Source organism: Silurus aristotelis (genome assembly GCF_946808225.1).
Source record: "Silurus aristotelis genome assembly, chromosome: 22".
In the NCBI taxonomy this organism is placed as follows: Eukaryota; Metazoa; Chordata; class Actinopteri; order Siluriformes; family Siluridae; genus Silurus; species Silurus aristotelis.
This window is the reverse complement of record NC_139595.1, coordinates 7791770-7863858: the sequence shown is the minus strand read 5'-3', so window position 1 is coordinate 7863858 and position 72089 is coordinate 7791770. Positions and strand designations below refer to the sequence as shown.

The window sequence follows — 72089 nt, the reverse complement described above, 5'->3', positions numbered from 1 at the left end:
GGCTCCATACCAGTCAATTCCTGATAAAAGAGATCTGCCCTATATGCCTCTGGTCGCAGTAATTCTGCACTCTGTGAGTAACACATAGACCTGTCTCGAAGTAGTTCTGAGCTATAACAAAGTGATCTGTCCCTTAAAAGGTCAGCACTGTGAGAGTGGCTTAAAAAGCGGTCTCTTAACAGGTCTGCACTTTGTGAATGACTAACAAATCTTAGCGGTTCGGCACTTTGGGAATGGCTCACCATTCGATCTCTCAGTGGCTCCGCGCTCTGAGAAAAGCACAAGGACCGATCCCGTAATGGCTCTGCACTCTGAGAATAGCATCCAGACCTGTCTCTTAATGGTTCAAAACTCTGAGAATAGCAAATTGACCGGTCTCTGGGTTTGGACACTGGTTCAGAAGAAAGTGTTTCCCAACTCCCCCTATTCTGCTGGTGAGTCTCGTAAGATGGGGGCTTAATGGGACGACTAAAACGGGGCTTTGGCACAAGTGCAGTGGGACCTTGACTCTGACCACTCCACCGTTCTCCTAATGGCCATTCATTATGATAACGACTGTATGGCACAGAGCTGTTTCTTTGTGTAGGAGCCTGACTTGAGGCCCCCGCTGGAGGATGTTCTCCATACTGTGGATCTTCAGGAGAAAGAACTCGGGGCAGTGACTGGGACTTCATCCTAACTGTGGCAGGCACACTGCCCTCTGTGGGCCGCAAACGGTGCTGCTGTTCCTGAGACCAGCGCTCAGCTTCTCCATCCGATAACTGCCGACCCAGACCTACTGCAGGACGCCACTCCTCTGTGCCCAGGCTTTGACACTTCCTTTCTCCAGTCACTCGTAGTGTCTCTGGGCCTGAGTCTATGGGCTCTCGCATCCACTGCACTTCCTCCCATCTCGCTAATGGCCTTTCTGTCCTTAGCTCCTCAGGAGCCAACACTGGGCCTCTCCAAGGCCCACCAGACACACGCAACTCCCTAGGGTCAGCAAAGTCTAAAAGGGCACTGAAGTCTTGCCCTCTTCTTCTCCAGTAGGCAATATCTCGCTCATCTGGGTGCTCAGAGAATGTCAAGCTTGGGGCATCATAAAACCTGAGAACAAAAATAATGCAAATCATGGTACAACATATGTACAGACAATAACCTGCCATTTTAAATAGTTACTGTATGCACATGTAATATCATAAAAATTCTCAAATATGCAGAATCATTTCCATTGTAAGTCTGACCCCAGTCAACCACTAAACACAAAATTGCAAATATGATAAAACATTTTCTTTTTCGGAAATTGTTCCTGATGCATGGATCCATGATTCATTGGAATTTGTACCACCTATTCGACATTGAACATATCATATATAACACTATTACTATATATGGCCAACTCACCCACTGTCAGTAGCGAGTGAGTCTCCTAAAGGCTGCAGATCACCAAGGAAGCCAACAGGAACTTCCAGCCTTCTCTGGATCCGTTCAGGTCCCTCACTGATATTGTTGTTGTTTTCGGGATATGTTTTTACAGGCTGTGATGGTCTGTAGGCCCCTGTCCCTGTTTCAGTCCGAATGTCTCCTCCACCTTCTGCTGTCCCAAACCCGTTCAAGGCCCCGCCACTACCAGCCGGACGATTTTCCACATTGTCACGACGGCAGTCGGTGTTTCGATTCTCATAAGGTGCTGAGGCTGAGGCAGGGCCACTCCTGGGCAGTTTGTATCCATGAGAGATCAGCAAGTCTTCCACACTGTACATGATGTCTTCTTGTGTCTGATAATATGGAAGTGAACCCGATACAGGTAAGTGACTGTATGTTTAATTGTGTATATAAGTATGTGTGTTTGTGTGAGTGTGTTTGTGTGTCTATGTGGCCTAGGAGCAGTGCTGTTGAAAGAAGGAACACAGCTGCTCAGCAGAGGCCATTACTAAAGAGAGAAAGAGAGAGGGGGGGGGCAGAGAGAGAGAAAGAACCATTTTACACTTTAATATTCATGCTTTGGTGAATAAAATACACAGAGTATGCTGTGAATACTAGAACAGTAAAAAATTCCTTTCCTACACAACAAAAAAATATAAGTACAATGAAATTTATTTTCATATAGGTAAAACGGTTTCAGTTACTGTTCATGTTAAACATCAGAATGGAGAAAAATGTGATCTCAGTGACAGTGGCATAATTGCTGGTGCCAGACTGGCTGGCATGAATATTTCAAAAACTGCTGATTTTCACACACAACAGTCTGTAGAATTTACACAGAATGGTGTGGAAAAACTAAAACCATCCTGTTTGCATCAGGTCCTGTGGGAACAAATGCCTTTTTGAGAAAAGCTGAGAAAAAAGGGCAGGGCTTTACATATAAGTCTTCCAGCTCACAAGCGCTTGACCGGCAAGATATTATTCATCTGCCACAAAAATGGCTGATTGGATAATTGCATGAAGGAAGTGTACAGAAGTTCAAATAAAAGTAAAAATCTAGATAGATGACTAAAAAGAAATGACTGACTTCAAGCTTTTTTTTTTTTATTGCTGTAACTAATGCAACACAAACTACATGATAGGAAACCGTGTATATGTTGGTAAAAGCAAATGTCCATTAAAGTAAAATCCTTATAAATTCTAGATGAAGGGTAGCCTAGATATAAACCATATTTTAATGTTTTCACAAGGAACCTTTACCTTCCTTTGCAGCAGACATGCAATTGTGAGTCTTTTTGCTTGCTTCACTGACACTGCACCCTGGATACCACCATGAAACAAAACAATCTTTTGAAGACAAAGCTTCTTGCCATCCTATGTAGTCCTGCAATTCATCACAACATCACCTTCCAGATTGCCTACTCATCAATATCATTTGCAAGGTCTGCTAGGAACCTTGGTTTATTGACTCAGAACAAGCTGGCTTTCACAGACCACAATGCTGCAATCTCCCTGTCATGTGCACTCAGTAAAGTAAATTCAAGCTTTATCTGTCAAAGTATGCGGTTCCTCACCTAATCCAATATGGTGTTGTATTTGTGAGACAAGTACAAAATTTAAAAATGTGTCTCACACACGTTTATTTTTGCTTGTCTTATGGACATTTTGCTAAACACTTACGCTTATTTTTATTTTTTTTCTAACCTCACACCCACACTAGCACACAACAAATCGATAAGCACTCTAACAATATGACATTTAACAGCAATTTCAAAGACAGTGGGAAGTGGCATTTTAATTTAAATTTTATACGTAATTTTACGTATAACCGCTTCACGACAACTTCAAATAACTCCGGTCCAGTCCAACGGTCCATGTAGTTAAGCATTACACAATTCAATCTAAAATATTAGTTAAGTTACCCGTTACTATTTCATGCACAGAAATATATCTTATCCTGTTATATAGGATCTTTAATCTAATATTTATTTTAAAGGTTGACCATTTTTAGTTGATCAGCATCGACCGATTGTGCTGCATGCGTGGGAGAACATACCACTCTCATACCAGCAGGTGGCAGTAGTCTGTATTCGACATTTAAACAGGGAAACTGGAGGAGCTACAGTAGAACTGTAAATATCTAAAGCAAGCAGTGTTTCCACCGTACTAACTGGATCTGTGTAGCTTTTTTTCATCATGGCTGCTAAACTACAAATACAAGCAAGAATGACAACTATGTTTGTGTGTTTTCATGTGTTCATTCGTTAAGCTAATCAGCCAATAGGATTTTCTTTCTTGCCAACAAGCTCCGCCGCTGATTCGACATACAGAATCAGCCGAGAAACAGCTGACGCGGTCTGACCAGAGCCAACGGTCGAGAAAAAAACTAAGGCTGACGGACACTCGAGTCGCCTCGAGTATAACATTGGAGAGAGAATGAGAATAACATTTGGTGAAAGAATGAGAATAATATTTAGAACTGTTCAGTCAACCCCCGATAAATTGCGGTTCGGAACTCGCAGCTCGGAAAATTCGCGGGTTATCATTAGGAACCGAACTAACAGCAAGTTTTAGCGTATTAACCTAAAATTGTATTATAAAGAATCCGCAGCGGGACCGAATGTTCAGGAACATTAGGAATAAAAAATTTTTTAATGTATTTGGTCAAATACTGTACACTATTACATTTATAAAGTGACATAATGTCTAGATTAGTTAGGTATTTTACTAAGGTACCATAGGGGCTGCGTCCAAATTTGCTAATTTTTATTGTTAGTGAACCTTTAACCAGCTGTAGTTTATGACACAGGTAGACTAGGGTACAAAAAACCTGGTAACCAGTGCACTGATTGAAAAAGCTTGAGTTGTTTAATAAATGTATAATTTAAGCATTGTTCTGTATCATGTCTTATTAATTAAACATTTTATTTTATTACATAATCGGCCAAACACATCAGCCAAATAAATCTGTATCATTATATATCGGCCATCGGCTCCCCTGATTTGTAAATATCGGCATCAGCCAGAGGAAAACCTATATAAGTCGACCTCTAGTTCATAGTGACATTATGAATAAAAAGCAAGATTAAGGGGGGAAGATGGTGAAGGATTTGCTAATCTGCTTAAATGCACAGGCTGTCATGTAACAAAAAAAAACTTCTTATAAACTTATAAATCTTAACTTCTAATAAAAAGCTTTTATTAGTGCATTATTTACACCTGTTTAAATATGTACATTTATTAATTAGTTACTATTCTGGTTACAATAGTTTATTATCCTTTTTATATGCTGGAGAACCAGTACCAAACTGGTTGCACTAAGCGTTCGGCTTCTCCCGTTAGGGGTCGCCACAGCGGATCCGCCGCATGTTTGATTTGGCACGTTTTTATGCTGGATGCCCTTCCTAACGCAACCCTCCCCATTTATCCGGGCTTGGGACCAGCACTAAGAGTGGCTGGGGTTGGTTGCCTGACCGGGGATCGAACCAGGGCCGCAGCGGTGAGAGCGCCGCATCCTAACCACTAGACCACCAGGGAACCACCAGTAACGGTTGCACTACATGACAAAAAACCTACAACATGCAACCTGTATACATGTATATAGTGATTTAATGCATATCTATAAATATATTTATACATATTTATATAAAGCTTTTACTTAAATTAAGCTTCCTCAAACACCTAACTTTCATTTATAACTTTTAGAAATGGTCATTTTCCTTATATTTCAGATTTTTCCAATTGAATAACTTTATGTATGTGTAAAGATGCTTCTGGATGTCACATAATTAGGTGTATAGACTCAATGTCTGTTGATAAACTGCACTAAAGCGATAAGTCGTCTGGTTCTTAGCCATCATCGCTCAACCAACCTTAGTATTGCACACAGCATCTAAGAATCGCCTTAACGGTTTAAGTGGCAGTGGCAGATATTTCTGCCCCGCACTGGAATTGTTGCTACCCAGCTACCTGTGCATTTACAATACATAGGTTCTGCACAAGTTTTACCAGGTAATGTGTTATATTTAAGTGCTGCCCTATTTATGGATGTATAAAATGTTAGTTTGTCTTGTACAGGCCATGATATAATGAGTATCTTAATCAAGTCCATTGTGCTAAAATCTAATGATGTCAATACATCCTGCATATATTAATCATTTGAATATCAAACTGATTCCTTAGTCAGCTTGTAACTTTTGAAACAATTAATAAAATTAATTATTTAAAAAAATCCAGTAATTTAGTTTTTGCATCCAAGCTGTCATGATTATATATTTGGATTATAAATTGTATCTAATTATAACAGTAAAGAATTGTTATAGGGTCTTATACAATTTGCCTTCTGTAGATTAACCTAAACCAAAATCGGAACAAGTCTCAGTTTCTTTTTCTAATGATACCAAACTTTGTGCAGTTAAAAAATTTGCATTTTAAAATGCAAGGTGCATTTGACCAAGCTTGTCCTAGAAGTGATTGAAAAGCATTGAACTTAAATAAAATTGTGCACTGTTGTTTGTATATGCCAGTACAAAGATGATACAGCTGAAAAAAAGATCGATGTATTGGAAATAGTGCCAATGCGGCCAACAAAATGACATACTCAGCAGAAAACAATTAAACACAAACAAAACAAGACAGTTTTTTCTATCTGATTCCACAGTTTCTGTGATTAACCGAACCCCGCCCAAACTTATGCTTTTCCAGGTCTTAACCTTTGACCCCGATAATGACCTTAGCATGACCTTGAGGACGGCGTTAATTAACCTTGTTTCACACCATACAGGTCCTCAACCTGTATATGACTGTTTATAAGTGTCTATTTTGAACTACATATTGCCTTCTTTTTCTGAGCTATTCTCCTGAACGATTTGATGACTGGTGTGCGGCGAGGCTGAAATTGCAGTGTAGAGTGTAATACTGGAAGCTATGCTGGAAGCTTCAGCTAGGACTTGCATTAACTGAGCAGAATCCAGCATAACATCTTGCACATTGCAGTCTTTAAGCACACACCAAAGCCTACACATATGACCTCTGTACGACCTTTGCACATTCTTGTGTCGGTTTGTGTAACGCGTAACATAAATGTTTGGGAAAGATTGTTCGAAAATCGATCTTGCTGCAAGTTTCTATGAAAAGCACAACTACTAACAGTTCATCTAGTAGTGAAACTCAGCTAAAACTAAAGCCATAACTGATACACAAACATACATTGTCTAAAAAAAGTTTCACAAACACTCAGGATTTGTTTTCAGTCACAAATGCTGGACCAGAATAATATCCATAGAGTAAAATGTGGTCATATGATCTTGTGAACAAACCAGCATGAAGCTTTGAAAACAAAAATATATGCATGTGTCAATGCACTGTAAAGTATATGCCCTGCTTTCCTGCACATTAAAAGATCATCAGGATGCGTAGGAAAGGTATAATTTCCACCGTATATATTTAAGATCAGACAATTAAACATCTAAACTGCCCCAACACTGACCAGATACAGTTGCTGACACCTTGTACAGCGATGCTTGAACATTTCCACTGAGCACTAGATGAGGTGCTACAGCATGCAGCTGGACCCCCAACCTTTCTGTGTCATTACCTTTTTAATGCTAACTGTCAGAGGGAAGAGACAGCTATAGTCAAAGTGTGATATGACCATGACAGCTGTTATCACATTGGTGTTGCTAGGTAGAAAAAAAAGGGGTGCTGCTGCCTCATTTTGATGGAGTATGAAAGTGCAACAGCATCGGCTCTGAAATAAAAATGCTGCGATTTCTCCTGAGTGAATGCAGCCCAAGGGTGCTCCTGAAGAACTACTTCTCTGAATGACTTGGTTGCACAAGCTGTCAAATGCATATTATCACAGTATTATATAACCATCCAGTCAGGAACATTCAGTACATATTCATATTCTTTTCTTTCTTACTGTGAAAAACTTTTAATCCACGCTGTTATTTAATTAACAGTCCATGATGGGAATTTAAAGGTGTGGCAGTGGGGTGAAAATGTCATATGATTATGTAAAACTTGCATGCAAAATCATACTGCAAGAATCACCTTTGGCAGTTGGACAGACTAAGCAGGTTTAGTATGCAAAATTGTATAGCCTGTGCCCACTTGGCAACATGGCAACAGCTGCCCAGGCAGTCATTTTGAAACACGCAGACATGCACACACACACACATGCATATGCACGCCGGCCGAATACACAACCTCCTGTCAGCAGCATTGGACAGGTAGCTTGGGGGAAAAAACTCGTGCAGGTGAGACAACGGCGGCACAGAGGACCGACGGACATCCGCGCGCGCGCAAAAAAAAAAAAAAAAAAAACCCGGGCTGCCTCGTGTCGCCATGGCAGCATCAGCGAGCAACTTTGCGGCGCGAGAAACACCCAAACCGGATTCGCCGAGTGTGGAGCTCTGTTATTAAGGTGCATGAAGCACATGCTCCGCTATTTTTTGCCTCCCAACCGGTCTCGCTTGAAAATCCGCACAATCACACCTCCCGCTTCTTTCCTTGCCCGAATCCGCAGCGCCACGAAAACACGCGGCGCCCCTTTTTTTTTCTCCCCGGCAATAGCGCGCTGCAAAGGTGCGCATGTGACCTACAGTAGCACGAAGGAGCGCGCCGAGCTGCCAGGCGGTACCGCAGTGTGCTGTGGTGTACATAAAATAGGCCGCTCCTGACGAGCTGTAGAGGATGGAGAAGAAAAAAATAAAATAAAAAAAAGTCGCACATACCATAATAGCGCCATACACCGCGCTGCAGGTGCAAGCAAATCCGCATGCTCGCGCGAAATCCGGCAGAACGCACGCACGCACGCACGCTCGAGCTCTCCGCCGGCCAGTCCCGATTTCCCGCTGCATACGCGCATGCTGCCCCTTTTTCCAGGAGGACATAAACACGCGCTCGGCCTAAGCGCGCGTCTAGGACGCACGGCGCACATGCACAGCACCGAGCAGAAGCTCTGGAGCTTTTTTTCCGTCTTTTTCCCTCACCGGTGGGCGCGAGTTAAAGGCGCCGATCTTGACAAATAGGAATTTTTTTTTTTTTTTTTTTTTTTTTTGCAGATGCGCCTCTCACTGCTGCCGGAGATACGTGTGCGTGGCGTGCGTGCTCGTGCGTGTGTGCGTGCGTGTTTATCGAAAAGAGCTGAAAATGCACTACCGCTCCCTAAAAAAAAAAAAAAAAATACAGCAGAGAGGCACGCACAGCGGCAGGCCGGGTGCGAAATCGGTGTACTTCGTTTCAGCTTTTTGCAAGAGCGGCCTGGTAGCGATATGTGATCATTTTTTTTTATGTATTAACTCAGAAAAAAATGCCTACCTGGTACGGTTGTTCCGTCGCCCATCTTCCAAGGCGGATTTGAGTCCGCATTTCTTACAAACCGGCCGGGGAGCGGCGCGCCCGACGAGCGCGTCTCTCCTTACTGCGCTCCTCACAGCAGAAAACACACACACACACATGCACACGCATACGCACGCACACACAGATATAGAGAAATTACAAAATGGTCTCTTCCGAAGTGCATGAAAAACAAAGTTGATGTCCTCACTTTAACATCGGCGATCACTCAGGGTTTTCTCTCTCTCACCTTCATGTCATGCATGCGCGTTAAAGCCAAGTCAAAAGTTTGTCCTTTCGAGATAATTAGTGCAGTTGAAGTAAGCATGGCTAGCATGGGACTGGGCTAATCAGAATCGCTGACACCACTGAATCTACTGTGGGGTGATTGTCTGCTAATGATTCCTGCTAGGGTGTAACTGGAAAAAAAAGAAGAAAAAAAAGAAACAGTGAGGAAAGTCAGAGCACTATGTTACATAATTTATACTATATAGGTGTTGCCTCCGCATCTAAAAATCCCTGCACACAGCATCTCAATGTACATGCATTTTGAATTTATAGGGCAATGTAGACTTTAGGATAAGACTACTCAATAGTGCATGTGTAGAAAAGGATACCCTACAAAAGCTATACCACATTCTTTTCTTTTAAGAATCCACAATAATAAAAAAAGACATATTGAATGTATTCTGTTAAGTTGCATCTGCAGAATCTCTGCTTCTTGCTAGTAAATGAAAAGGCCATGTGGCATGCATGGCCAATATACCCAGTAGCTCCTAACAAAATGAACAGGATTAGTCAAAGGAACCACAAAAGAGAGAGAGAGAGAGAGAGAGAGAGAGAGAGAGAGAGAGAGAGAGAGAGAGAGAGAGAGAGAGAGAATTAATGTGTTTACCTGAAAAATACATTCGGAAATACTAATCAGTTCAATATTGCAATGCGTGGATGCATGCACTTGACTTGCTCACTCATACTCAGCAAACATAGAAAGGACTTGGGAATGAAGGGAACCCCCCCAAAACAACTAAAAGACCACTATGCACCATTATGTCTCTTTATTATTTTTTTGTTGTGCATCCTTCTTTCTACTCGGTGCCTTTTTTCTGTAAATTTTACTAGGATTTGCTGAAATGTATGAGATCTTGTTCCTTTAAGTTGAGAGATACTCTGCTGATGAGTGGACCTGCAGAGCCCTATGACCTGTATCTGTTACTAGGTAAAACAGGCAAGCTGTGACTAAGCCTGAGACACTGTCCTCTAGTGGCTTGCTGCAGTATTACTATATTAGTGCTGTATCAGTGAAAATATAGCATTCAACGAGCCATAGCATTTATTCTTCTTGCACACACAGTAACAAAAAGAGGTCATCTATCTCAGCACTTTAAAAACGTTCATCTGGATGTCATAAAAAAAAATCTACATTACATTTGAGATATAAAACAGAAGGTTACATATTGGATTATTTTTACAGTATAATGTATACACCATAACTGTTTTCTGTCATACATTTCATTTAATACTGAATTTGGTGCTCTATTCTTTAGGGTGTAACATTTAGTAAAAAGCCAGAAACTAGAATGCGGTAATGGGTCAAAAAAGAGAATGAAAGAGCGAAATGGAGCAGAAATGGATAAAAAGGAGTATAAAGGAGTGAAATGGAGCAGGAAAAAAGCAGTTAGCAATACTAACATATATCAGTTATTGTATAATACATAATTTATAATCAAATATTGCACATTGTCTACAACTACTCACACTAGCCGTAAACCTGTACCTCTGACGATAAGCTGAGCGCATTGCTGACTTACCTTGAAGCTCACCCTTATGTAAGAATTAAACCACAACAGGAAGTGCTGTTATAGCACAATAATCAATAATGGAGGGAATACAAAATAGAGAAATATAAAGAATTAATTTACTGATATACATCACAGAACTATATGTTTTCTTCATATAATTCAGCTTGTTATAAAATTGTCAGCACTGACAAGGTAGCCCTGGAGCAGAGAGGGTTATGGGTCTTGCTCAACAGCCAAACAGTCTTAATTTGACCTTCTGTAACATCAGTAACAAAGGGCCTTAACCATTAAGCAGCCACTACCCAATATTCCCTATATTACCAAAAGTTTGTACACACCTGGTCATAAGTATGGTATGTGCTTTTTAAGCATCGTGTTCCACATTTAGTCCCAATTTGCTCTGGCAAGATGTTCCACTAGTTTTTGGGTTGTGCTTGTGGAGATTTGTGTTCATTCAGACACAATGTAGTTAGTAAAGGCAGGTACTACTTTAGGTGAGGTGAAGAGGCCTGGGGTGCAGTCAGCATTCCAAATCATCCCAAAGGTGTTCAATAGGGTTGAGGTCAAAACTCTGTAGCCGGAGATCTTCCTCTCCAACCCATGCAAAGCATATCTTCATGGAGTTTTCTTTGTGCACAGGGAGCTTGTCATGTTGGAACAGGTTTGGGTCTCATAGTTTAAGTAAAGGGAAAATTTGTACGCTACTACATCCAAACACACCCAATACAATTGTGTGCCTTCAGCTTTGCGATAACAGGGTTTTTTTTGGCAGGGGGAAAAAAGCGCATATGGCTTGGAAAGTCAGGTGTCCCAATATATTTGACTATATAATGTAGCAGTTTTTTTTTTACAGTTCATAAAACCAAATACAGCACTAAGGACTATGCACATGTGTTCGCACTTAGGAACAATTTAGATAAGGCAATCCACCAAACAAATTTTTGGGAGGTGGTTCCTGTGAAAAGAGCCAGATATTTGTCAAATGATCAGAATAAAGCAGTTAATAAATACCTGCTTTACCCATTTCATTGAAATATGACACCTAGAACCTTGAAAATGATGATCCTATTTAGTTAGAATAAGTAAGAGCCTTTACATGTCACATGTACATTATAGCACACTGCAATTCTTTCTTTGCACATTCTAGTTTGCTAGAAAATCTGGGGTCAGAGCACAGGGTCAGACACAATACAAACCACCTGCAGCAGAGAAGGGTTAAGGGCCTTCCTCAAAGGCCTAAAAATGGCAGTGCTGGGACAGGAGTTTGAACCTCAGCCTTCAGATCAGTAACCCAGAGCCTTAACCACTAAGCTATCACCTCTCTTATAAAGGGAAAATCCTCACAAATAATAAGACAAGCAAGGGACTGAACATAAAGGGATCATTTTGTAAAGGCAGATCACTGAATTGCTGGAGCTTAATACAAAGGAAATGAACTGACACACAAAAAAAGAACAAATTCATTAACGGTTTGTATAAAACAGCTGTTTTGCTTAAATTGCTGCTTAAACAATTCAGTGTTACATGCACAGAGTTTCAGAGAGGGGAAAAGTACACACATCCTTTACTCAAGCAGAAGTACAGATAGCCATGTTTTAAAAGACTTTAAAGTTAAAGTACTGACTACACTTTTCACTCAAGATAATGTAAAGAAGTTTGGGCTGTGGCATGTACTTAAGTAAAAAGAAGCCATCACTACTACCTGTTTTTGTCACGCCTGTAACTGGACCTCACATCATATTAATATATTGATATAATTGAATTTTAAGTTTTGTTATCTATGGAATGTATCCCGCTGATAACGGCACGCAATAAAGAGAAAAAATATTACCTCACCAAATAGATTAAAATTGAAGTAACGTGTCTGGTTTGAAAATGTAAGAAGTAGAAAGTAAAGATATTTGTGTAAAAAAATTTAATGAGTGAAAGTAAAAAGTTGTCAGAAAAATATGGCAATAAATATAAAAAAAAATTGATAGTAAAGTACTAATACAAAAAACATCTGCTTAAGAACAGTAATAACATATTTGTACTTCATTACTTTCAATCTCTGCAGTCTTAATTATTATATATGGACTTTTGCACTAAAACAAATCTTCTATATTAGTCGGTGCTGCAATGTCACTGTGTCTACTGCCTCGCTATCTTATGTGTTTCTTTGCACTAAATGTCGCATACGTGCTCTTTATGTCGTGCCCCAGTTAGATTTTTGTAGTGTTACCTTGTGTTATTTTGTCTTATGTAGCACTTTGGTTTTGGGGGAACATTGTTACTTTTTACTGTATATGGTTAGAATGATAACAAAAGGCTTCTTGACTTGAATTGGATAATGGCTTTGTTGACGCATATGAAAAGGCAGGTTTTCTGTCCCAAACACCATCACTGTAGCTTGGTAAAAAAAAAAAAAACACTTCCACTTACCACCCCCTCTAAACATCTACCCCCCTCTAAACCCAGCACTGAAATTACGATACGTTTCCAAAGAGTTAGACATTCCTATGTGCGTTCCACTTATGCAGATTTTTGCATGCAATTGGAAAATTTGTTCATTATGTTAAAATACAGGCCATCATAAACAATGTTGTTTTTGCAGAATCAGCGAGTAGCATCTCGTTCTCGGTCTACCCTAAACGATGTATTTCAAAGGTTATCAATTAGATTTGGCATGAGGCCAAATTCTCTGAGGGAAAAATTACTGTATGGGTCTGATGTCATCTTTCAACTCCCCTTAAACCCCCAGAAATGGAAAACTTTGCACATTTGAACACATAAACCTCTCATATATACCCCTAAACCTTAATCATCAGCTCCTACAAATGGAGTACTTTAACATTAAGGGAGAAATGATATTACATTGCATTTGTCATTTTGCATTTGACTTGATTCAAGAAGACTCTATATCACAAAACGTTGTTATATATTGCACTACGTATAGAGCACACAATTTCATATTTATTCACAGCAATGGATAGGATGCAGTAAATGATCCTCTGTTCGCTAGTGTTGCTAGAAAAATAGAGAATATATTACTGCTGATATTATAGTTATATCATGCAATGTATTCCCTTAATGTACGCAAACAGCTATATTTCAAACCATAGCTGTACAGGAGCATTGTGCACAATGTTTTAACAGTTTTAACTGTGAGGAGAAGAGTGGATAAAAGCACTCTGCCATTCATGAATGAAAATCACTTCTTAACGGTCACTTCTGGTAGAAAATGAGTTTAACAGCTCTCATCTTCTTCAATCTTTTTCAATCTAGAGCAGCAGCCATACTGGACATGAAAAAAAAAAAGATCCACCAGGCAAAAAACCACTTCACTTGAATGTAACAATACATAGTATGCAATAAAAGGGATTTGCTTATGGTAGCAGTTCATTTTGCATCCACCCCCCCAGTTTAAGTTAAGATTCATTTTAATCCCATGAATCCACCAACGTTCTGCAAGTGTGGGCAAATCAGAAACCAGCACGAAGCTGGGGGTCACATCGTTATGAATATCTAAATATGGAGACAATACAAAATTATATCTCATTATGCTCACATACTACTTTACTACTTTAACCACCCTACATCCGATAACATCACACCAGGGTTTTTTGATGATCATCAGATAATTTCCATAAATTATTTACAAGGAAAAATAGGTTTTGGTTTTGGTCCTGCAATCTAAAGAAATTGCTGCAGATTATTAGAGGTGAATGTGAACTAAGCTGCTACTAGACGAAATCACACACGCACATACTGCGTTCTCTTCCATACATGTAAACCGGGTTTTTTCACCATGCTTATCTGTGTTTTCTGGCTGCTTACATATCAATGGTTTTTTTGTCTCACACACACACACATACACACACACACACACACACTGCAGTATATATGGTATATATGTGTATATTTAGTATATATGCAGTATATCACTTTATGATAGGACAGTATTTGCTCCTTTTTTTTTTTTTTTTTTTTAGATCATGCATAATTTTAATGTGATTGTACAGAAGTGTGTTGGAGGATGGGTTGTGACTGGAGATCTCTCTCTCTTTTTCTCTCTCTCTCTCTTTCTCTCTCCCCTTCAGTTTGGCAGGGTGCCATTTGATGATCCCAGATATATAGTATGCAGTACCCTTGTCTCTGCATGGGGTTTTGGTGAACCGATTGCCACTACAAAGTGCAATGATCTAGTCAAAACTTTTGAAAAGCATGGATCATCTGCAAACTCCACACAATATGATGGCCCTTCTGTGAGATATGGACTTGGTGCTGAGCAACAGAAGATGCTGAACAAAAAGTTCTCACATAGGAATGCTTTCCTGCTGACCGCTAAGGCCAGAGTAGTCAGTGCATTCCCGTTTACACACAGTGTTTAATCCCTTGGAACTTTTTAGGCAGGTTTAAAATGAACAACCTCAACAAACATTCAACCCAAGACTATTTAAGTAAGATGGTCTTAATCTTTAATCTAAAAGAAACTGAAGCAAAAACTGCAGGAAGCATTTTTAGTCCATGTCAAAAACAAAACCGAAACTATAAGTATTATTTGTATATTTGGACCAAATTATAGAGAAAAAAATTCGAAAACTGTGCATTTTCTAACCATCATCAGATTGAACTGTTTCACTGTTTTGTTTTGCATATTTAAATTTTTGGTATTTGGCAGACGCTTTTATCCAGAGCGACTTACAGCTATTTCAGCTGTACAGCTGGTTAACTAAGGGTTAAGGGCCTTGTTTAGGGACCCAGAAGTGGCCGCTTTAGGGTGCTGAGATTTAAACCCATGAACTTCCGATCAGAAATCAAACATCGTATCCATTGAACTACCACATTTGAGATTATGCGGTCTGTGTTGATTTCTCATCAACAATATAGTGTCTTCTTGAGCTGTTCCTGTCGTCGGTAGAGAACAATACAGCAATTTGGAATGATTTTATCCTCAATGAAAAACATAGCCTTCAGCTATTCTTATATTTGATAGAGGACAAACCCCAATGTTTCTAATCCTTAGTACAGAGCAGAATCAGCACTTGAGTAATTCCCATTTTTTTGTAGGGAGCAGCATCACCAATTTGAGCAGTTACTATCCTCAGGAAAGAATGGTATCAGCACTATTTATGTGTGTCACTTACTTCTGCCTAGAGGATGAGCTCTCAGGATGTATAACAAGACATTGTCATGACTTTGCACCAACCATCTGCTAACTAATTTGCACTGCCTTAAAGTCTATTAAACTAATTCATTTGCATCCTCCAAAGTAAGCAGGATGGTTTCATTGATGTTAGAAGTATGCTGAAATAGTGTGAAATGAGTAAACGCCTCTATTGAAACAGAGGAAGAGGTCTTTGAGGGGATTGGGGGGGGGGGGGTTTTTGACAGGGTAGTTGGAAGGTCACTGAGCAGTCAATACTTTAACATTTACCCATAATCCCCTTACAGGATTAGAGCAGGACACACTGGTGCATATGAAGTATTCAAGACTCCCGTGGATTTGACACAGGCTGCAATGTTGAATATGAATTTACACACACACACACACACACACACACACACACACACACACACACACACACACACACACACACACACACACACACACACACACAGACAAACACACACATGTGAGCTTTCTTTTTTGTACATACAAAGCATTTTGTTGAATATAGATTTTATTATTTTTTTGTCATTTCTAATACAGGTAATTATACATATTATAAACATAGATTTAAAAAAGGTCTGGTGCAGCAAAAGCAAGAAGGGGAAAAAGTTCCAAGAACACAGAGGTTTGTGCTTTTTAGACTTTGTGTGCTACCGACTGCTTACAAGACATTACACAGCAAGATTGGTGAGAGAGTAAGAAAGAGAAAAAAATTATTACAGGCTTTTCTTATTTTAATACACGGAGTCTCTCTATAGCAGTTGGCAAAATCTCCTAATTCCAATTGGCTCATGACACAAAAAGCCATATAGAAAGACTGTATTAAAAAAGGCCTGTATTGCAGCTTCTACAGTTCATCGAACATAAAAATCTCAAGAGATTTTAAACATGTTCCCCAAAATGTTGCTTTTAGACAACCAAACATTTCTCACTGAGTGAAGAGAATTTTCTAAAATGTAAAAATACCACAGGCTTTCTGATATAACGTTCATTTATTATTTAGTTACAAAGTGAACCTTTAGCCACTCAGACTTAATTTGTCATGAAAGGGATCAAATATTATCTAAGGGGCTCAATATAACTGTTTAATTGGTTCTGTTTTAATAAATTGAGCACTGTTTTACAGAGCTGATTATCAGTCTACACTATCAATCTCTAGCCAACCTTTCATACTTCGAGGTTACGTTTAACCATATATAACATTTAGTTCCAGTCCACTAATCTGATTGGTTGAGAGGGGTTCAATTGGTGCTTACATTTAATAGAACCTCGCCGGGGTGCTTGTCTGTGTTTGCCACCCTAAAATCCCACTTCCTATTTTGAAATTGTAGAGTTGTGACATTATCAGACATTATCATTTAAGGAATATAACAATAACGTTAGTTAGATGAACTCTATTTTCACCAGAAGCACCTTTAACGGGAATGTACAAATCAATCTGACCTAGCTAGCCAGCTAGCCAACATGCTATTAAATGAGTGTGGCTTCGTCAAGATCTATATTTGCTAGCGGAGCAAACATAAACAATATTTGGAATATCATGTCTAAAAATGTCAGTTACTCATTATTAATTTCTTGCTCATAGAAAAAAAGCAATATAACACTTTGCTGATGTGATACTGAATAAATGAAACACTGCCACAGACTGCCGAGGTGGCAAAAGTACACACAGCCTTCACTTAAGTAGAAGTACAGATACTCATGTTTTAAAGACTCTTGTAAAAGTTGAAGTACGGACTATACTTTTTTTATTTAAGTTAAAGTAAATAAGTTTGGGCTCTGACTTGTAGGCATTACTACTACCTGTTTTAGTGTCACGTTGGTAACTCGACCTCACATCATATTAATATTAGGGCTGTCAATAGATAAACAAATTTAATCGTGATTAATCGCATGATTGTCATTAGTTAACAATTTTATCTGTTCTAAATGTACCTGAAATTAATACTTTTCACTTTTTTAATACTATAATCAACATGGGCATAGACAAATATGAATGCTTTATGCAAGTGTATGTTTTTTGTCAGTAAAACCAAACTCAACATAGAGCATGAAAACAAATTATTCTTAAGTTATTATGGTGTTTTTAAAGTACATAAATCATTAAGCTGATATGTAAATTAAGACACCAAACGGAACCTTTGGTAGGTTTCCACACGGACGGGTAATGAGGTGATACCAAAGAAACTGTACCTCTTCTAACTGTCTTACAGATTAAACCACATTTTGAGCTTTCTACTCATATTTATTATGTCTGTGAGGCAAGTATTCACTGAGATTCAGTTTGTTTTATTTAGGATTTATGTGTCTGTGAAGAGAGATGACAGAGACAAAGAGGGCAGAGAGCGCCCTCTGTCTGTTTTCCTTAATTTTTTTAAGCAAAGAATTTTATATATATATATATATATATATATATATATATATATATATATATATATATATATATATATATATATATATATATATATATATATATATATATATTAATTATTAATATAATTTTTTTTTTTTTTTTTTCCCCAAAACAGGTTGTTACCTCATAGTGGTCACCTGTTCTGTAACTCTTTGACTCATTTGTCTATGTATTGTAGCCTGCTGTGTCTTTGTAGGACTGTAAAATTTTATCGTGCATTAATGCATCTGTGACTTCTGAGCTGTGTTTCATTCGACTTTCTGGTCCTCCGCTGTTCTGAAAATAGATTATCCTCATAATGCTGCATGTTTGCCAAACATACATACACTGGAGAAGTGTCATGGAGAAAAGATTTTCTATTTCAATTGCTTTGTAGACAATAACAAACTAATTAACAAACAGTGCTTTTTAAAAGAACAATCAAGAATTACCAAAGTATTGTCAAGAACATCTCGTACCAAAGAAAACGTACAAAGCAGCTTATTAATCTTTCGTTAGAAGAATGAATCCGCTAGGTTTCAAATGCTCCTACTCTACTTATTCAACTTACTCTAAATCACTCTTTTTCAGAGCACCTAAAACCCAAATAAATTAGCTCAAAAACACCTAGCGTTTCCATGCTCCAAGTCTGCTCTTTTCAGTTTTTAATTAACTTAAATCAGTGCATTGAAGCAGGAAGACCACTTAACAGTGGCCCTGTCTAGTTAATGTTCTTACTACATTACCAAAGATCCAGATTGCTATAACATGTACAACAACAAGACTTCTTGATTGGTATTAATTTTCATTTTTCATTTAACTGAATCTGTATATATATAGATAAATATAATATGTATACATGTATACAGTAAGACAGTCTGCTGTCTAAACGAAATGGTCACAGTGCCTCAAGAAACAGTGCATATGCCCATAATGCACTGTAAAATGGCTACAAGCAGCAAAGTGTTTTACAAATATAACAAATGACCAAGTAATATCATACAGGATCGCTATGATATGTGTAACATACAGTTAGGTTTAATTTGTGTCTAATGTCCTATGACTCTTGCCTCTTGACTCTGTCTATTTTCTACAAACATCCATGAGGATCTTTCCATTTTTCTGGAGAACTGCTACTTTGTCAGGTCTAATGCTACTACACATTTTTTCTGAAACCCTAGCTCTTGGAATAGACCCAGTACCAAAGTGTTGTCCTTTAAGACTGGACTTTAATACAAGTGTTTGATAAGTATCTTACGGAATTTTAAAGCATGATTTAATCCAGCACAGTTTCATTCCCAGAGAAAGATTTTTCCTGGTGCTTGATAATCTGGCAGTTTGATATTTCCTGACAAGTTAGAAATCAAGGAATTGTACATTGTGACGACATATTCTGAAGCCGGAAGATGATGTGCCCATATTAACACCTTACCTTATATGGTATAATAAATAGCAGAGATCCACCAATATGTCACTGTTTATAACTGGTCCAAATTTTGCATTGAGAACTTGTAATAATCTGGATATTTATACAAAGAAACTTAGCATAAGTGTTTACAATTAGTTTCTGGGCAGTCAATTCTGATTACTGAAGTGGCCTGTGTATCTCTGACGTTGCCAGATTTCCTTTTAGACCTACAAGACTCCCCTTTTAAACAATCCTCCTTTAAGCAGAGAAAATAATAATTGTAACATATTGTAGCATTATAGCAACAGACAAATTAAAGTACACTGTAGTCAAATATGACAAAACACATGAAGGCAAAGTTTAAAACATCGAACACTAGCCTAATATATAGTGACTATATTAAGGCTGATTGTCAGGTATACTTCTTTGTGCTGTCAATTTGCTATTTCACTTACTACTTTACTTCCCAGTTAAGATGATGTCATCTTCAAGCTCCTGGTCTTTGCTCTGCTTGCCAACTGTCATTGCTGCTGAGTACTATTTAAGCATGTAGACAATTCTGAATAACAATGACCTGATTTCAGTATGAACCCCTTACTACATGTGCTCAAACCAGAATATGACATAAGATAAACATTAAAACAGCCAGCCTAAATATGACATTCATCTCAGGTAAGAGGTCTTCCCGCAATCTAGATAGATACCAGAATGATACCATTTAGATACAATCAGAATGTAGGTGGTCTACCCATCAATTTCCTTGCATCTATACTGTATGTTACTGAGCAATAGAACGTATTTATCTAAATGAATATGTCAAATTTTCTCGCCATACCCCCAACCCTTTGTAGTGTGACTGTCTTAATGCTGATATATATCATAAATGGTATATTTTATGGCTATATAATAGTATTGCACAGAGGTCTAATTTCATTTAAGGTCCAGAAACATCAGAAAAGGCACCACCAGGTTTCCCTCCCATAGGACATTACAGGAATAATTAAACTGTGCATTAGACATGCTTTGGTTCTGGGCAGCTTCCCGGAATAGACTGGACGAGAATATTAGCAGAATATGTTCCATCAGAGTAGCCTGCACTCACCAATGCAATTCATCATAAATTTATTGGCAGCTCTGAAGACGAAAGTGCAGCCATGAAATGAATAGTAGGAGCAAAAATGCTGACATGGCTTAGTATAAATGCAAGCCAGTAGCCATTAATTAACATGATGCATGTGGCGACGTGCCAATTGATGGCTACTAGCTTTTTTCGTAGAGCTCTGCTACCATTTTTTGATTAGACTATTCTTTTAAGTCATGAATCTCTGACCCTAGTTTAGTACTTACTGGGAAATGTTTAAGATGCATCATCCCTGGAACATATGTACAGTATTTAAGAAGAGTCTAGAGAATCGTTAAGTAACAAATTCCTGTTAAATTAAAGAAAAACTTCAAATCTGTGCAAGATATTTTTGTAAGGCCGACTGTGACTTTTAAAATAATGGACACCGATTCTGTAAGATTTATGGTTTTAACCAAAAGGGACATTTCACATGTCCATTAGATCCAGTTCATGCATTTAATAAAGTGTTGTGAATAACAGATATAAATACCAATAAACAAAAATAAATCCCGTTAAATGCTTAGGAAGAGAACCCTAGGGATTATAATGAAGCAACTAGTTACATGGCCATCAACTGTAATATAGTTAGCGTATCTTCAATATACAAACAAATCTGACCAATTATATATATCATGAAAGCAAACATACCCTGTGTAATTTTAGTGAATGTCATTTTTTGTCTCAGGAAATCTAAGGTCAGCTGTGAAAACTCAGTGCCTGAATTTAAAGCAGGACAGTTTTAGAGGTCTGCTTTGAATACTAATAAACCGAGTGACTAAAATTTCCCCGTTGGGGAAAGGTATTCTGTGCTATACATCTGTGGCTAAATGGTTAAGATTTGAAGAAGAAGAAAAAAAGCAGAAGAAGTAGAAGGCATGGATTGTTTCACAATCAGATCTAATATAATAATAAGTTTCTAACCTAACCTAAAAATACCTGCATTCTTGCTTAATTTGCCTTAGGCCTCAGTTTCTGATTGGTCTGTAGTGACACTTCCATTCTGTTCCCCTACAACTGGCTGTTCCTGGGTATCTGTAACTCCACCAACAATGAACGTTGGTCCGCCTCCGTCTTTTCCACTGACAGTTTCGGAATCAGCATGGGTTTTTGACTGCTCTGTCAGGTTAGGCCCCTCCCACTTCTCTTCATCCAGCCGGCTGGAAATAGACCAATAAAGGTGTGCTTCCAGACGAGCAGCAGCTAACGCCAGCTCCCGAGCAGAACACGAAGGAGTGTCTACCTGTGGGTCGGAGGTCAGATGCAGCTTTATAAACACCAACCGTGCACATGAGTAAATTCTTTACTTCATTTTTGCGATTATGGTTGGTACAGACTAATACAGATCAAAGGCCATTTACTCATAGCTGACATATGCCCAATATGTAGATAAAGTAGATATACAGTAATTCTTCTTATGGAATCTTTTTTCACCTCAAATGTATGATGAAATGCTCCATAGTCCACATCAAAGAATCCTTCAGCCAGGCACATCATCGGGCTGAACCTGTGACCCCACATCACCTCCTCACCCAAATAGGAGCTCCGTGCTTGGCATGTCATACCTGTTAATCACATACAGAAATATTACACAGACAGACAGACAGACAGACAGACAGACAGACAGACAGACAGACAGACAGACAGACAGACAGACAGACAGACAGACAGACAGACAGACAGACAGACAGACAGATAGATAGATAGATAGATAGATAGATAGATAGATAGATAGATAGATATGCATAAGTACAACTAGGACCAGCTCTTTTGAGGCAATACCAGGAAGAAACTCCGACCAAAAGCATGTCACAAAATTCACTTCACTAAGCATCATTCTACTTGCAATGTGGGTCAGAGATATGTGATGAGAGAGGAGACAGGAGTAGAATAAAACTCATTGTTCATATTTTACAGTGCATCCAGAAAGTGTTCACAGCACTTCGCTTTTTCCACATTTTATGTTAAAGCCTTATTCCAAAATAAATTTTTTAATTCATTATTATCCTCTAAATTCTACAAATATAATAACATAAGCAAAGTTGGTTTAAAATCTTTGCAAATTTATTACAAATAAAATCACATGTACAAACTGTAAGTATCCACAGCCTTTGCCCTGACACTCATAATTGAGCTCAGGTGCATCCAATCAATTCAGTTGATTGGACATGATTTGGAAAGGCACACACCTATTTAAGGTCCCACAGTTAACAGGGCATTTCAGAGCACAAACCAAGCCATAAAGGCCAAGGAATTGTCTGTAGACCTCTAAGACAGGATTGTATCGCGACACAGATCTGGGGTAGGGTATAGAAAGTAAGGGCCTTAATCAGGGAGGAGACCAAGTACTTGATGGTCACTCTGAAAGCGCTCCAGTGTTTTTCTGTGGAGAGAGGAGAACCTTCCAGAAGAACAACCATTTCTGCAGCACTTCACCAATCAGGCCTGTATGGTAGAATGGCCAGACGGAAGCCACTCCTCAGTAAAAGGTACATTAAGGACTCTTAGACCATGAGGAACAAAGATTGAACTCTTTGGCCCGAATGTCAAGCGTCATGTCATTAAACCAAGCGCCACTCATCCGCGGGACAATACCATCCCTACAGTGAAGCATGGTGGTGGCAGCATCATGCTGTGGGGATGTTTTTTATTGGGAGAAACTGGGAGACTAGTCAGGATTGAGGAAAAGATAAATGCAGCAATGTACAGAGACATTCTTGATAAAATCCAGAGCGCTCCTCAGATTTGGGTCACGGTTCATCTTCCCACAGGACAACAACCCTAAGCCCACAGCCAAGATGTCCTTGAGTGGCCCAGTCAGAGCCCAGACCTGAACCCGATTGAACATCTCTGAAGAGATCTGAAAATGGCTCTGCACCGACGCTCCCCATCCAACCTGATGAAGCTTGAGATTTTCTGCAAAGAAGAATGGGAGAAACTGCCCCAAAATAGGTGTGCCAAGCTTGTAACATCAAACTCAAAAAAAGACTTGAGGCTGTAATTGGTGTCAAAGATGCCTCAACAAAGTATTGAGCAAAGTCTGTGAATACTTATGTACATGTGATTTATTTATTTTATTTTTTTTATTTTTTTATAAATTTGCAAAGATTACAAAAAGCTACTTTCACATTGTCATTATGGGGTATTGTTTGTGGAACTTTGAGGAAAATAATGCATTTAATAAATTTTTAAATAAAGCTGTAATATAAAATGTGGAAAAAGTGAAGCGCTGTAAATATTTTCTGGATTGTCTGTATGCATACTAAAAACCTTTGGTCTGAATTGAAGAGAAAAGTCCATATGTACTGCATAATTGTTACATTTTAGGGGGGATTAATATGATAAGTGCATCTGTCTCACCTGTAGCTTCCACCATGCCCTCTAAAATAACAACAATTTCAAAGTCTTCCTTCTCCAGCTGTGACTGTGACATTTCCCAGAATGGCGAGCGTGAGTCGATCTCATGAGAGATGACTAAGGGAGACACCAGGAACAAGCGGTCATCCCCTGTCTCAAAGCCCACACTGATATCTGTCTGATCCAGGGGGATAAATTCACCTAGAATGGACAGGACAAAATATTATAAAATTTGTTCTCCTCATGTGACATAAAATTTGTTATAGCGCTGCAATACTTCATTACTGCCACTTCCAGACATGTGGATAATACTCTACATATTTAACATTTACTATGTATTGTACTTGTTTTTATTATTCTGCATTATTTAATAGCATGTCACTTACCTTTGCCACTGTCCACCAGTTCACATTTAGCTTGTAAATACATCATTATCTTAATCATTGAAGTTTAAATATGCCTTTGTTCACATCTAATAAGTGACACAGTCTACTCTGGACATTAAAATGGTTTTAATCATTTTAATCCATCATTTTAATGTTCAGTGAAGACTGTGTAACTGTGCAAATGATACAAAAATGAAACAAATAAATAACTCGCCATTTCTCTTGACCATGCCAACACTAATTTTGTGGATCTCCAGTCTTCCAAATACTTATAAGAAATTGCACCACAATTAAAAATTATTATAGAGTGATTTTTTTGTTTGTTTGTTTTCTTGCTTACATTATAAATTAGAATCCACTACCATGAACTTCTGCATCAGGTATAAAGAAACCATTTTAATGATGCAAAATGCAAATTATAAAGTCAATATAATGTATATATTAATACAACCTGAATTAAAAAAACAGAGTGCAATGCTTTGCAAATCTCATAAACCCATATTTTATTTACAGGTAAACATAGAAAACATATCAAATGTTTAAACTGAAAAAATGTATCATTTTATAAAAATAATTGTGATGGACCATATTAACCACTGTGTATTATCCTCTCTTCTTTTAACAGGAGTCTCTCTCTCTCTCTCTCTCTCTCTCTCTCTCTCTCTCTCTCTCTCTCTCTCTCTCTCTCTCTCTCTATATATATATATATATATATATATATATATATATATGGGAGCTAAGTCTGTAGTCTTAGAACAGGACGTTGTCCCATTCATGTCTGAGAAAGGATTCTAGCTGCTCAGAAGTCCTGGGTCTTGTTTGTCATATTTTTCTTTTCATGCACCAAATAGTTTAATTTCTACTAATTCTACTACGAATGTTAGCATTGCCTTGCCCAAATATGCAAACTCTTCCACGATAAAGACATCAACTGAATGGAAGCACCCGCAGCTCTAATATCTGTATATACCTTTCAGCAAAGATGGTGCCTTTCAAGATGTGCAAGTTGCATGTTCCATAGGCACTAACAAACCCTAATACAATCAGACATTCAGGCTTTTGAACCGAAAAATAATAACAAACCAGATGATCCTTCTCCTCTTTAGTCTGGAGGACTATATCCATAGTTTCCAAAAATAATTTATTATTTTGATTCATACTGACCACAGTACAGTTTTATTCTTTGCCTCAGTCCATTTTGAATGAGCTTTGGCCCAGAGTGGACAGCTTCTGGATCATGTTTGCATGCATTTTTGAATGGCATGACCAACTGTGTTCACAGACAATGATTTGTGGCTGGTTTTCTAAGCACATGCAGTGATTTCCATTACAGAATTATACATTTCCTTAGTTTAAACATGTTTTCATGTTCTATTGTAAATAAAATATATGTTTATGAGATTTGCAAATCATTGAATTCTTTTTTTATGTACATTTTACGCATTCGAACCTTTTTGGAATTGGGGTTATATAAACCATAACCATTTAGACTGTGTAAATTTAGATTATTTGTGCTTCAAAAAATATTATAATAGTTTATATGATAATATAATTTCATTCATTTTCTCCCGCTTATCCGTAATTCAGGTGGCGGGGGCAGCAGTCTAAGCAGGCCCCCGCCTTCGACTGCTGCCCAATCCTCAAAGCACCGTCCCTTACGGTCCCTCCTGCAGGTGGTGAGCCCACGGGAAGGCGGCCCCACGTCACTCCGACGTCACAGACCTTGATATTTCCCTCGTAAGGGACCCCCGGAGCATAGAGGGTTAAGGGCCTTGCTCATGGGCCCAAGAGTGGCAGCTTGGCGATACCGGGGCTTGAACCCCAGACCTTCCGATCGGCAACCCAGCGCCTTAACCGCTGGAGCCACCACTCCCATAATATAATTTGTGCTTAACAAAATGACTATGTTCTGTTTATGTCAACAGTTAGTGTGATTTGAGCTCACACTGCATATGAAGCAGCAAGTACACAAACATCCCTAAAAGCTAGTTTGAAGTCATTTGTAATTATTATTATTTTTTTAATAATAATTTCTCTTTGCATGTTTGCATTTATTACCTTGTAAAGGGAGTCTTTAACTTGTCACATGTACATTACAGCACAGTGAAATTCTTTCTTCGCATATCCAAGTAATGATGGGAAGCTGGGGTCAGACATGGGCCACCCATGACACAGCACCCCTGGAGTACAGAGGGTCAAGGGCCATATTTAGGGGCCCAAAAGTAGCAGATGGGCGATACTGGGGTATTAACCCCCAACCTCCAGACCAGAGCCTTAACCACTAAGCTTTAACATTATGTTTCAGGAGTGAAGCATTCAAGTATTAGTATTTATGAATAATTATCAACACTTGAATAAATAAACTTTTTTAAATATGTCTATTTTGTTTTACATACAAAAGTTTTATGTGTATTTATGAATATGAAAGATGAATTAAGTTATAATTCTTAATAGATTAGCAACAGCTCTAATTAGATCAATCTTTTTTTTTTTCTTTTGTATGCTGTTAACTTTTGACTTTTCTTATATCTAGGACCTCTAACAGTGCTGCAGTGCTCTGAATGTGAAACACAGCAGTGGTGCTTTTTCTCAAAATGCAAATGTACCACTGCAGCTCTTGATTTCGCTTGCCGCATTATTTTATTACTTGTCCACCACTAGATGGCACCACTGTACCCTTCTCTTACTTTGCTGCTGCTGCTGAAAGCTTTGATGTTCCTATTTTGTAGGTCTAATGATTTAAAGAAACTGTATCTGCAGTCTCACCCTCTTGGGTCTGTTTAGATTTAATAAGTTTTGCTCTCATGTTGGCTCCCACGATGTGTGAAGACCTCAGATCGCCGACTCGAAACATCAGACACAGCTTATCGTCCCGTAGAGAGATGACTGCGTTCTTGGAGAACACCAGCGTTTCTGCCCGCTTGTTTGGCTGAGAGATCTTCACAAACATACAGCCAACCTGAGATAGTTGGAAAGTAGAATAAGATTACTAAGGGACAACTGAAAAATGGAGCAGAAGTATGGTCGTAGATTTTTTTTCTAGAAAGATCCAGTCCTAAAACAACACAAATTGACTGCTAACAAAAAAAAATCTAATGTAAAACAACAAAAATATATAATTTGTTATAGTTATAGATTGGGGTTCTTTTACAGTGCCCTCAACCCTTGGTAAATACGAGTAAGCATGCCTCTGAAATTTGTTCAGTAATATTCACAAAAATACTTTGATTTTATGGATAGAAAACATTTTCAAACAATACAGTTATAAAAAAGTCTTAAATATATGTTTCACATCCCTATGAATTAATATAAGTAAAATATATTTCATTATTAAAATAAATACAGGTGCATCTCAATAAATGAAAATATCATTAAAAAGTTTATTTATTTTAGTAATTCAATACAAAAAAGTGAAACTCGTACATTATATAGATTCATCACTCTCAGACTGATATATTTCAAGTGTTTGTTTATTTTAAGTTTGATGATTTTGGCTTACAGCTAATTGAAAACCCAAAATTCACTATCTCAGAAATTAGAAACTAGTTAGAAATTAGAATATTATACAAAAGTTAAATATTGGAAACTTGATAAATATTGTCACGCTTTAATCAGCTAAAAAAATCCAAACACCTGCAAAGGTTTCCTGAGCCTTTAAATTATGTCTCAAGTCTGGTTCAGGCTACACAATCAAGGGGGAAGACTGCTGACTTAACAGTTGTCCAGAAGACGATCATTGACACCCTGCACATGGAGGGTAAGACACAAAAGGTCATCGCTAAAGAAGCTGGCTGTTCACAGAGTGCTGTATCCAAGCACATTAATGGAAAGATTGAATAGACGGAAAAAAATGTGGTAGAAAAAGATGAAACTAAGCCCATTCAAGAATTTGGGGGAGATTCACAGAGTGGACTGCAGCTGGAGTCAGTCCTTCCGGAGCGACCACACACAGACGTATCCATGAGCTACAACTGACGCGTTCCTTGTGTCAAGCCACTCCTGAACCAGAGACAACGTCAGAGGTGTCTTACCTGGGCAAAGGACAAAAAGGAGTACTGTTGCTCAGTGGGCCAAAAACGTCTTTTTAGATGAAAGGAAAGAAAATGTAGCATTTAATTGGCAAATCAAGGTCCCAGAGTCTGAAAGAAGAGATGAGAGGCACAGAATCCAAGTTGCTTGAGGTCCAGAATAAGGTTTGCACAGTCAGTGGTGGTTTAGGGGTGTCATGTCATGGTAGTGGTCCACTGTGTTTTATTAAGTCCAAGGTCAGCACAGCCGTCTACCATTGGGTTTTAGAGCACTTCATGCTTCCCTCTGCTGACCAGCTTTATGGAGATGCTGATTTCATTTTCCAGCAGGATTTGGCACCTGCCCACACTGCCAAAAGCACCAAATGTTGGTTAAATGACCATGGTGTTGGTGTGCTTGACTGGCCAGCAAACTCACCAGACCTGAACCCCATAGAGAATCTATGGTGTATTGTCAAGAGGAAAATGAGAAACGAGAGGCCAAAAATGCACATGAGCTGAAGGCCACTGTAAAAGAATCCTGGGCTTCCAAACCACCTCAGCAGTTCCACAGACTGATCACCTCCAAGCCATGCCGAATTAAGGCAGTAATAAAAGCAAAAGGAGCCCCTACCAAGTATTAAGTGCATAAACAGTAAATGAACATACTTTCCAGAAGTCCAACAATTCACAAAAAAATTTTTTTTGATTGGTGTTATGAAGTATTAAAGTTTTTTGAGATAGTGAATTGGTGGGTTTTTGTTAAATGTGAGCCAAAATCATAAAAATTAAAAGAAATAAACACTTGAAATATATCAGTCTGTGTGATAAATCTATATAATACACGAGTGTTAATTTTTGTATACAGTGAGGAAAAAGGTCTGAAATTGTCATCAGTGGTGCATGTCCACTGTGAGAGACATAATCTAAAATAAAAATCCAGAAATCACAATGTATGATTTTTTAACTATTTATTTGTATGATACAGCTGCAAATAAGTATTTAAACCCCAGAGAAAGTCAATGTTAATATTTGGTACAGTAGCCTTTGTTTGCAATTACAGAGGTCAAACGTTTCCTGTAGTTTTTCACCAGGTTTGCACACACTGCAGGAGGGATTTTGGCCCACTCCTCCACACAGATCTTCTCTAGATCAGTCAGGTTTCTGGCCTGTCGCTGAGAAACACGGAGTCTGAGCTCCCTCCAAAGATTCTCTATTGGGTTTAGGTCTGGAGACTGGCTAGGCCACGCCAGAACCTTGATATGCTTCTTACAGAGCCACTCCTTGGCTATCCTGGCTGTGTGCTTCGGGTCATTGTCATGTTGGAAGAACCAGCCTCGACCCATCTTCAATGCTCTAACTGAGGGAAGGAGGTTGTTCCCCAAAATCTCGCAATACATGGCCCCGGTCATCCTCTCCTTAATACAGTGCAGTCGCCCTGTCCCATGTGCAGAAAAACACCCCCAAAGCATGATGCTACCACCCCCATGCTTCACAGTTGGGATGGTGTTCTTGGGATGGTACTCATCATTCTTCTTCCTCCAAACACGTTTAGTGGAATTATGACCCAAAAGTTCTATTTTGGTCTCATCTGACCACATGACTTTCTCCCATGACTCCTCTGGATCATCCAAATGGTCGATGGCAAACTTAAGACGTGCCTGGACATGTGCTGGTTTAAGCAGGAGAACCTTCCGTGCCATGCATGATTTCAAACCATGACGTCTTAGTGTATTACCAACAGTAACCTTGGAAACGGTGGTCCCAGCTCTTTTCAGGTCATTGACCAGCTCCTCCCGTGTAGTTCTGGGCTGATTTCTCACCTTCCTTAGGATCATTGAGACCCCACGAGGTGAGATCTTGCATGGAGCCCCAGTCCGAGGGAGATTGACAGTCATGTTTAGCTTCTTCCATTTTCTAATGATTGCTCCAACAGTGGACCTTTTTTCACCAAGCTGCTTGGCAATTTCCCCGTAGCCCTTTCCAGTCTTGTGGAGGTGTACAATTTTGTCTCTAGTGTCTTTGGACAGCTCTTTGGTCTTGGCCATGTTAGTAGTTGGATTCTTACTGATTGTATGGGGTGGACAGGTGTCTTTATGCAGCTAACGACCTCAAACAGGTGCATCTAATTTAGGATAATAAATGTAGTGGAGGTGGACATTTTAAAAGCAGACTAACAGGTCTTTGAGGGTCAGAATTCTAGCTGATAGACAGGTGTTCAAATACTTATTTGCAGCTGTATCATACAAATAAATAGTTTAAAAATCATACATTGTGATTTGTGAATTTTTTTTTTTTAGATTATGTCTCTCACAGTGGACATGCACCTACGATGACAATTTCAGACCCCTCCATGATTTCTAAGTGGGAAACCTTGCAAAATAGCAGGGTGTTCAAATACTTATTTTCCTCACTGTATATATTATACGTATATATACTTTGTGTATATATATTTCTCTCTCTTCCTGGTGGCTCCATCCTCGGTAGGAGAATGCCGAGGATGGAGTCACCAGGAAGGAGAAAAAGAGAAAAGCCAAGGAGGAGGTTTATGGATGTGGTGAGGGAAGAAATGCAGGTAGTTGGGTTGACAGAGGCAGATGTAGAGGACAGGGGGGTATGGAGACGGATGATCCGCTGTGGCGACCCCTAATGGGTGAAGCCGAGAGAAGAAGATACGTATCTATATACACACAAGAAAACGTTTAGTTTTAAACAAAAATAAATCAATAATTAAAAAATAGTGCATTATCCCCTTATCTTCTTTAATGGCTAAAGCTAGTAATTTTTATCATATTTACCAAGACTGCCAGTATTTAAGCAGGGTTCTGCAGCAACAGTTTCATATTAAGTACTCGCCATTAAGGAACTGGACTTTCAGAATTATTGGCACCCTTCATAAAAATGATCAAAGATCCTTCTTTAAAATAAACCTTTACAAGCAATAATTCATATATTTCACTCAATGAATAGAAAAAAAAAAACGATGTCTATTATAAAATATTAAATTGTTCTTAAATAAATGAATGATCAACAAATTATCGTTCTACATTTTTTAATTGAAAAAAATAATAATAATAAAGGGCCAAATTTTTTAGGTTCTAAGGTTTGCCTGCACTAGTAATTATGCCACTGCAAGGGCCTCACAAGTAAAGTAAGACAAACTTACTCTGTGTGTGTGTGTGTGTGTGTGTGTGTGTGTGTGTGTGTGTGTGTGTGTGTGTGTGTGTCTGTGAGTTTGTGTGTATGTCTGTGAATGTGTGTGAGAACATGTGTCCCCCTTATATACGGGTGAAACACAGCCTGAGGATGAGACATCAAATTAGGACACTTGGAGCAAGGAAAATGAGCCCATACACACATACAGTACACATACAAAAGTCACGAGTCCTCATTACCAACCATCCTGGTACAGTGCGAAAATAATAGCTGTTGCACAGGGTTGATTTGAGTGATGAAGGAGGGAAAAAGTGCTCATGAGAGAGGAAATGAAACACACGGAGACAAGGGCTGTGAAATCAGGTGAGCTGAAAACCGAGAGAGGAAGAGTGAGCAACATCCACTCTTTAAAAAGCATGACTCATGTGGCACTGTCGGAAATGCCACACACACACACACACACACACACACTTTGGAGAAGCTGCAGAGGAACAAGTGCTGAGTGCAATGAAAGCCAGAATCCATTTCCACAAAACCCAACAGCATGTGAAAAAGTCTGCATTTGCAAAGTTATTCAAATCGGGAGAAAGGCATAGTAGGTAGAACAAGGAAAAAGAGTTGTACAGGGTCCCTGAAGTCTAAAGCTATTTGTCAAAATGAACACAATTTAAACAATTATTAATAAATCTCACAGTAAACTACCAATGATTATGTATAATATTACTCCATATTTTATACCCCTTATTTTTTTTTTTTTACTTAAAAGCAAATGCTTGAGTTTAACAATGTTGGCCTCCTAAAAACCTTAAAAAGATATCAAAAGTACCAATTTGCAACGCAAAAAGCAGCTTGAATGCAAGTTACTTTTGTATTCAAGGTGTAACTTGTGGTTTTAACCATCTCTGACTCTGGATACAACTCTGAATGCATATCTAGCTGATTTACAGTAAAGGGAGAAAAGAAGTGTCGTTAGTAACACATGATAATGTATTATAATTTGTGTATAAATCACACCTGCTAAGCACTTTTATATTTACTGCCGTGTTTATATAGATATGTCACAGAATTAGCATGCCTGTAGGGTCAACCACTGAGCAAGTTTGAAAAGCATGCTGGTGTGTTCCTACCATAAAAGCATTGACCATTGAGCCTAGTATGGCTTGCAAAAGCAGAAGCATGGTGCCCACAGGACACTGATCGGTGATGACACGATGACCATATCCAATGGTGGTCTCTGTCTCGATAGAGAAGAGGAAAGCGGAGATAAACCCATTAACGTTATTCACGCATGGAGTCCATGTATCGTCCTCCAAATGATCCAGATCTCCCCTAAAAAAAAAAAAAAAAAAAACAGAAGATGGGGGTGGGGAGTGTTTTCTGTTTATGCTCACTATTGCTATATTTGTTTGTAGTGCTCTCTAGAGCTGTGAAATATAGAATGCACAGAAATGCTAAAAAAAAATGTAAGCCATTTGAAAAAAAGTTGAACAAGATACTATAGACGCAAGAGGTCAATTTACTGTTTACAATATAGTACACAGTACTTACTACACATCTCTTAAGCTTATTATACAATATACACCAATCAGGCATAACATAATTGCAAGAGCTGCAGTTTTGGAGATGCTTTGACCCAGTCGTCTAGCCATCACAATTTGGCAATTATCAAACTCGCTCAAATTCTTACACTTACTCTTTTTTCCTGCTTCTAACACATCAAATGTTCACTTACTGCCTAATACTGTATATCCAACCCACTAACAGGTGCCATGATGAAGAGATATTCAGTGTTATTTACCTTACCGGTCATTATGTTATAATGCTATAATATTATGCCTGGTCGGTGTATGTTTTATTCACCTAAAATTGATTTTTAAATCAAAGAGGGTTATTTTTTTCCTTTGTGGAAGCAGGTGAAATAGGACCTGCAGTAATCATAAGACAAATATATAGAAGGCTGTGAAGAAACATAGCTGGGGCTGAGCTCTTTCTAGTTCAAACTCTAAGTTAATACAGCCTGTGACAGTCTTGATTTTTATTAATTTTGGGGGTTTTTTTTAGCACTTGGGAATACATTTGTTTATCCAATTGGCTTATGTATCTGAAATGCATCAACACAAGTGACATGTCCTTTAAAATGCCTTTAAAACAAGAAACTAAAAGTAGCTAGCAGACAGAGTCTAATATCAAAGTACAAATTACACAAAAGAACAGTTGACAGAACTGTACATTAAGTATTTTTTTTGTTTTGAACCAACAGGGTAAGATTTTTCTGATTTTAAATGGCAGTAGATCATTACAGACTTAAAAAATAAAGCACTTAAAAAAAATTTAACTCATGACTGCAGCTGCCTATCTGTCTTTGTGTGGGTGTATACAATTTCAGATTATTCTCATTATGCCATAGAAGAGATGATACAACCTCATTATTCCTCGTTAAATCCTAAAATCTTCATAGACGAGCTATAGACAGATATAACATTTTTGCCCTCTGATCTACTGTTCATGGTATTTGGCCGATGCCCTGGTCCAGGACAACTTACATATCATCTTATTTATACTGCTAAGCAGTTGAGGGTTAAGTGCTTTGCTAAAGAAGCAAGCAACTGGGTGGTGGCTGTGGGGTTTGAACTTACAACACGCCTGATCAGAAGTCCAGTGTCCTAACCACAGTAAGATACAACACCCCTAATCTGATATTATGACCATCCATTACTGATCTTAACACAGGAGAAATATAGAAATATGTTAGAAATATAAAAACAGAAATATACACATTTTTACATGAAGAAAGAAATGTACACATAGAGTTGTGTCTGCTTGGAGAAAAGTCTCTCGTGTTACCAGGGGTCAGTAAAGCAGAGCCTGAGCCTGAGCCTACTAAATGGATTTATTGCAGCAAACAGACTAATTTCATTTGAGTGCCTTAAGCCAATAATAATAATAAAAACTCAATAAAAGACTTAACCTTAAATAAATCTTTAGGGAAAATTGACCAGTAGTTGGAATAAATCTCTTATTATGTCTTATTATATCTTATTATATATCTTGTTTTTATATATATATATATATATATATATATATATATATATATATATATATATATATATATATATATATATATATATATATATACAGTGGGTACGGAAAGTATTCAGACCCCCTTAAATTTTTCACTCTTTGTTATATTGCAGCCATTTGCTAAAATCATTTAAGTTCATTTCTTTTCCTCATGAATGTACACATAGCACCCCATACTGACAGAAAAACACAGAATTGTTGACATTGTTGCAGATTTATTAAAAAAGAAAAACTGAAATATCACATGGTCCTAAGTATTCAGACCCTTTACTGTGACACTCGTATATTTAACTCAGCTGCTATACATTTCTTCTTATCATCCTTGAGATGGTTCTACACCTTCATTTGAGTCCAGTTGTGTTTGATTAAACTGATTGGACTTGATTAGGAAAGCCACACACCGGTCTATATAAGACCTTCCAGATCACAATGCATGTCAGAGCAAATGAGAATCATGAGGACAAAGGAACTGCCTAAAGAGCTCAGAGACAGAATTGTGGCAAGGCACAGATCTGGCCAAGGTTCCAAAAAAATTTCTGCTGCACCTAAGGTTCCTAAGAGCACAGTGGCCTCCATAATCCTTAAATGGAAGACGTTTGGGACGACCAGAACCCTTCCTAGAGCTGGCCGTCCGGCCAAACTGAGCTATCGGGGGAGAAGAGCCTTGGTGAGAGAGGTAAAGAAGAACCCAAAGATCACTGTGGCTGAGCTCCAGAGATGCAGTCGGGAGATGTGAGAAAGTTGTAGAAAGTCAACCATCACTGCAGCCCTCAACCAGTCGGGGCTTTATGGCAGAGTGGCCTGACGGAAGCCTCTCCTCAGTGCAAGACACATGAAAGCCCGCATGGAGTTTGCTAAAAAACAGAGAAATAAGATTCTCTGGTCTGATGAGACCAAAATAGAACTTTTTGGCCTTAATTCTAAGCGGTATGTGTGGAGAAAACCAGGCACTGCTCATCACCTGTCCAATACAGTCCCAACAGTGAAGCATGGTGGTGGCAGCATCATGCTGTGGGGGTGTATTTCAGCTGCAGGCACACGACGACTGGTTGCAATCGAGGGAAAGATGAATGCGGCCAAGTACAGGGATATCCTGGACGAAAACCTTCTCCAGAGTGCTCTGGACCCCAGACTGGGCCGAAGGTTTACCTTCCAACAAGACAATGACCCTAAGCACACAGCTAAAATAACGAAGGAGTGGCTTCACAACAACTCCGTGACTGTTCTTGAATGGCCCAGCCAGAGCCCTGACTTAAACCTAATTGAGCATCTCTGGAGAGACCTAAAAATGGCTGTCCACCAACGTTTACTATCCAACCTGACAGAACTGGAGAGGATCTACAAGGAGGAATAGCAGAGGATCCCCAAATCCAGTTGTGAAAAACTTGTTGCATCTTTCCCAAAAAGACTCCTGGCTGTATTAGAGCAAAAGGGTGCTTCTACTAAATACTGAGCAAAGGGTCTGAATAATTAGGACCATGTGATATTTCAGTTTTTCTTTTTTAATAAATCTGCAACAATGTCAACAATTCTGTGTTTTTCTGTCAGTATGGGGTGCTATGTGTACATTAATGAGGAAAAGAAATGAACTTGAATGATTTTAGCAAATGGCTGCAATATAACAAAGAGTGAAAAATTTAAGGGGGTCTGAATACTTTCCGTACCCACTGTATATATAGCATGCTTATGTATATTAGAGTGGGGTAAGGGTTTTTTCCCAAGACATCTACCCTTTAGCGTATTTTATTATTTGTATATCTGAAAATAAATGTGTATTTGACTGCTAGAAAAGTGGGGAAATTGGATTTACTATGCAAAATAAAATATTGTCATTACTATGAATAATAATGTATTATTATTATAATTATATAATAATAATAATAAATATTATTATTTATTATTTATTATTATTATTAGTAATAATTTTACCTTTTTCTTACCCTGATATGTAACTAGTATTCTGACATTATGTTGAAACAAAAAGAAATAATAAAATAATAAAAGACTGAAATAACTTCATTTAGTTAGCGTATATGATCCTTAACTGCTGTAGTGAAATCTAGAATTTTATAATTCTAGATTTCATAAAGGTTAAAAGCAAAAGAAAGATAGAATGTGGGAGTTTGCCATTTTATATGTTCTCTAGTACCCACCCACTCAAATGACTGTGGGTTAATCTCAGGTGGGTATGTGTGCATGTGTACATTTGAGTGGGTACCTGGAACAGTTCCTAAAGAACAGTTCTTTTAAATATATGAATGTTTTTTTAGTAGTGTACCAAACCATAAAAAACATAAAAAATACATTATATTAGCTCCATAGGAAACATCCTATTTGAAACGTATGCCAATATACGGTTTTTGAGAGCATCTTACATCATTCTGCAGAGACTTCAGACATTATTTCCATATGGCAATTATTGTCTGACAATTGTATGATTCAAGTAGGAGAAGACCTTGTGGCTAATGCTAATATAGCTATGGATGCATCCTAGTGTGTGTGTGTGTGTGTGTGTGTGTGTGTGTGTGTGTGTGTGTGTGTGTGTGTGTGTGTGTGATGTAAATACCTGCAGTATGCAATAAGGTACCATATAGCACCAAAAAAAAGCCAGGTTACAGCATAGGCCATGACAAAAACAAATAGTGAGCAACGCCAGTTCAGATCCACCAGAGTGGTAAAGATGTCCGTCAAGTAGCGGTACGTTTCACGCATGTTGCCATGCTGTACATTACAGCGGCCATTTTTCTCAACGTATCGTTGCCTCTTGCGCTTACTGCGTGCTAAAAGAAAAAAAGATAAAGTAAGTCAAAAACGTACAAAGAAAGTAAAAAAAAATTGAGTTTAAAGATGGATGGATGAATGGATGGCAAGGAATGACAGAGAAAGAAGGTCAGACAGACAGAAGGAGCGTATGAGAAATTGGACAGTAAAAGGATAACAGATATACAACATGAGAAATGTGCCAAGATAGCGTGGATGAATACATAAATATAGATGACACAAGGCATAATGCGAGATTATATAACACTATTTTTCTTTGCAAATGCACTTAGACATGCACACACGCATGAGCACACTATCACAAGCCGTTAAAAAGGAAGCAGTTTTGCTTTAACAAATGCAGGCACATTTTTTTCATATAATAATCAAACTGTGAACATGTATGAATAACTGTTTTTAAAATTGTAAAAAAACATGGCATAATCTCTTACCCCAACCAAACCTTCCCCTCTCCTGCCCTGTCACTTGTATCTTTTTTCGGTGCTGATTGGCTTGTAATTCCCGGGCAGCCAACTTGTCTTGAAATGACAGGTTGTTATTAGAGGGCACTTGTGGGGAAGATGATGTCTCTGTGGTTACCACATGCCCGAGTTCATCTGATATGTTGAATACTCCAGTGGCAGGAGCATCTTCTTTGGTCTCCTCAGCAGGTACCTCCCCTTTCTCCTCTGGGACCGGCAGAGAGAGGGACTCTGGCCGAGAAGAAAATGTGGAGTTTTCTAGTGCCATCTCTGTGTGTGTGTGTGTGTGTGTGTGTGTGTGTGTGTGTGTGTGTGTGTGTGTGTGTGTGTGTGTGTGTATGTGTGTGTGTGTGTGTGTGTGTGTGTGTGTGTGTGTGTGTGTGTGTGTGTGTGTGTGTCGGTGGGTGGACAGCTATGTGTGTGTTCCAATGTGTTAATGATCTTTCTTGGTGTGTTATTCTCAGTTGCAGTAGCTCAATTGTGCCAACTTGCTTCCTGCACAAAAATAGGACACAGAAACATCAGAGAGCTTTGGTAAGTAAGATTTAAAGAGTCTAAAAAGCACTCAACTGTCATGTTCTTCTAGGTTTATCCAAATTTTCAAATCCAGTAAAGTTCAGAGCTTCATAATAAAACTGAAACCTTTATAGTCTAATCTCATTCACAAGGGAAAACATTCTTTGTTATCCCTGGACCATCACATCCACATAAATTTCCAGTATTAGACCCCCCTTTATTTATAATAACCTTTATTCTACTGTCAAGGGTTTTCACTAGATTTTGGAGCATGATTGTGGGGATATGTGCATTTTTCAGCCATAAGAGAATTGATAAGGTCAAGGCATTATATCAGATGAGGAGGCTTTGCATGCAGTTTGTGTTTTAAATATACTTAAAAATTATTTTATTTTAAAGGTTATTTGAAAATATAATGCAAGATTAAAAAAAATTGACAACTGTTACAAAGCAGCCATACATATCTTCATTTCAAGTTTAAAATGTACAAGTTTACAGTAAAATTTACAGTAAAAGTTTGCAAGTTTACTTTGCATATTTATCTAAATGGCACAACAACTATACCACTCGCTTCAGCATTCCTTCCAAAGTCTAACAGGTGTACATACAGCATAAGGAAGATGGCCTGAAAGCTAAGTAAAAAAAATAAAGGGCTTTGTGAATGGACAGGCAGACAATCCTTGTACCAGGTAAAAACCTTTCTGTAAATGGTGAACAACCTTGGAAGCTGTCTAGAGTTCATGTAAAACAGGGCTTTTAAAGTCCACTGATAAGTGAAATTTGATCAGCCTGACTGGTTGGACATTTTTCCATCATCAGTTAGTATAGCCATACTATTGCTACTGATGCGTTCAATCAATAACAATTCTTTACTTACATCATTGTTAAAGAGAAAATGATGTATCATTTAATGAACTTCTTACAAGGTCTGAATATGTTCCCTATCAAATGTAGGCCAAACTTAAAATGCACCTGCACCTTCCCAGTAAATGATTTATATTCTAAGACATCTTCACATTTATTGTATTGGTGCCTTTATAAGTGAAAAACATTTATGAAAAGAGCAGATGCTGCCACAAAAAAGTTGCATACCTAGGCTGTTATCTCACAATAGAATGCAATCGAGGTGATTAGGGGCAGGAATTGCAGGAACTGCAACAGCAACTGTCAGCAGGCTCAGACGGATTGGAATCCATGTACGGGTTTATTAGACAAAAAACAGATCATCCAAAACACAAATCCAATAGCGGAAACGTAAAAGCAGGCAAATGTTCGCAACACAGAGGCAGTCCACTAAGCAAACAAAGTCCAAGGCAGGGAAACAAACTCGTTAGTAAAATATTCCGGAGCAAGGGTCGGTACACACTAATGGCATAGAAAAAGAGAGATAACAAACGGCTTGGTATGTAACAGAGATACAACACTTCGCACTTAAAATAGCGTGAGCATGACTTATAAAGGCTAAAAACAGAAAGTGTCCCGTGAGCTCTCAATATTTGGGTGTTAGTTCCCTCTGGTGGTATGGTGATGGTATAGCGGATGGAACCATTAATGAACCCCCTCTCTAGAAACACCTCAAGGTGTTCCTTTCTTACACGGTTGTGTCAAACCTCCCTGCTCCTCTGAAATCAATAGTTGATCGCAGGGATGACAGATAACTCACCTGACCATGGAAACAAAGGGTTGAAGAACTTGTCTACAAATATGGTTGTATAACCATGGGAGTTAGGGAGATTGGTGACGAAGTCCACCGCCATGTGCATCCAAGGTTGTTGTGGGATGGGGAATGGTTCTAAAAGGCCATAAGGGTGTTGTTGGGGCGTTCAAACTTTGCATACTGGACAGCCCTCTACGTAGTTTTTTGGCAAGCATGTTCCTGTTTTGCCTCTTTGATATAATCAAAGTCAGTGTCAAAGTCTATGGTCAGTGACCACCTGGAATGGGTATTGAATCCCCTCTAGCCAATGTCTTTATTTCTCTAGGGACTCCTTAAACGATAGCAATTCCCAGTTACCTAAATCATAATTTCCCTTTGCAGCAGTCTGTTTGCATGAGAAGAACGTGCATGGACAGAGCTTGCCAGGGTTATAATGGCATTAAGAAAGAAATTCCTTAACTGGAGGCATCCACCTCTACCACAAAGGAAGTGTTGGTCAGTATGTTGCAAGATGGGGGCCACCTTACACAATTTTTCAGTTTTTCAAAGGCACCTCAGGCATCTGTTTGGCTTTGCCTGCAAAGAGGGGTGTGGCCACAACACTGTAGTTCTGTATCAAGCCTCTATAAAAGTTTTGCGAATCCCAGAAACCGTCACAATTCTTTGATCATGGACAGTTTTTATTTTATCTTTGTCCATCTCTACCCCCTGTCGATTGATGACTTACACCAGGAAAGTGATGGACTTCTTATGAAACTCGCACTTCTTAGCTTCAATTGCCAGTTGATGTTATAAAAGGCGATGTAACACTGTGTGCACATGACTGACATGAAGTTCATAGGCTGTAGACTAAATCAGAATATCATAAATACACTACGACCTATGAGTCCAGTAGATCCCGATAGATCTCATTCATAAACGCTTAAAACAATGGTGCATTGGTAAGGCCATATGGCATGACTCTGTATTCATAGTGCCCCCTGGTGGTATGAAAAGCAGTTTTGCATTTATCACCCTCTTTGATTCGTATTAAATTATAAGCACTACCGAGCATTGTGAAGTACTGGGCCTCTCAGAGTTGTTCAAGGGCAGCTGATACAAGTTGGAGAGGGCATGGATATTGAATGTTGATGGCATTCAGGAGCCATGCACGGCCGCAGACCACATCTTTATTTCCTACCAAAATAAATTTGGCGGCAGCTGGAGACATGGATGGGCGAATAAACCACGCTGTGAGTGCCTCCTCTATGTACTTCTCCATTGCATTGTTTTCTGCTGCCAAAAGGTGGTATATTCAACACCGAGGGGGCTTCATATTTGGTAGCAGTTCAATTTGGCAGTTCCATGTCCGATGAGGTGGTAGGGTTGTGGCTCTTGTATATGGTTGTGTCTTGATGAAAACCTCTCCCAGGTCCTGCTATTCATTGGGGACTTGGACCTTTTTGATGCTTATTAGGGCTTTCGACCAACATGGAAGAGCAGGGGAAGGAACAAAGATTCTTCATACACTGCAACTTGGTGACCACGGACATAATTCTTTTTGGCCCCAGGAGATCATTAGGTCGTGTGTTTGGAGCCATGGAAAACCCGAAATAATACAGTTAGTAGAAGAGGATATGATAGACAGTGTAGGTTTTTCCACATGAAATAAATCGACTTGGAGGGTGATCGGGTGTGAAGGGTGATCCCATAGCCATCACCTGTGGGCTGATTGGCAACCACTGTGATTCGCTAGGGTCCCTTACATGAAACATTGGGGATTTTGGGCTCCTCTAATACCTGCCGATTGAAGGGGACTCCAGAAGGGGACTACAAAATCTATGAGAGCTAAAAGGTGGTACATTCCATTAGGGTATTGCAATTGTACTGGCACAACTAAACTTTGGGGGTGTGGGTGCTGGCTCACCCCAGATTTTTGGAAGCTGGGTTTCTCAGGACAGGTGGGAAGCTGGGTTTCTCAGGACAGGTGGCACAGTGATGACCTGCCTGACAAGCAGAGTTGGAATATGAGATGCCATTGACGTTGCTCTGATAACACCTGTGTCTTCTCCAGCTGCAAAGGTTCAGGCAGGGTGGGTTGAGGTTCTGCAATTCCTTGTAGTGCGCATGGCTGACTGGCGATGAGTTGGTTCATGATTAGATTGTCCAGGCAAATGTCTAATGTGATATACTTTGATAGTGGTTGGGTGTAGTCTTTGCAAGCCATCTCAACTTGTAACCTGGAATTGATTCCATCTCAGAAAATCAACGTCGTTCCAGCCACTCTGGGTGGCGAGGGTTAAAAATTTTACGACGTCATCCACAGCCAAGTTTGACTCGGGGTGAAGTTGGAACAGCTAGCCCGATACATCCAAACCTCCCAAATGGACTGGTGAGCTTTTAGCCGCTTTAGGTACATCGCTAGCATCTCTCCATGGTAAGAGACTATGGCTTAAAGCTGAGAAACGTCTAGTGTATTCACAGGCAGCAAAGTATTCTGATTCTGCTCAGACAGATTGGAATCCAAGAAAAGGTATAAGCAGGCAAAGGTTTGATACGGAAAGTTATTCCACGAAGCAAACAAAGTCCAAGGCAGGAAAACAAACTCTTTAAAGAAATAATCCGGAGCAAGGGTCGTTACACAATATCGGCATAGAACAAGAGAGATAACATACAATACATTGGTCCCCTGGAACTTGCGGGGGTTACGGACCGCCCAGCCCCTATGGTACCTTAGTGAATTCATCTAGATATTATGTCACTTTTGCTGTTAGTTAAGTTCCAAATGGTTGAATGTACTACAATACTTAGCATGAACATGACTTTTCTAGGCCAACAACAGGACGTGTCTTTAGCTTTCATTATTCAGGTATACTGAATAACGTTTCCTCTGGTGGCATGGTGATGGTATAGCAGATGGAACCATTACATATATATATATATATATATATATATATATATATATATATATATATATATATATATATATATATATATATATATATATACGCATGTCAAGATGCCTCAGTCACATGTCTTACCACCATCCGCTACCTTCTTAAAGGGGCTGCTGCGGCCAGTAACAAATAATACATTACCGCTAAATTCAAACCCCAAGCCAGCAAAATAAACAAACAACAACACCGTGGATTAACAATTATTATTATATTTAGAAAAAGCCAGTCCGTGAAAATATTGTCTGACATTAATCCGGTCCGTGGTGCAAAAAAAGGTTGGGGACCACTGCGATACAGTACAATGCTATACAATGCAATGTATTACTATGGTACTGTACATATAGTTTGCTTTTATTTCTTCGGTTCAAACAGACAGCAAATCATAAATTTATATAAGTGCCTTCTGACTTCTAAAGCATGGCTTCTTCACACACAAGCCTTTGTAGTGCAAAAAAAGAAAAGAAAAAAAGATTAAATATAATCATCATTATCTATCTTCGATGTGACTCTCAGGACATGCCTCGGTCTCTGTAGTGTTGTGATACTTCACATTCACGAAGCAGCAGTGGTGCTGAGAGATTGCGCTTGAGAAACGGTGTAGCGATGAATAAAAATAAATTAAATTTATGTCAGAAATTATTGTCCACTTTCGAAATAATCTGCTAATAATTATATATAAATAAATCATTTTGTACCGTTGCAAATATGTTAAAAACAATGCATCAGGATGCAAATGCCAACTTGTATCCGATGCACACTTTTTTTACATCCATGCATCACATCGTTAACTTTTATGCCGATGCACCGATGAGATTACCATCCCTAATGTGGATATATGAAACCAGTGAAAAACTCCAGCATGGCTCTATATTTAGTCCAGAGGCTTTACCTTCAATAATTACATCTTATCATTGACATGCACCATATTGCCTATGTATAGACAAATATACCTTGTGTGCACAGACATTGTCAGTGAACAGTGTGTGCAAACCCCAGGTTGCAGAAAATAATAAACAGAGGCTGCAAACGTTGGGATGAGAATCCAGACTCCCCTCTGGCTATTTCTAATTTTGGGTCATCAACTGGTGAACATATGTGTGTATGTGCACAAACACACACACACACACACACACACACACACACACACACACACACAAACACACACACAAACACACCCACGAACAGAAGGAAATCTAATCACTGATGGATCCTGAATGTGGATTATTTATAAATAGGCCAAATTAAGCCTGCTCCAATTAAAGTATCAGGGTTGGACTATTCTGATAATTGTGTGCGTGTATGCGTGTGTCTCGACACGTGTGTGTGCATGTTTATGAGCCAAAAGTGTCATGTGCTTCTGTAAATGTGGCCCTCTGAGAGGTGAGAATGTCAGATTCACACACAGATGCAAATACACAATGACATTTCAGGAAAACTCTGGCATGTCTCACACACACACAGGAGAAAAGGTCTTTGCAGTGTACGTGGGAAGGCATGTTTTTCTCTCTTAATGGGGACAAAACAGCTGCAAAAATAGAATATTTGAACTTTTTTATATATAAATACAGAATAAATACTCATATCTATGTGTGCTTAAATATAGACTCTGTATAAAGGTTAGAGATCAAAATAAATGGGCTGTGAAAATACCCACAAAATATGAAATTATAAGTTTTAAGATTATTTATGATTTAAAATAATGATGTTTAATTAATAAAAGCAGTTGTCAAATATACACTGTTAGTGAAGACCAAAGTGCAACAATGACTAATACATAACAATCATGTACGTATGCAAAATAACATCTTTTTTTTAAGCAATATAAAAAAAAACTGCATCCTATGCAGCCTGCACTGCATTTCTCAGACAACCTATAATGTTTTAGAATGTTGCTGATGTATTTCTGAACAATATGTTTAAAAGTTCCTGGTTCAGCATTTTTCAGATTCAGTCCACTGAATTACTTCACAGCCCACCAACCCTTTTCCAAGCGTCCTCCACGCAAAGACTTGGAAATAAAACCTGAAACCTTCTCTGGAAATGAAACCCGGAAGCATTGCTCACTATCACCTTCACCGATTAAGCCAATTACCAGTCAAAATCATGTCTTGTTATTCGGGATAATTTAAGATGTTTGGGGTTTGTTTTTTGCGTGCAACAGATTATTCCATGGCCTCTCATCATCCATTTCTTTTCCTGACAAAAATGCTGTCCTCCTTGATAGTCTTTCTCACAGCAATATATTCATCCTTTACAGACCCACTCTCTGTTTGTTTCTCTTGGATGGCTTTTACACTCCTCTGCCTGCCAAATATTAACTCAAATTTTTCATTGTGAAAATCCGAACACAGTTTTCGAAGCTTATACTTTGGCTTTCCACCCATTTTGTTAGGGTATTTTTCTCCACCAAAACACAACTCAAACACATTAACACTGCTTGTTTATGAATACATTACAGCTGTAGTTTCAAGCTGGTCGTGGCCTTTCATTTTTGCACACCTTCATTCAGTGATCAGGAAATAATCACTTTATGGCTACTGAGCATGAATGTATCAGTATACATTCATGCTCAGTAGCCATAAAGTGATTATTTCCTATGCAAAAGACTACCATCCACACTAATAAACACCTGTCAACCACCCGACACTTATCAACCAATTGGTCTTGTTCATCGTGGTCATTCTTTTCATCCTTTAGTATATGCCTGGTCTGATTTATTTTTTAATGGAAATGGCCAGTCCTCTCTGCTAGCATGGACATAGAAGCTTTAAAAGCAAATCTGTTTGAGACGAGGAATACAGATGACAAGCTGAAAGCTAGACATGATTAAAGCACTACGATGTATTTAAGTAGAGATTATGTGAAAGCCTGTTCTCTCCTTAAATAGACCATTTTCTGCCTGTTCCTATAAGCCAAGCCATTAACTTAAGTAAATATGGACCATGCTAGAAAAAGAAGTTTAGATTAAGAATTTAATTGCATAATAAATGGTGGAAGTCATCACACGCGAGATTGTGTGTTACTCTGTTAACATAAATTTTTTTGTTTTTGTTTTTAACACACCAATACGTTTATTATTAAACATTAATATCCATTTTATCAGCGGGGATTTTCCTTCAAGTAAATTAAGGAGCCAGATCCCATCCCACACACCAATAACAGGTGATCAACATCATGTGCAATTCTTTCCTGCGTGCATTTTGAAAGCATAGTGGCGTAATATATATATACAGTATGTGTGTGTTCCGTGACGTAACAATGTGCGGATTTAATTGAAAGAGCAGTGGTGTTAGCAGAAAACCTGTCACCTGTGAACATAACCCAATGCAAACAAAAGCCAGCTCAGCCTTTAAACATTATTATTTCATTTTATCCGCGAATCGAGATTTTATCTCCTTTATAGATAATAAATCGGAATCGTTACCTACTCACGCGCTTCCTTTCAGTCGGTAACTTCACTCCGATGTGACGCTCGCGCCCGAACGACGTTGTACGAATATTGAATATCGTTTTTCGTTTGAATTTTTCATTTCATTTTGGTCATTTCAATAGCGTTAGTGTGCACATTTTTTTTTCTTTTTGGAGGGTGTTATTATACAGCAGTCATGGTGTTGTTTGCTGGTTTAAATCGGCGCTGCATCACTTCGTGTTCTCTCTGTCCTCCAGGAAACAAAAGCGTCTCTCTTGTCCAACGCCGCTGACGAACGATAGAGAGAGGGGAAATAAATAACGCTGCAAATCTAAGATGATCCGGATTTAACTCTGATCCCGGCGGGATTTCATCATAATCCGTCGGTTTACTGTTAAAATGGAGGCGGATGTGAAAAACGCCGGCGAGCATCTGAAAGGCTCGAGCACGATCGAGCAGCGCGCGAGCATCTGCGCAGGTGACGCTGAGCGGCGGTGAGGGAGGGGAGGGGGGAGGGGGGAGGGGGGAGGCGGTTTATCTCAATCCGCTCCAGTCACCGGAGAAACAACATACAGTATTACTGAGTTTTAATGTGTAGCAAACAAAGATATTCTGAAGTCTTTTTTTTTTGCTGTGTATTCTGTCTAAAAAAAAAAATTAATCAGTGGAAATGTAAAACATGGTCATGTACATTGTTACGGAGCAGAACCAGCTTATGTACACTCAGATCTATAGATGTTTATAATGTACATATATTGTAGATAGAGTCACACCTCAAAGCAGCTTTGGATGGTTTGATGGTTTGGTATGGGTGTTTCAGATGGCATTATGCACAAGCAGGTAAAATTGGGTCTAAATAGTAAGGCAGTTAAAACTGGTTCCAAATAAACTGGTTCATTCTGATTCAGACAGGCGCTTTCGTTTGGTTTGTCTGAAAGGGTTTCGGCCATTTACATGCCCATTTAGCTAGGTGTAGGAAGTCCACTTGGTTTGGTTTGAATAGTTTTGATAGTCCACTTGGTTTGGTTCGAATAGTTTTGATAGTAAGTCCAATTGGTTTGGTATGAATAGTTTTGATAATCCACCTGGTTTGGTTTGAATAGTTTTGGTAGTTAGTCCACATGGTTTGGTTTGAATAGTTTTGGTAGTTGGTCCACTTGGTTTGGTTTGATTTGGTATTTTAGCCACCTACACGCTGGTTCTAACTAGTCCACTTTATCTGTTTTGATCTGTTTCGGACCACATACCGCTGGCTCCAGCTAGGTTTGGGTTTGTTTCTGGAGGTTTGAAATACTTACTGTAGGTAACTTGGTTGGGTTGATGATCCAGGTTGATCAGCCTAGTTTTGCTTGTTTTTTTTGTTGGGTTTTTTTATGACTTTGGCCACTTATATGATGGTTCTACAGTAGCTAGTCTTTGTTCATTTTTGATGGTTCTTTCATCATTCTCATGATAGTTCTAACTAGTCCACTTGGTTTGGTTTGATTGTTTTGAATTCTTGCATGCTACCTTAACTCAACTTGATTTTGGTTTATGATCCCAGTTGCTCAGGCTAGTTTTGCTTGGTTGTCTTTGATGGTTTTGGCTGCTTACATACTGCTACGGTAGCTTGTCCACTTGTTAATTTCTGATGGTTTTCAGGGGTATTTGGACTTTCATGCTGGTTTCAGCTAGTCCATTTGGTTTGGATGAATGGTTTTAGATAGATTTGAACCCTTACATGCCACCTCAACTTAGTTGTGTTGATGATCCAGGTTGTTTAGGCTTGTTTTGCTTGGTTTGATGGTTTGGTCTGCTTACGTGCTGAATCTACAGTAGCTAGTTCATTTGTTCGGTTTTGAGGGATTTGGTCACTTCCATGCTGTTTCTACCTAGTCAGATTAGTTTGGCTTGATTGGTTTGAAGAGGGTTGGACCTCTTACATGCTGGTTCTAGCTAATCCACTTGGTTTGGTTTGATAGTTTTCTGGAGTTTTCGAATACTTACATGCACTTGACTTGATTATGTTGTTCAGTCTAGGTGTAGCTTAACAGTCTCACTCTAGCTGGTGATGCTAGGCTGGTTTTAGAAGGGCTATGCTCACTGACATAATTCTAGCTAGTCCACTTGGTTTGTAGCACTTACTGGCTGATTCTAGTTCATCTAGGTGGTCTAGTTTATACTCAGTACATCTGAAAGAAAGAGTGTTAACATTTATTTTTAAACCTAATGGTTTTATTTGTTTAGGTTTTGTTATGTTTGGTCATCTCCCTTTACTTTTAGGCACATTGTTTTTTTAATTTGGCTATAATTATTTTTAAATATCATGTTGCCCTCTGCTGGAAAAAGTAATGAGGCTTTCTTTTTGTCATTATCAAACATCTCAGATTGGCTAACATGGGATGATTAAAATAATGCTGAAAACGCTAGCTGAATGCTAAATACCTCATATTATTGGCTGTCAAGTGCATTTGCTAGGCTACACACACCAGTTATTAGGTTTTGGGGGGGCTAACACTTTTTCACACAGGGCCATGTAGTTTTGGATTTTGTTTTCCCTCAATTATAAAAACTTTAATTTAAAGTCTGCATGTTGTGTTCGCTGTGTTATCTTTTACTAATATTTAAATTAGTTTGATGATCTGAAGTCTTTTTAGAACATTTGCAAACATGCAAAAAAAATAAGAAATCAGGAAGGGGCAAACACTTTCTTACACCACTATATATAAATGGGGTGGCCAGGGAAAAGTAGTACAATTGCCACAGAGATGGGCTAATTTTACTGTAGCTCACGCTGTAGATGGAGATGTGGATGTGGATGTATATTCAGAGATAAAGATGTAGATGTTATTTTAACAGCTGACTGTAATATGTCTAAAGTAAGCTGTGTTTTGTTTTGGGGAATTTTTTGAGACAAAATGCTCTTTAATTTTTGGTGATAACAAAGGCTCTGTGGTCTGTCATGCCTTTGTTTTCTCTCTGCATGGATTTAAATGTGAAGCAATGGAGCACTGATGAGAAGTTGAAGGTTAAAAGCTTTCTGAAGCATTATAATTGGTGTCATTTACAAAACAGTCTATTTAAAATCCAATGACGAATGATGCATCCATCTAGTATGAATTGAGTGAATGAGTCATAGGCAGGGTGAACGGAAAAGCTTAATATTTCATCCAATATATATATATATATATATATATATATATATATATATATATATATATATATATATATATATATATATATATATATATATTTTATATTAAATAAATAATATAAATTGATTTAATATTTAACTTATGGATTCATGTATTTGAGAAGTGGAAGGAAACCAGAGAACCCAAAGAAACCTATGAGGTTGGGCATGATGGATTTGAAAGAATTTACATGTAGGTTGTAGCTAGGTGTAGGTAGTCAACTCAGTTTGGTTTGATTTGATGGATTGTAAGTCCGCTTGGTTTGGTTTGATTTGGTTTTAAGGCCAGCTACATGATGTGTCTATAGTCCACTTAATCATTTTGGATTGGTTTTAAGGGGGTTTGGACCACTTACATGCTGTCCCTAGCTGGTCCACTTTGAATTGGTTTGGTTTGATTTTTGGAGGTTTTGAATTCCTACATGCTGTCATATTAGCGTGGTTGGGTTGATGATCCAGGTTGATCAAACTAGTTTTGCTTGGTTTTGTTTAATGGCTTTGGCCACTTACATGCTGGTTCTAGAGTAGCTAGTCCTTGTTTGTTTTTAATGGTTTTTGAGGGGCTATGGTAATTTACCTGCTGGTTCTTGTTTGTCCACCTGATATGGTTGATTGGTTCAGAATACGTACATGCAATCTTAACTGGGTTGGGTCAATGATGCAGGGAAGAAAATGCACATATAATAATCTGAGCTTAGATTGAAATGGGGATCTGGAGATTGGAGGCAGCAACTCTACCTGGTAAATAAATACGTCACTTGTAGAGTTTTTTTTATTACTTTATTATTAATCTGAGTTAACCCACTGAATCAGCATTTTTGCGTGCATATATAGGTTAGTTTTGGCAGTGTGGGAATAAATAAGACTAGCACACATGCCTTAGCTGATGACAATGCTTTTGTTTAGTTCAAGAGAATAATAATGCTTAACTTAATTGTTGTTGTTTTAACTAGTTTGGTTGATGATCCAGGCTAATTAGACTATTTTTGCTTGGTTTGCTTTAATGGTTTTTGATGGTTACATGCTGGTTCTAGGTATATGCTGGGAGAAGTTAGTCTACTTGTTAATGATCCAGTAGCTAGTCAACTTGTTCAGTTATGATGGTTTTGAGGGGTCATGACACTTTCATGCTGGTTCTTGCTAGTCCACCCAGTTTGATTTAATGGTTTTAATCGCGTGGTAATGAAGACAAGCACACAAGCCTTAGACATAGAATGCTTTTGTTTAGATGGAAATGGTCGAAATAAGAGTATGTTATTTTCCCAATGAAATTCTGTCGAAGTGCCCTTTAAAGCTGTAACGTGGCCCCACTCGTGTTAACACACACAAGATGGGCGTGGTTAACACGTCGCCCCGCCCCATCCATAGTGGTCCCACTCCACCTTTGTACGCACGTCCATAGACCAAAAGCTTGTGCGTTTTATATTCGTGACATATTAAAATATACGTGTTGTTCCTTATACATTTGTAAGTGCATGTCCATAACGTGTTTAAACCGAACCAGGCTTTGCGCAGCAGGGATGCTCGCGCTTCTGCGCGGATTTGGCATGAAGGACTGCCGGTGCTGTGATGCGGCCAGCAGCAAAAACTACGAGAAGTTGTTTGAAAAACTAGACACCAACAAAGATGGGAAGGTGGACGTTGCGGAGCTTCGGGCTGGTCTCATAGCGATGGGGATAGCCCTGCGTACTGGAGAAGCTCAGGTAGTGTATATATAAAATACGCACACTAGTGTATGCATGGCCGCCTGAGGCGGTGTGATCCTCCAACCTGCTGATAGTATGGTTTGATGCTGCGTTCACGAGCTCTCTGGATGTTCCTGTTTCTCCACATTTGAAATCGCAATTACGAAGACGCGCGTGCATCGCAAAGGCCAACCATCTCAAGCATGTGCATCTTCCTAACATGCCAACATGTCCTGTATTATTGGACAAGAAGAATATACCACTAGTCGAAACTGTTGACGCAGTTTTTCGTGAAGCCACCATGATTCCACATGATGCAGTCTAGATGATCATATTCTCATTTTTATTGCGAAATCTCTGAATATAGCATCGTTTCTAAAGCATGGTCCCTACACTTTGGTTTTAATAAATTCCAGTCAAACCGATCTTCATTAAATGAGCAAAATATTATAGAAATCATTTTGGCATAGTATGTAGTATGCGGTTGCGGATGCTGGTGGGCGTGGCCAGATAGTAGTCCCGCCCATCAGTTTGACACAAAACTGTCAGTCAAGGCTTCGATCAATATAAGGTGCAATTTGATAAAAATAATAATAATAATAATAAGCCCCAGCACTGCCAAGCTTCCACGGTTGGACTGTTGAGCAAAGCCTTTTAACTCTGAAAGCCTGTTCTCTGATCTATCTATCTATTGATTATTAATTATACATATAAGGCTGGAATTTACTCCCATAATTTTATACCATTTGGGCACTGGAAACTTTGGTAACATATTCACAAATAAGTGAACGCTTTACATTCTTAAGGTTAATAATCAGTGCAATAATTATGTTTAAGTACACAAGCATACAGTGCCTTGCATAAATATTCACAACCCATAACCTTTTCCACTGAACTTGACTGAATTGTGATTATATCTGTAAAATAAAATAACAAATGTGACTGCATATGTATTCAACATCTTTGTGTGAAATACTTTTTCTGGAAGTTTGTTAGAGTACTTACATGAGCAACATCATGAAGACCAACGAGCTGTCAAAATCATGAACATCCAGCAAAATATTTTTGAAAATAATCTTAAAAAGGACAATATATGGCACAAACACAACTCTAACCTCCTGACTTATTACCAAAGGTCAGTTCTTATGTAAAAAGAAAATAATAATAATAATAATAATAAAGGATTACTCCGAAAAAATTCAACCAAGGGTAGCATAAATTAGATATGATACTACCACTACTACGCCTGAATCTGTAAATGTATATTCTGTAAATGTGAATATAAATGTTGTGTTTACACCAAACCTAGCATTTTGTAAAAAAAAAATTTGGTCCGATCAGACTAGAAAATATGTCTTTCACATTTTCCTGTCCAACATGTCCAAACAAGAATCATATGGTTTGTACGGTCACATAAAGCCCATCTTCTTTGGCATTATCCTCAGCCTTGTGTATGCTTCTCCAAAGAAATCCCTATCAGTAGGGCTATTGGAGCCTGGATTTTGTCTGTTGGAAAAAGTCTGCATTCTGCTTGTGTATTTCAGTTTAGGGTCTAACAAAACTAAAGTCTTTAAGAACCACTTTTATCAAATCATGGCTTTTTAAAGTTTTTCAAGTGACCAATCCAATTATGAATCCATTTTTCATTCTTGACAACTGTCCATCAATCAATGTGTGGATTTATCTACTGTATCTGCATGTCTTGACAGAAAATAGTGTCTACCGGTGACAGGAACAGTGATGGTGCGCTCGACTTCACCGAGTTCGCCAGATACCTGAAAGACCACGAGAAGAAACTGTGGCTCACGTTCAGGAGTTTGGACAAGAATAATGATGGTAATAGCTTTGTCAATCCTCCCGCTTACAGGAATTAAACTCATAAACTCTGCCTGATAAGCGTTAACGCAGTACCATGGTTTCACTGGAGTAGATCAAATTATATCGATTGCTCATAGCCGTCTATTCGGTTTAAACTGAACCAGAAAATTGGAAATGAAATGCGTAGAAACATTTTCGAGTACAGAGTAAAGTACAAATGATCTCAGAATGCAATCAGCATGTGTTTACAAGCACTATGACAGTTAGTTGAAATCATAGTTAGATTAAGCTTATTGCTTTACTGTGTTTTATTGCATTAGGTCCTTCAACTCTTAATTAGAGTGCGTTACTGAAGGGTTTGGACCTGGTGTAATTTCTCTTTATCTCTTATTAGGACGTCTGGATGCCTGTGAGATCAAACAGTCTCTGGCTGAACTGGGAATGGACATATCCACAGAAGCAGCGCTGAAAATCCTACAGAGGTCTGATATTCAAGATCTTCAGTATTGTGATACATATTTACTATATTACATTTTAGTGACGTTTTATTTTCTGCACAATATATAGAATTTCCTTCATATAATAAACAGGCTGCCCCATTTCATAGTATGTTGCGTATTAAGTGTGTTTGTGTATGTTATATAGACCATTTCAATCTGAGACCATGTTGTTTGGTGGTTGTGTGCTCTCTTAGACCAGGAACTAACTTGCTGTCGGAATATCGAAGTGTTTAGATTTCCAAAAAAAACAACAAAAAAAACCACAAAATGACGCTTGAATTGCAGCAGTGAAGAGAAAAGGCTGGATGGTGACTAGCAACTCAGTGATATCTACTTTTATCTAAAACCAACAACACATTCCAAAACGTATCAAATAATTATTTATGCAATAAAACACAATTCATTTTGCAACGCCCATGGCGTTATACGCTAACTTCACTGTTTTTGACCTTCCGTGTTCTTGGCTTTTTTTCTGCTGATCAGTTTATCACCATTGCAGTTCGGACTCCGACAACGAGCTCGGAAGATCCCAAAACTTGGTTTATTCGGAAGCTGAGACTCATACATTAGCCAAAGCAGATTAAACAGTGCATCTCATCTCATCTCTCTCTTTCTCTCTTTCTTTCTCTCTATACATGTGTGACTGTGTCGGTGATGGTTGGTTAAGTGACACTGCGAGTCGAGTGGATGGTCACGCAAAGGCTTCTTTTATTGTACTAGACAGACACTGGGACAAACAGGACCATAGGTTGATTAGATTGCAGATCATTACTGATGCATGACAGTCAGCAGCAAGACCGCTGCCGATTTGTAAATTTTTTTAAGCTTTAATTCTCATTAATTCACATTAATGCAGTGAAACTATAAACTCAAGCGACCAACATTTTACTTATTTTGGTATAAAAGAAAGACAGCAAGAAAAAAGTGCAACTCTCAAATGATGCAGCTCGTGGCTACCGATTCACATACAGAATATAAAACCCAGATAAAACACATACCTGGGACATACAGGACCATTAGATTGCAGATCATTGATGATGCATGACAGTCTTAAATGAATGAGTTTCAGAGTTTACAAGCAGGCTAATACACACACTCCTCGTTATATCAGCACACATAGCATTTGACTCGACTAACACATTTAGGAGCCTACAGTAAACTTGGGTGTAGTTCAGTTTTGCGCTCAAAAACAATCCAAACTGTTAATAAGACAGAGCAATCAGCAATGCAGTTTACCAGCAACAAGGCTTCATGTGACTAGTATAATGAGCGCGCCCTAGTATAATGAGTGGAACTGCAAGCTGTGCAACAACCAATGGCGAGTTCTCCCAATTTCTCTGAAATCTTCGTTACACATGCTCACAACTCACGCACAGACTGTTCTTTCCCGAGATTCCAAATCACTCTTCTCATTATTTATAACCCTACATGTCACTCCCTACAATTCAGTTAGCAATATGACGTATTATTAGCATAGATATACAGAAGTGCAACGTGCACCCGGTTACCTTAGCAACGCACCAAACAGAGGACGTTTTTGACAGCGTGTGATGCTCCAGCCCTCATCAAACACAAACGAATCACCATAAACATTGTAGGATGAAATGCTTTCGACTTTTCTAGACTTTAAGGAAAGTAATTGTAGACATGCAGACCATGACAACCCTTTAGACGCACCCGGTCTCAACCAGATAATAATACACGTCTGAATACGTTACTGCAGGTAAACGTTTAATGTTCTGAGTGAAAAGTTGTCGCCTCAATGTTTGACTTAAAAGTTCGGGTAATTTCACGTTATCATCTATTTTTAGATTGAATAAATATCGTATTTGTTCTGTTTTAGCTCAATTTAAAAAGTGCCTGTTCGTCATTTTGTTTTGACAGGTCCATACATAAAAAATGGCGCCCCCGGAAATGGTTTAGGGAATGGTTTAGCGGTTTAATCGCAATACGGTATTGTTTACTTCCTTCAAAATGGTATAGAAGGCACACTTTATGCCACATTGATGTGTTGAAGATGGCAAAAACTCACTTGTTTGGTAGGATTGAGGTCAAAGATCTATAGCAGGTGTCAGAAAAAATGATAAGGGCAAAATTAAAATGAAAATTAATGGTATTGCCCATTCCTACCTCTCCCAGACTAATTAATTTAAGACTATGATTAGGATTGATCCAACTGAAATTCTACATCAAACTACACAACTACTTTGTAACTATTTCGCTCGACCTTTGGCCCTCTGAGAATCTTATCCATCATCAGATCATCACTTCATTATATTAAGTTTATCACTTCATTTATATTAAGTTGAGTTTATATTAAGTGTGTAATCTGGCGTACCAGTGTAGATTTATTCATTGCTAGAGACTCAAAGCACTTTTGTCCATCGCTCTGGACAAGGGCGTCTGTTAAATGGCGCAAATGTAAATGTACATTTTCATGCACACCAGTTATTGCTTTATCCCATTAGGCTTGCTGAGCATGGAGGTTTCTCTTAAAATATTGGTATATGTAAAATCGAATCCGTCAATGGGTCATAACTTTAGGCACCTCTTTATCGTTTCGTCCAATTGAGCAAGCATATTACACATATTTTTCTTAGAAATGTGGCTATATGTTAAATCCTAACTGGGTTAGGTTAGGCCTTTAAACACCTTCACAACCAGTGGAGACGTCTTACAGTGATCATTGAATTATCAGCAATCTTACGTCTTAACATGAAACACATACAATACAACATTTGGCTAAAAATGAGGACTATACATACATTAAGTGGTCTATAAAATTACATCCCAAATTAAACCCGAATACGCAATAGCTAACTCCTTCATACATTTGTTTGGACAAAATCTTTTTCTTCTTTTAGACCTTGCGCACACGCTCTAGGAATATGACAAACAAGCTTTCTTTTCTGCATCAATGACATTTGCACATTGTCTGGCTTGGTAACTCTAAAATCTAATTCTTGGACATTTTTGGGAGATCCACAACATAGATGCTCTTCTGAATTGAATGATATTGTCTGTTGTCAAGAGATCCTTGTACATCTCTATCACACTTTCTCCATGTCTGTTTCCTCCATGTCTGGTGACCACACTGTTAGGTTTACTGGGACTGGAACATGGATATTGTTGATCAGCACCTGTTGATATGGTCTCATCTTGACTGAAACAGCACGAAGTGCTAGTTGTTGCTTTGTGTTTCCTTGCATCCTTCATCATTGGAAAGGGCAAATGTTACCATGCATTCAGCCATCTTGGTTAGGCGATTCTGAAAAACTCAAGGGAAACAGAAAGAATCCCCCCTACCTTTTTTACACAAAAAAGATCTCATCAAGTTTCCTCTGAAAACAATGGGCACATCAACAATAAATAAACATTGAATGGGATGTGAGCCTATTACAAAGGCATCACTTATGTTTAAGGTGTAGCACCTCTAAACGCGTTACACGTTAAAATTTATCAGTTAACTCTACTCCTTACTGTGGTATTATCGGTGTTACTTATGGTAGAAATAACCCATAAAATTCCACCTTGGGAGATTGGAAGTTCAACTTAATTAACACATACACATTTTAAAATCTACTGAGTAAACAATTGTTCCATTAGCTCAGCGGTTTCTATCGACATGCAAGACCTTTCCTCTTATCTTAGCTTGTCAGCAGTCACTTTGTCTAAGGGGACAAAACTTTAGCTAAATCAATATCAAATTGTAGTTTAAATCTCCAACATAAGATTACTGATTATGCTTATTATTTACAGCTCTGATAGGCCTAAATGCTAAAAGTCTACCCAAATCCAGTCTTATATAACAATTTTTAACTACTTTGGTGTATATGTATTACAGTACATTAACAGGGAAGTGGTAGCTCCAGTTGTTAAGGCGCTGGATTACTGATCGGCAAGCTGCCACTCTTGGGCCCTTGAACAAGGCCCTTAACCTTAACCTCGTCCGTCAACCTGTCCATCACCACTGCAAACAGAAAAGGGCTCAGGGCTGATCCTTGATGCAGTCCAACCTTCACCTTGAACCGGTCTGTTGTACCTACTGCAAACTTCACTGCCGTCACACTGTCCTCATACATGTCCTGCACCACCCTCACATACTTCTCTGACACACCTGACTTCCTCATACAATACCACAACTCCTCTCTTGGCACCCTGTCGTACGCTTTCTCTAAATCCACAAATACACAATGCAATTCCTTCTGTCCTTCTTTATACTTCTCCATCAACATCCTCAAAGCAAATAATGCGTCTGTGGTGCTCTTCCTCGGCATGAAACCATACTGTTGCTCACAGATGGTCACCTCTTCTCTCAGCCTGGCTTCCACTACTCTTTCCCATAACTTCATGGTGTGACTGATCAACTTAATTTCCCTGTAGTTACTGCAGGTCTGCACATCTCCCTTATGCTTAAAGATCGGTACCAGCACACTCCTCCATTCCTCAGGCATCCTCTCACCTTCCAGAATCTTGTTAAACAATCTGGTTAAAAACTCCACTGCATCTCTCCTAAACATCTCCACGCTTCTACCGGTATGTTATCTGGTCCAACCGACTTTCCATTCTTCATCCTCTTAATCGCTGCTCTCACTTCCTCCTTACTAATCCTATCTACATCCTGCTTTACCAACTCCACATCATCCAACCTTCTCTCTCTCTGATTTTCCTCATTCATCAGCTGCTCAAAATACTCCCTCCACCTTCTCAACACACTCTCCTCTCTAGTCAACACATTTCCCTCTCCATCCTTTATTGCTCTAACTTGCAGCACTTACTTCCCAGCTCGGTCCCTCTGCCTGGCCAATCGGTATAAATCCTTTTCTCCTTCCTTAGTGTCCAACCTCTCATACGGCTCCTCATATGCCTTTTCCTTGGCTTTCGCCACATCCCTTTTTACCTGCTGCCGCATCTCCTTGTACTCCTGCCTACTTTTCTCATCACTCTGTTTATCCCACTTCTGTTTTGCCAACCTCTTTCTCCTTATGCTCTCCTGCACTTCCTCATTCCACCACCATGTCTCCTTGTCTTGCTTTCTATTTCCAGATGTCACACCAAGTACTTTTCTAGCTGCCTCCCTCATCACTCCTGCAGTAGTTGCACCTTCCTCCACTCTTATACATCACCCTATGATCCTCCTTCTTAAAATACGTGTTCACCACTGCTATTTCCATCCTTTTAGCAAAATCTACCACCATTTGCCCTTCCACATTCCTCTCCTTAAAACCATACCTACCCATCACCTCCTCATCACCTCTGTTCCCTTCACCTACATGTCCATTAAAGTCTGCCCCAATCACCAATCGTTCTTTCCTAGGTACACCATCTACCACTTTATCTAATTCACTCCAGAATCTTTCCTTCTCCTCCATCTCACAGCCCACCTGTGGAGCATAAGCACTGATGATATTTATCATCTCCCCTTCAACTTCCAGCTTCACGATCATCACCCTATCAGAAACTCTCTTCACCTCCACTACACTCTTACTGTACTCTTCCTTCAGAATCACCCCTACACCATTTCTCTTTCCATTCACACCATGATAGAACAGTTTAAACCCACCTCCAATGTTCCTGGCCTTACTCTCTTTCCACTTGGTCTCCTGAACACACAACATATCTACCTTTCTCCTCTCCATCATATCAGCTACCTCTCTCCCTTTTTTCGTCATAGTACCAACATTTAAAGTACCAACCCGAACCTCTACTCTCCTACACTTCTCCTTTCCCTGCCGTCTCTGTAGACGTCTTCCTCCTCTCCTTCTCCTCCTTCGGCCAACAGTAGCCCAATTTCCACCGGTACCCTGTCGGCTAACGATACCTGTGGCGGTCGTTGTTAACCCGGGCCTCGACCGATCCGGTATGAAATTCTCATTTGTGATCCGCTTATTTGATTTGGCACATGTTTTTACGCTGGATGCCCTTCCTAACGCAACCCTCCCCATTTGGCCGGGCTTGGGACCGGCACTAAGAGTGCACTGGCTTGTGCATCCATAATGGCTGGGTTATCAGCATTTGTGGTCTACCTGGCCAATTTTGTGGCAGAAGAAACAAAATATACTTTGCTTATCGTACAACTTCAATTGTTCGCATTGTCTGTGGGATTTGCAAATCTGGATTCTGAACACCTAGTGCCGATACAGGATGAGACCTTCTAGTTTTTGAACTAGAATTACAACTGTAAAACTGTATAAGCTTAGTAATAATGTCATTGTATTCAGATAAATGTGTCATATGCATTGCTATAGCAGGGTGGGTGAGAGGATCACATTTGTTAATCAAGGCAGATTTGAAACTTACATCATTCTGAGTAATATCAGAACTGCCGAATAGCAGTTCTGTCCTTGACTTTGAGTTAAGGCTCCAGATAAGGTGTCGGGTAAACAAGGGCAAGAGGGTTATCAGGCAGGGGTTAACAAAATGGATGTGTCACCATCCGTACATTTGTAAATCTCGGCATATTGTTTCAGGTTTTTCAGAAAATCTAAGGGATCCTGTTTTACAGGATAAAATTTCCCAATATTCTTAATCACGGTTTCTAGTTCATTGGGTCTTAACCCTCTGACCAGAGTAGAGACCATTGGTTCCTCCCCTCCTTCATTAGCTCTCACAGTCGTAGCGGTGTAAATTGGTGGCATGGGAAATAAAACTGTATAGTCAGAGCATTCACTATTGAGTGACTAAAAGTCTCTCCCATCCCTCTGTCTTTCTGCAAATCTATTATTCCTGGAACTCGGTTATACAATGCTACATCTACCAACCTTTTACTGGGATTTCCTCAGTCGTACCATTCTTTATCAGAAACTGAAATGCAGCCTTGCTTCCTTCAAATCATTAAGCAAGGTTTCAACGAATGATTTGTGCATACTCTTGTTAGTTTTCAGGAATGCGATCTCTTTCTGCATTCTGACTTTTTCTTCTTTTTATATTGTTTCACTGACTTGGTCATTTTTGTATAAATGCCTCAGTTACTGATTCTAGAATAAAGCTGCTTATTTTCAGCCTGTAGCTCATCTAGTCTCCTCCTAGTTATTTTATAGGAGGCAAAAACTCCCTGAAGTTCATTTGCAATTTTACTTTGTTTATTCCGAGGCATTTTGGGATAACTTTCAAACTACGAAACAGCCCACTTATACGGCTTATCACCAACCTTTTTTATTCCGTCGAACTTCCTTTTTGAGAAGTACTTAATGATCAGCTCTTCCATTTCCAAAATACTAAGTTACAACTATGCGTTATGTAGTTAATTTTAAGATATCCGTTTGTCTATTTATTCACCGCAGCAACACTCCTAGTGCAAAATGAATAAACCCCCACAATATTACACACAAACGGTTTTAAATGTGCAGTGTCATAATACGTCAGACAAAACCACACTACTTTTGGTTACTGCGTTATATCCTAAACAAGTCTTCTTAACCACAGTATTTCGGGCGTAAAACAGTGTCACAGTTCGTCAGACAAAACCATACTACTTTGGGTTTTAAACTGTACATTATCACGTTTCACTTACTTTAGAAACGTAATAATACTCCCACAAGAAGTTTTAATTACTTTAGAAATGTATAAAATTAAGAACTTTGCTTCATCCTATACAGCTGTGTGCCTCCAACGTTGTGGTAACAGTTTAAGGAAGAACCACATATGCTGGAAAAGTCAGATGTCACAATACTTTTGCCCAAAGTAACAAATCACTTATATACAGTGAGGAAAATAAGTAGTTGAACACCCTGCTATTTTGCAAGTTCTCCCACTTAGAAATCATGGAGGGGTCTGAAATTTTCATCGTAGGTGCATGTCCACTGTGAGAGACATAATCTAAAAAAAAAAATCCAGAAATCACAATGTATGATTTTTGAACTATTTATTTGTATGATACAGCTGCAAATAAGTATTTGAACACCTGAGAAAGTGAATGTTAATATTTGGTACAGTAGCCTTTGTTTGCAATTACAGAGGTCAAACGTTTCCTGTAGTTTTTCACCAGGTTTGCACACACTGCAGGAGGGATTTTGGCCCACTACTCCACACAGATCTTCTCTAGATCAGTCAGGTTTCTGGCCTGTCGCTGAGAAACACGGAGTTTGAGCTCCCTCCAAATATTCTCTATTGGGTTTAGGTCTGGAGACTGGCTAGGCCATGCCAGAACCTTGATATGCTTCTTACAGAGCCACTCCTTGGTTATCCTGGCTGTGTGCTTCGGGTCATTGTCTTGTTGGAAGACCCAGCCTCGACCCATCTTCAATGCTCTAACTGAGGGAAGAAGGTTGTTCCCCAAAATCTCGCAATACATGGCCCCGGTCATCCTCTCCTTAATACAGTGCAGTCGCCCTGTCCCATGTGCAGAAAAACACCCCCAAAGCATGATGCTTCCACCCCCATGCTTCACAGTAGGGATGGTGTTCTTGGGATGGTACTCATCATTCTTCTTCCTCCAAACACGTTTAGTGGAATTATGACCCAAAAGTTCTATTTTGGTCTTATCTGACCACATGACTTTCTCCCATGACTCCTCTGGATCATCCAAATGGTCATTGGCAAACTTAAGACGTGCCTGGACATGTGCTGGTTTAAGCAGGGGAACCTTCCGTGCCATGCATGATTTCAAACCATGACGTCTTAGTGTATTACCAACAGTAACCTTGGAAACGGTGGTCCCAGCTCTTTTCAGGTCATTGACCAGCTCCTCCCGTGTAGTTCTAGGCTGATTTCTCACCTTCCTTAGGATCATTGAGACCCCTGGAGGTGAGATCTTGCATGGAGCCCCAGTCCGAGGGAGATTGACAGACATGTTTAGCTTCTTCCATTTTCTAATGATTGCTCCAACAGTGGACCTTTTTTCACCAAGCTGCTTGGCAATTTCCCCGTAGCCCTTTCCAGCCTTGTGGAGGTGTACAATTTTGTCTCTAGTGTCTTTGGACAGCTCTTTGGTCTTGGCCATGTTAGTAGTTGGATTCTTACTGATTGTATGGGGTGGACAGGTGTCTTTATGCAGCTAACGACCTCAAACAGGTGCATCTAATTTAGGATAATAAATGTAGTGGAGGTGGACTTTTAAAGGCAGACTAACAGGTCTTTGAGGGTCAGAATTCTAGCTGATAGACAGGTGTTCAAATACTTATTTGCAGCTGTATCATGCAAATAAATAGTTTAAAAATCATATATTGTGATTTCTGGATTTTTTTTTTAGATTATGTCTCTCACAGTGGACATGCACCTACGATGACAATTTCAGACCCCTCCATGATTTCTAAGTGGGAGAACTTGCAAAATAGCAGGGTGTTCAAATACTTGTTTTCCTCACTGTATATATTTGGATTAAGTAGCTGACTATTCATATTGCACATTACAGTCTTCATGAATGTCTTGTGTTTCTGACTTTCTTCTTATTTTGTGATGTAAATACTTGAGAATATGATCCTTATATTATTTGTATATGTTCTGCAGCATTGACATTGACGGCACCATGACTGTGGACTGGAACGAGTGGAGGGAGCACTTCATGTTCAAGTCTACCACTAACCTGGAAGAAATTATTAGATACTGGAAACACTCCTCGGTCAGATATTGTTCCAGTAGTAATTCAGAAATTCACATTCTGGGCTGTTGTATTATTATAATACCCTAAAACTGTTTTAACAGGACCAAAAGAAGGCATAATTTCTTTTTAATTCAACATGCATTTTAAAGCTGATGTTTCAGCAGCATAAATAGTCCACTCGGCAAAATTCATAGATTTTACATAGACCATGTCCCCAGATGGTGTCAGTTGCTTGGGTTTTATGGTTTGGGGTTTATCTTTAATAAGGCATTCTTAAAAAAAAATAAAAGGTTATCAGAACTATTAAGACACTTGGCATCATCATTTAATATATATACGTAGCACACATTTTCAAATAGGGGCATAAGATTAAGTGCTATTCAAATGTCATATTATAATGTAGATGTTTTATATGTTTAACAATATAGATTGCATGAATTGCATCAACTCGGGATAATTCTTGCTTTTATTTTTGCATGATTGTATGACTCTTTTATCATATATGTCATTTGAATCTAGTTTTATTTCCTCAGGATTTTAAGCTTTGCATTATTTTATATGAAAGTGCAGGGTTTGGTTACTAAAATTGGACCTTGCTTGATTATTATGCAAAAACTTGCTGTATTAACATACAATGAATCTTATTGGTCTCTTAAGTATATGTTTCTAGTCTTTAAATGGTTTCCACCAGCTTACGCAATTCTTTCCTAAAAACAAAAACAAATGGCAATTATATTATTAGCATTATTTTCTTTGCCTCTCCAAGTTAGCAGCTGGACATTGGCGATAATCTTGTCATTCCCGATGAGTTCACCAACGAGGAGAAGGTCTCTGGTGGTTGGTGGAAACAGCTAGTTGCCGGAGCCACAGCAGGGGCAGTTTCACGAACAGGCACTGCACCTTTGGATAGAGTGAAGGTTTTTATGCAGGTATGCACAGTTCATTTCTCTCATATGTAAATGTAAGATTATTAGTGTGTGAGACACACTATTTTTTTTACAGTATTTACAGCTTTCTAAATAGAAATTGAGCAAGGCTGTATATATTAATATTACCTTTTTCCCCTTATGTTAATGTACAGAGTAGGCCAGAAAATAAACACTGTGGTAACTCATTCAGGAAGTATACAGTAGATACTGATGTATTGCTATGAATTGTCTTTTGGTGTTTCACAGACTTGTCTTGTTTCAGGTTCATGCATCCAGGTCGAACCAAATCAACCTGGTGGCCGGGTTCAAACGGATGCTTAATGAAGGAGGAGTGACATCTCTTTGGAGGGGGAATGGGCTCAATGTGTTAAAAATCGCCCCCGAGACCGCTATCAAATTTATGGCCTATGAACAGGTGGGCTGTCGTTAAGTTTTTGACCCTGTATTTTCCAAGCTCTACACTCCCCAATTAAACTCATCAGCTAATTACAAAGCTGTGAATGAGATTAATTATCTGGGAATGGAAAAAAGAAACGAAGTGGATTTTATAATTGCCTAGTGGTTGGTACTTTGTAAAACAAAGCTGTTGTATAATTGTGGTTCTTATAAATGGTTTTTGCCTATGGTGTATTGTATGGATTACAAGTGCTGAAATTATATATATATATATATATATATATATATATATATATATATATATATATATATATATATATAATATATATATACAGTACAGACTAAAAGTTTGGACACACCTTCTCATTCAAAGAGTTTTCTTTATTTTCATGACTATAAAAATTGTAGATTCACACTGAAGGCATCAAAACTACGAATGAACACATGTGGAATTATATATGGAATTATATACATAACAAAAAAGTGTGAAACAACTGAAAAATTTCATATTGTAGGTTCTTCAAAGTAGCCACCTTTTGCTTTGATTACTGCTTTGCACACTCTTGGCATTCTCTTGATGAGCTTCAAGAGGTAGTCACCTGAAATGGTCTTCCAACAGTCTTGAAGGAGTTCCCCAAGAGATGCTTGGCACTTGTTGGCCCTTTTGCCTTCACTCTGCGGTCCAGTGTCTATGCTGACACTGAGACTTGTAAGAATTTGAGTTCTTTCAGGGAGTCATATGCAACATTCACAGTTTCAGTAATAAGGTTACCGACAGTAGCATGCTAGTTAGTCAAAGAAAGTCTACATATGGGTGGTGAGTGTCCCTTCAATTTCATGACTTTATCATTTACTGAGATGCCTCTGTGCTCTGTCAAGAAGGATTGCATGCAAGTTCAGCTTCATGTCACTGAACAGACTGAGAAGGAGTTTAACGATACATGGTGATTGGCTGTAGTACTGGTGCATCCGCATGCAAGGACATTTGTCTGACTAAACACCTGCTGTTAGAACAGTTTGTCTAGCTCACATTCACTTGAGCCTTGTGGGTGACATAGCTAAACCTTCTACTCGTGTAAAGTGATGGAATCTCCTGTATTTCGCAACATCGGGTATGCGGAAATGCTTTCGTTCCATATAAATGGTCACAAACAATTGCGTTTATTCATCAGATATGCACAGTAGTGTGACAGCTGGATATTTGTTAACAACTTGATTTATTTAGGTCAGTGAATGCAAGAGTAATGATGCACTATGTTCTTAACTTGGAAACTGACTTCCTGCATCACCAACACTATTGTACTGCAGTCAGGGCAGGGCTCTGTAAGTGCTTGTAGCAAGTGTTCAGATTCGAAACATTGATCAAATCCATTTCCCTCTCGGTTGACACAAAACCACACAGCTCACCACCCTTCCCTGCGATACACAAGAGGTTCAAATAAGTCACAAGAACTACATCCACAGCATCCAAGCCGCTGCGTTTCCTATTTTAACAATAGGCCGCATATTGTGTTCAGCAATTGCATTACAAATCTTGATATTAAAATAACCTCCTCTGAGAGTAAGATTAACAGCATTTCGTACATTTAGAGTGCTATACTTGGCAACCTTAACTAGATGAGAATCACAGAATATGTGTCCTAATGGGGAGTTTAGTAGGCTGCTCAAACTGAGTCTTAAACACAAGTAGATGTAAATAAGCAGGGAAATGAGCAAAAGGGAATTTCGGTCAAGAAGGAACCACTTTGTCCAGAAACAAAAGGAATTACAACTGTAATATGTATCATATGTTAAATAAACAAAATCATGAAATAAGCAGTGAGATTTAGTTAACCCTTTTACAGGGGTAGAAATAAATAATATTAAACACGTCTTATTCCTTTTAAGCAACCCTGAATCATGTCCATCATGAACAAGAATTTGAAAGTTTTAAAGTTATAGATTACAGACTATTAAAGTTATTATGGCACATGAGTATAACAGTAACCATAATTCAATATGAAAATAATTTCCATATTGCATGTCGACATGGTTTATGTTCAGTGTGAAAGACTATGAACCAGGGTTGTGGTATATCTTTATACACTGTGCAATTGAACTTTTATGACACTTTACTTTTAAATTCTGTGTACCCATCCATGCTCATTGACAATACATTTCTGCTTTCAGTATAAGAAGTATCTGTCATCTGAGGGTGATAAAATCGAGACAGCGCAGAGATTCATGGCTGGGTCCTTAGCTGGTGCAACAGCACAAACTTCCATTTACCCTATGGAGGTAAGGATTTCAAAAGGTCATTTATCTTCTGCACTTTCTCAGCTAATTGTTTCCCGAGAACTGATGCTTGACTCCAGAATTGATTCAACTTGTAAAAAGTAAAAAAAAAAAAATTATTATTCACACTTTTTTTTCAGAGCATATTCACTAGTGTTCTTACAATTTCTTAACAGTAACCACAAATTCATATCTAGAAATATATATATATATATATATATATATATATATATATATATATATATATATATATATATATATATATATATATTATTCTCTTTTTCTTCAGGTAGTGAAGACTAGACTGACCTTAAGGAGTACTGGACAGTATTCTGGGATGGTCGACTGTGCCAAGTCAATTCTGAAAAGAGAGGGCATTAAGGCTTTCTATAAAGGTTACGTCCCCAACATGTTGGGTATTATCCCTTACGCTGGCATCGACCTCGCCATTTATGAGGTACATAGAGTTCCATTCACACACTGTTTTTCATATTACAGTTTATTAACATAGTATACAGTGGACTTTATTTTATTTATCTCAGACATTAGATTATTACTCGAATAATCGATTTCAAGAGATTATGCCCTGTACTCGTGTTCTTTGTCATTTCAAATAGATGCATTGGATGTTACAGATCCCTGCAAGATGTTCTCTAATTTTGCCTGTAACATTTTCAATTTTATGTTGACAAAACCTTATATCGCTTATTTATCGTTTGTTTTTATAACTTTGCAAAATAGTTTTATGAACACCACGTGGTAATTGACAGGACATGATGATTCATGTGCGTGAGATTTATTAACAATTTCAAAAACACAAAGTGCAAAAAAAAACTCGTGTTTAATACAAATGGTTCATATTATGCAACGAGGACAATAATACTCAAGGACACAGAAAAGCAGTCAGAAAAAATAAATATGGTTCAAATCTTATTCACTATGATTTCACTATGAGACCAGAAAGTGTGCAGGTGGTTGCGAGTGTGGAAGGAATTGTGTTTCTTCATTTTTCTAGTAGAGGGAGACCTCTGCTGGTGTGCAAGTGTAATGTTTAGGTCAGTTTTATTTTAACAATAGACATTGTCCCAATGCAATGCGGTTATGAAGTTGGATTGTATAAATTTAGTATGTTTGTTTCTTATAATTTTAATCCCTAATGACCAAGCCTGTGTCAAGAAAAAACTCCCTGAGAAAGAAACCTTGAGAGAAACCAGATTTAAAAGGGAACCCATCCTTATCTGGGTGACACAGAACATACATTCACTAAAGTTTTTTCATTGTTGAGGTGTACTGTTCAGTAATTAGTGCTTAAATAAAGAACTGGTCATGCAAACTGCAGTCCTAAACCATTGTAGTAGATTGCTGATATTAATTACAGTCCAAATTAAACATCATAGTTTTTGAGGTGCTCAGTAACATCACGGATAATGTTGCATATCTATACGCGTCCTATTGCATCCATTAGTTATCATGTCCCATCAGACAGTGCTACTTCATTCAATTACATGAAAATAGTATGGGTAAAATGTATTTCATGATGCTTAAAATACCGTATTGATTTATCTTTAATATTATATACTAAATAATATTTAGGGAAACTTACAAAACCATATTCTCATGCTTTTGGTTTGGAAAAATGTTTTAGACAGGCTCTGGACAGCCAAATATTTATTTATTTACATATTTAATACGGGTGCAAACCTCAGACTTTTAAATGTTTTGATAATTATGGGTTCTTAAAGGAACATTTTTGATTGTACCACTGAATTTGTCACATTATTATATGATGCAATTTCAGCGTATAACATTTACACATTTATAGCGTATAACATTTACACTTACCTCGTTTATACAGTTGAAGGTTATGGGCCTTGCTTAAGGGCCCAAAATTGGCAGTTTTGTGGTTCTGGGATTTGAACTTACAACCTTCTGACCTTCAGCACTAATCCACCACAAACAGCTCTTGGAGGTTGTGTCTGGTCTGCAGTGGTCAGTCTTTATCAAATGGTGTGAACTCAAGGCTGCTTGATGCACGTGAGGATCGAAATGTTGGCACGTGTGGTCCGATCCAACAGACGAGCTCCTGTACCTCAAATTGCTGAAGAAGTTAATGCTGTTAATGCTTGATGGGTCAGAACTGTTTTGGTAGCAAAAGGGGGACCAACACAATATTAGGCAGGTGGGCAAAATGTTATGAATGATTGGTGTATTAGTCAATGATTTACTATTAGATGCCACTATTGAATCGAGTATGATATGATACTTAGCTTGTTGTAGTCAGAGCAAAGCAATGTGACAAACCTTGTCCCTTTGCTTCACCCATACTATTTAATCTCAGTTAATCTCAGGGCAGATTAGATTAGACAATCAAGGTTCAAGGAACAGCAATTGAACAAGGTTCTTAATTCTTTCTCAACTCAATGATTTTTACGTGATTTCATACCTATACAGTTGGTAAAAATACAAAGTGAAACGAAACAACATTCCTCCAGGAGACAACACAGAGTTACTCAAGACAACACCAGAACTTAGAAACTAGCAAAACTATACACAGAACTACATAAAGTGTACATGAGACACTGCGCTCTTCTTTCCCGATACATCATGTGGTTTTAGTTAGTTAGTTTGTTTGATTGTTTTTACATTGAGTATATTTTATGCAAAGTATATTTCTGTTTAAAGCATTCTGTTCTTGCCTTCTACCACGTCTAGAGCCTAAAGAACGCCTGGCTTACGCACCATGCCGAAGACACAGCCAACCCCGGTGTTCTGGTCCTGCTTGGATGTGGTACTGTCTCTAGCACATGTGGCCAGCTCGCTAGCTACCCTCTGGCCCTTGTACGCACCCGTATGCAGGCACAAGGTAGGCACTGTGTCCATTTAAAAGCCCTAAAAAAGAGCTCAGAGAGCCACTCTTTAATGCTTGATGAACACAGACGTGTCACCGTGCTGTTTGGACGTGAGGGAGAACTGAAGTGAATACAGAGCTAGCTGGCATTTTAGGAGGCATTCATTGAGCTGGTACTTGGGGGGCATTGGCTACAAAAGTCCTTGATGGCTTAATGGTTAGACTACTCAGGGGATCAACTACATTTTTAAGAAGTGCTTTAGTAAATCTGGTCCAATTTAATTACATTTTCTATAACAATGTATTAATCACCGGTGTGTTGCGTTTTCAGCATCGCTCGAGAACTCAGAGCAGCCTTCAATGCGCTCGCTAATACGGAACATTTTGGAAAAAGAAGGTTTTTTCGGCCTCTATCGGGGAATCCTGCCCAACTTTATGAAGGTCATTCCAGCTGTCAGCATCAGCTACGTAGTGTACGAGTACACAAAATCATCGCTGGGAATCTCGAAGTGAACGTCAATGGGCTGCGTTCCCAAGTCACACCATCGAAGTGCTGTTCCTGGATCCGTTTATCATCTTGGACGCAGAAAATTCACCAATCATGCGGTTTAACAACAGTGTAATCCTGGATCAGTGTTCCTGTGCTATAGGGTTGCCAGAGTCAAGGCTGTTGTTGCTGCAGGACTTTAATTCAAGAGTCTCCGTCATTAAGCTACTTTTAAACAAAAATAGAAGTGCATCAATGGTGTCAAATAAAAGAATGACGGAGTGAGATGGACTCATGTACTGTAGGTTTCACCACATGATTTTAATTATATGTGTATTTTTTATTTGTTTAACAGGAAAGGTCAGCCACTGCAATGAATAATATGGGAAAATACAATTTGCCTTATGACTTGCATGCGCATTTATGCATGTGAATGTCAAATTATGTGAATGTTTTAGTACATTTTATTTCCCTTTTTATTATACTTTTTTATTTTTTTCGTAATTTTGTATTTTGCTTGTGGTTTATGCAATGCAGACCTTCAAATTCCACCGAATTGTGGATTTAGTACCAGACTCCTGCAATCAGTTATTGTAAAAACTGGAGGCCTTTTCGATGTCTGAAGTAATTAGATAACCAGAATTCACTCAGAAGACACAAAAATCTGTATAAAGCTGTTTGAAAATGTTTACAGAAGCAATAAAATAGAACATATAAAAAAAAAAAAAAAAAAACGAAGGATTTATTTGTTTTGCTTACATATATGATCACGTAGAGGTTTACTCTATTGTGCGCAGATTATTTAGACTGTTGAAATCACCAAGAAAATTGATTTTGCTTTCATATACCATAGCAAAAGAGTCACAAAGGGGATGTGAGTGGATTTATTGTATTTAATTTGTACAGGTTTTTTCATGTATGTTTGCATATCCAAAGTTTCACATTAAACTAAGGATTCGAGCTGATACTGCAGGATTGTGTTCGGTGCTGTCTGTCATATGTTGGCTAGCCAACATTCTATTTGCTGTACTGTTGAGTCATTTTAACATACAGAGTAATTTAGACACCAAACAAGAATCTTTTTTTTTTTTTTTTAAACTATAATACTATATGTCTATATTTGTCTAATGAAATGGGCCTTGTTTACTGCTCTTTGAGTCAATCAACAAATGTTAATGTTTTCATAGACCAAACCGAACCAAACTCTTACAAATATCATTTTTTCTTTCACAATTCCTGTGTAAATGTTCCTGCTAAGGATTCACAAATCAATTATTTGATAACCCATTTAATAAATCAGACCCCTTGTCCAGACAGTTCCTGGATGTAAACTCCAAAATGATTTGGAATTGTATTCCAAATTACAATAGTAATTTAGTACAATAGAAAAGTACAATACTATGTGGACAAACGTATTGGGACACCTGAATTTTTCCAGCAAATATGTGGCACATAATTGTATTAAATGTCTTTGGATGTGGTAGCATTAAATTTTCCCTTCACTTGAACTAGGAGGCCCCACACCTGTTCCAGCTTGGCACTGCCCCTGTGCACAAAGCCAGCTCCATGAAGATATGCTTTAAATGGTTTGGAGAGGAAGATCTTAAGTGGTCTGTTGAACAGCTTTACCTTTTTGAACAATTTTGGGATGAACTGGAACACTGACTTAATTCCTACGCCTCCTCACCTTACATCTGACTTTGCTAACACAATTGTAGCTGAATTAGCATATTTGCATTAGCATATTTGAGTTCAAATTTCTACAACCACACTCCAAAATCTTGTGGAAACTCTTCCCAGAAGAGTGGAGGGTATTATAACAGCAAATGGAGACTAAATGTGGTATGGGATTTTCACATTTTGCACATACAAATCTTAGGGTCAGGTGTCAACAAACTAATGTCTATATAGTGTATGTGACTAGTCTCAAAACTGGTCTTATACTTTTTTTTTGCATTCTAGCAATCTTTATATCTTTTTGTGAACAATGACATGCTGAAGGGAAAACCTAATAATACAGTGTTTATCCTTCTTCATGTCACTGCTAATACACCGTTTTACACTTTGTGTTGTTCC

At 38.5% G+C, this 72089-nt stretch overlaps 3 protein-coding genes across 9 annotated transcripts in view; 1 reads left to right on the top strand and 2 right to left on the bottom strand.

The window, feature by feature from the left end:
- jcadb (junctional cadherin 5 associated b) overlaps nt 1-9189 on the bottom strand; it is a 21139-nt gene extending 11950 nt beyond the window's left edge. Inside the window, exons 1-4 of one of the 3 annotated variants that reach the window (XM_083525452.1) lie at nt 8996-9189; nt 8728-8830; nt 1384-1912; nt 1-1086 (exon numbers count right to left, since the gene is read on the bottom strand). The exon at nt 1-1086 is cut by the window's left edge and continues 4379 nt beyond it. In XM_083525452.1, coding sequence (XP_083381578.1) covers nt 1-1086; nt 1384-1742 — 1445 coding nt within the window. In that variant the 5' untranslated portion in view covers nt 1743-1912; nt 8728-8830; nt 8996-9189. Of the gene's footprint in view, nt 1087-1383; nt 1913-8141; nt 8492-8727; nt 8874-8995 lie in introns of those variants that run through there. The other 2 variants (XM_083525451.1, XM_083525453.1) reach the window with 2 other exon arrangements.
- A 9258-nt stretch (nt 9190-18447) lies between these two features.
- kcnj9 (potassium inwardly rectifying channel subfamily J member 9) lies at nt 18448-46839 on the bottom strand. Of its 2 annotated transcripts, none has more exons than XM_083525848.1 (8): nt 46379-46839; nt 37816-38340; nt 37170-37383; nt 32650-32851; nt 27126-27318; nt 23977-24174; nt 22051-22181; nt 18448-21859 (listed from the first exon to the last, which is right to left on the bottom strand). In XM_083525848.1, exons 2-8 carry the CDS (start codon nt 38111-38113, stop codon nt 21578-21580), a joined length of 1518 nt encoding a protein of 505 aa, XP_083381974.1. In that variant the 5' UTR covers nt 38114-38340; nt 46379-46839; the 3' UTR covers nt 18448-21577. The 2 variants fall into 2 exon arrangements, with proteins under 2 accessions (XP_083381974.1, XP_083381975.1); XM_083525849.1 differs by lacking the exon at nt 46379-46839 and adding an exon at nt 39454-39763.
- LOC310717592 (mitochondrial adenyl nucleotide antiporter SLC25A24-like) lies at nt 38347-70560 on the top strand. 4 transcript variants are annotated; one of them, XM_083525857.1, is made up of 11 exons: nt 38347-38379; nt 51040-51238; nt 52930-53056; nt 53433-53520; nt 62986-63097; nt 63850-64008; nt 64271-64423; nt 66574-66681; nt 66968-67135; nt 69391-69541; nt 69858-70560. In XM_083525857.1, the coding sequence occupies exons 2-11, from the start codon at nt 51056-51058 to the stop codon at nt 70037-70039; spliced, it is 1431 nt and encodes a 476-aa protein (XP_083381983.1). In that variant the 5' UTR covers nt 38347-38379; nt 51040-51055; the 3' UTR covers nt 70040-70560. The 4 variants fall into 4 exon arrangements, with proteins under 4 accessions (XP_083381983.1, XP_083381982.1, XP_083381984.1 ...); XM_083525856.1 differs by lacking the exon at nt 38347-38379 and adding an exon at nt 49792-50276; XM_083525858.1 differs by lacking the exon at nt 38347-38379 and adding an exon at nt 50558-50948.
- Nucleotides 70561-72089: the final 1529 nt, after the last annotated feature.

Coding starts and splice junctions, on each gene's coding strand:
- kcnj9 (XM_083525848.1), bottom strand. CDS start 38,113: ATGGCACTAGAAAACTCCACATTTTCTTCTCGGCCAGAGTCCCTCTCT. Junction 27,319..32,649: donor CAATGGTCAATGCTTTTATG/GTAGGAACACAC, acceptor CAACTATCTCAG/GTTGGCTGTATGTTTGTGAA. Junction 22,182..23,976: donor GGGCATGGTGGAAGCTACAG/GTGAGACAGATG, acceptor TGTGATTAACAG/GTATGACATGCCAAGCACGG.
- LOC310717592 (XM_083525855.1), top strand. CDS start 51,011: ATGTCCATAACGTGTTTAAACCGAACCAGGCTTTGCGCAGCAGGGATG. Junction 51,239..52,929: donor TGCGTACTGGAGAAGCTCAG/GTAGTGTATATA, acceptor ATGTCTTGACAG/AAAATAGTGTCTACCGGTGA. Junction 67,136..69,390: donor TCGACCTCGCCATTTATGAG/GTACATAGAGTT, acceptor TACCACGTCTAG/AGCCTAAAGAACGCCTGGCT.